Here is a 54071-nt window from a genome sequence, read left to right as displayed (position 1 = left end):
CCAGGAACATGTACAAGACGGCTGGAGCTACAGACACCATTTTACCACCACAATGAAATCCAGGACTAAGGATAAAGGACAGAAGGAGCTTGGATACCAATGGCTGTATCGAAGACACCATACCAGCCCAGGACTGCCTCTGAGTTTCTCACTTAAGAAGAACAAAAATAATTGGGAATTAGAGAGTGAGGGAGAAGAAGAGAGAATACTGAATTGTACTGGCTAAGATCCAGAGAGAAAATTTTTGAGAAGCTTCTAGGAAAGTCTTGGGGGAAGTGATCAATGAAGATCTGTTGGATGTTTTGTTGTGAAATAACCTCCTTGGGACCTTTAGGGAAGTTTTAGTAAAGACTTGGCTTTTAAAAAAATATTTTTAAAATATCAGAACAGTGTTTCCCTGAGTGTGACAGCATGCTGAGAGGTGCAACCAGGCAGCCCAAGTGTATCTGGGTTACACCCAAATGGCCTACACGCCCAGGGTGTCCTGAGCTGTACCATACTGATGCTCAGTAATGTAAGTGAAAGATAAGAAGAAAGCAGGTGATTTTAGGAGGCACAGGCAGAAGAACATCTGTTCTAGCAAAACTATGATCAACTTTTTAAAAGTACAAAAGGTAATTTTTAAGAGGAAAGTCAGGGAGGTTCTTTTTCTCCTTTTTTTTCATGCAGACCTGACCTTCAGTCAAGGTACAATGAAGCTTAGAGCTACACAGGTGCAATAAAATTTTGTTTTTTCTCCCCACTTACTAGTTATGTAATTTTGGGTAAATTAGCCAGTACCCCAAGCCTCAGTTTGCTCATCTGAAAAAGAAAATAAAAATGACCCCTAGTTCTACATGAGAGCATGTATTTGAAAATGCCAGCACACAGTAGGTACTCATGCCAATTCTGTCCCTCTTCTAACCGTTCCTAATCCAACTTCTTCCATAGCATGACCAATCTGCTGCGAGCTACCTGAAAGACTTGAGGATCAGGGATGAGAGACACATTCTTAGCTTCTCAGAAAGGAGGAGAAAGCATTTATACTGATGTCTTGGGGGGTGGGGTGGGGGGCGAAGCACTGCCTTCCCATATGTTTCTCTTGCCAGGTAACAAAGAGTCTGGAAAAGCCTGGAATGTGGTCTCTCCTGCCTGGGAGAGGAAAACCAATCCTTGCATCAGGAAAGAGAAGATCCTGGTTCAGCCAACAACCTAATGTGGGTGCTGCAAAAACACTCCTTTCTCGCCCGGGGCTTGCTGACTACCTCTCACCTGGGCAGGTGGTGGTACGAGGCAAAGCCTCCAGTCCCAGGAGTGTGTTGACAGATCCATGGAAATTCAGAGAATGGAAGCAACTGGGATGTTACAAAAAACTGATTTACAAGACCAGAGGAATAAAACTCGATACGCTTGTGTGTCATTCTGGCAAACACGGCCAGGGGTGGGTGGAAGGAGGTGGGGAGGTGGTCAGGGAAAGTAGCAGAATGTTCCAGCATCTGTCAACAAGGGCGTGTGTCGCCAGGGACTGGTTTGGGGTGTGAGGAGGCCCTATTGCGTTCGGAGAGCATCCAGCCCACTTCTGCCCGCTGGGGAAGCGTGGCTCCTCCTGGCTCTCTTCTCCAGGGGGACCGAAGCTCCACTCAAGGACTCGGCAACTGGCGCCATAGAGAGAGTGCTCAGGACCGGGGCTGGGTGACCCGGATGCTGTCTCCCTGGGGCGGTGAGGACTCAGGGACCTCACATCTCTGGACTTCTTATTTCTTCTCCAAAAAGTGACAAGGTTGGACAAGGTGGTCCCGAAAGAGTCTGCCCATCTTCAAAGTCTGTGATTCTGCAGGAAGCCAGCTGCTCTCCTGAACTGTAGGGAAGCCTATGGGAGTCCATCCCTGCCTCCCGCCTGCCCTTAGAAGGTGCACACCAGGCCACACGGGTCTGATTCACCCCTGCTCTCAACGACGCAGAGAGCTGTGATGACTCAGAGCTGACCAGGTCAAGGTGAGGTTACCACATCCGCGAAGAGAGACACGGAACCAGCCCTTTCCCTGTCTAGCTTCTGGCTGGTCCATTCACCTCTCTGGACCTTAGCTTTTTCATCAATAAAACAAAAAACAAGTGCCTGCCTGTTTCACAGGCTTTCCATGAGGATGCCACGAAGCTGGTGATGGTGGGAGCCCTGTGGATGCCAGGGCAGAAGTTCTCACACTTGGCTGTCTCTTAGAATCCACCCAGAGCCCCCTTCAGAGACCCCTACTGAGCTGGCACTTTTCTAACGTTCCCTGCGGGATTCCAGTGTACAGCCAGGGATAGAAACACTTCTCTCCAGCTCTGCATAAATATGGGGGCCATTACTGCCAATAGAGATAAAAATTTCAGTCAAGGAATTATTTAGCTTATACAAAACTAACAACCGGTTTGACCCATTTCTGTACTAATGGCTGTTTATGTTAACATTGTTCTACATAACATTGAGTGACCGGATACAGTGCTTGCTTGGATTTCTATAACACTTCAGATTCTTGTGGAAATGAGGAAATAAACAAATAGAAAAAATAAAATCTTAAATTAATCTCTGTAAGGATCTCCAAACCAGTGGTTTCCAATCAGCAGTCTTCAAGACCAAATATGTCCAGACCACCAGAGGTTTTGGTGGAAGTTACAAATTTTCCAAACTCCACTCCATAGAGTGAGTGCAAACTTCTAAGTGGGGAAAGGGTATGAACCACCGTTCCAGGTGGTTCTGAAGCACGGCCAGGTTGGAGAATTCCTGCCAATGTCCTCCAGGATGGGCACATCCTACCAGGACAGAGGGCCTCCTGGAAGGAAGAGGCGGTGCGACCTTGAGCCTTTGGGTTCTGCTTACTGGGCCTTTGTGTTTCCAACTGTGAAATGGGACCCCGTAAATGATGGGCTCTGGTGATGCTTGGAGCCTTAGCCCACAGACAGTTTGCTGTCATGTGAGGGACCATGGCCCCTGTCACCACAGAGCCAGGCGGAGGACACCAGCGAACTCAGATTCACGCTGTTGCTGACTCCCCCCTCCCTCCCGCCCCTCATCTCACTCAGAAAGCCTGATTCCCTCAGCACCTGGCAGGCCGTCCTGCCCCATCTTCATCCCTTCCCTCAGCAGACACAGACTGAGCCCCAGGCTCGGCCCTGGGCCACCACGGAGAACACGACAGAAGCCTCCCCGGCACCTTGGAGCTTAGGGTCTCGTCTGGGAAACAGGCAAGGGCTGGGCTGTGTCAGGAAAAGCAGATGGTACCACGGGAGCAGCCACCGACGGGCATCAGGCCCAGCAGCGTTGCTGAGGGTCTGCCGTGATGGGGACCTCACAGCCTCAGTATCCGTTGGTGGACGGCTCACCCTGCCAGCATGTCCTCAGGACCCACTGTTGTCATCTCCACTTGATGGTGGTGGAAACGGAGGCTCAGAGGTTTAAACTACCTAGAGGCAGGCGACAGCTGAGGAGTGAAGCTGGGATTGGAGCCCAGAAGCAAGGACACCAGTGCTGGTTTTCTGAATGGCTAGGTGCTCTCTGTGTTCTGTTAAGACCTTGTCTTTTATTCACGAGCAATCGAAGGATTTTGCTTACCTTACCAGGACCCTTGGGAGGATGGACCCAGAGAAGAAGTGATGCAAGCCTTAGAAATTTCCGGGGAATTCCAGGTCCTCTGTGCGTGGTAGGAAGGGAGGGAAGGATATGACCTCTGGGTGGGGCGCATCTCCTTGTCCCTCTGGACTCCTCATCCCCTAGGGAGGGGTATAGAAGGAAGAAGGCCAGAGCCAGCCCCTCAAACGTCCAGGACCCACGACAAAGCCTCCGTTGCCATCACCTAAGGGTGGGAGGTGTGGACAGAGCCCTGGACTCAGACACAAAGGCTGGAGTTCTGAACCCACTCAGCTACTCCCTAGCTCCCAGCTAATGACTTAACTGTGTGGTGCCTTACATACAAAGCAAGGAGATACTGCTTGCCTCAGAGTGCTACAGTGAACACAGAAGGATGGGTATTGACACTTGGCATCCATTTTTTTCAATTGACAGCTCTCAGCTGTCACCCCCGCCTTAGAGCTTGCTTCAGTGGAAGACAGCCTTGCCCAAGGCCATAGGCCTCGCAAGGCAGCGCGTATCCAATGACACATCCACTCCCAGATCTGAAGGCCTGTCCTCTTGTCCCAAGTTGGGGCTGCAGTCCCACCTTCAGACTCCCTGTGAAAATGAGCTGAGTCTCCATCAAGACTCAATGGCAACCCAGATCGTATGGTAATCCTACGTTTAATTTTCTTAGGAACTGCTTTACTGTTTTCCGTAGCCGCTGCACCATTTTGCGTTTCCACCAACAGCACACAAGGGTTCCAACCGCTCCACATCCTCACAAACACGCGTCGTTTTCTGAGGTTTTTCTGCTAGTAGCCATCCTAATGGCTGTTGGTTCAATATAGGTTCCCAGGCCCCTGTTAGATGTGCTGTGTTTCTTAGGTGTCCCAGGCAGGTCTGACACACAAACAGGTTTGAGAAGCACAGCTCTGAAATCCAGTAATCACAGCAACCCGCTCCTGCACGGATCGGATACACATTTCCAAGCTTTCAAAACAAACATCACAAGAAATGGTGCAACAGGCCTGGGACCCTAATGTCCAGAGCCCTGTGTCCTCCGTCTCCTTTGAAGTGGCCTTCAAAGTGGTCTTTGCCAATAAAACGGGAGCTTCGAACCAGCAGAGCAATAAGATCTGTTTGACTTTGCCGTTGGCTCCAACTCTTGTACTGGGTATGAGACTCAGCTAGGACCTCGTTGGGAGAGATCGTTTCTACTGAGCACAGACAGACAGACACCGCACCACACAGGGGGATCGGACGCAGTCTTCCTCCTTCTTGGCGTCTATCCTCCTCAATCCTGCATGTACCTCCCCTAGGGACCGCCCCCGCGAGGGTCTCCACCACACGGCTTTCCCACCACACTTCACTGAAGCTAGGAGGGGGCTCCAGGCCCAAGGACACCCATCCCGCAGGCCTGGGGGCTCAGGGCAGTGAGGCTGCGACGTCCCCTCCCCTCCCGGCCCTGCCTCCTTTCGGGGCATAGCCATTCCCGAACCCAGACGGGAGTCTCTCCTTAGAATAAAAGCCGGTGGGGTCTCCCCTTCCTATGGAGAACTCCTGGATCCGCCACTCTGATGGGTCCACAAAGCTCTTACGGAGAAGGAAGACTGAGATGGGAACCACCCGCAGACACGCCTGTCTCAGAGCCAGCAACCCCTATTCCACATACAAGCCTTCTTCACTCTCCCCACCCCCTCTTGCTGACCAGACCGCTTCAATTGTGGCAGTTCGAGAATCTTTTGTTTTTTTAAAGATTTTTTTTTTTTAATGTGGACCATTTTTAAAGTCTTTATTGAATTCGTTACAATATTGCTTCTGTTTTAGGTTTTGGTTTTTTTTGGCCGCAAGGCATGTGGGATCCTAGCTCCCCGACCAGGGATCGAACCCGTACTCCCTGCATTGGAAGGCAAAGTCTTAACCACTGGACTGCCAGGGAAGTCCCTTGAGCATTTTTCTTAAGCACTTAGGTGTCTGTCAGGCTCCTGCTCCGGTACTAGGCCTATGCTGGATTCAGGAGGAAGCACCACATGCAATAGTAATGCTGTGATGTTGATTTGTAAATCCCCGGGGTCAAGCACATTGCCTGGGAAAGACCCTGTGGCCGCTGGGTCCACAGGCTGTGGTCTTGCCCTGGCCCTCTAGACTGGGAGGACAGAGGGCTGCATCGTTGCCTCTGCCTCCAGAGAGCTCAGTCCCTCTTGTAAAGGCTCACGAATACCTATTTAAACAGCTTTTTGAGATTCCGCTGGGGCCCTTTCCTAGCTGTGTCCCCAGCTACAGGAAGTTCTCCCCACGTTGCGTGGTAGATGTGCAAGTCAAGCCCTTATGAATATGGTTTTTGTTGGAAAAAGACACGGAGTGCAGCAGACACTGATTGGGTGACCACATGTTTCATAGGCCTCTTCCCAGACACAGGGGTTGAATATTGACTTGTCTAAGCCAATCATGCAATTCCATTTCCTTGTCATAGGGCATGTGATACAACCTTGGCCAACAAGAGTCTTCTGAGAAAGTTTTTATCCATTAAAAGGAATACAAGTCAGGGATTCATCTCCTCCTGCTTTTGATTGTTGCCAAATGTGGATGTGATGCTTGACACCACTGCAGCCACCATGTGACCATGAGGAAAAAGCCCAAAGAATTCCAGAGTCTTAACTTGGTCAGGTCATTGAATTAATCAACTTTGAAACCACCCTCCTTCTGGACTTCTTGTCAGATGAGACAACAAACCCCATGTCTGAAAGCTACTTTTAGCAGGAAATTCTGTTTCTTGTGGGCAGAAGCATCCTACCTTGCAACAGTGGCCCAACATGCAGCTTTGAGTGAAAGGGCCCAGGGACACAGGGTAGCAGCAGCCAGGATATCAATCACAAACTGGCATTATCCACATCTAGAACAGTGAACTGCCATATGATCAGCGCTGGCGCACAAGATGAACCCGGTGGCCATCCTGTCATATGATGGATGAGGAAATTGAGGGTTAGGGAAGTTATAAGAACAAGACTCCACAGTTCTCTATATTTCACAAATTGCTTTTATATAGATCATCGCACTTAATCTTTACAAAAATTATTATCCCCATTTTACAGGTGAGTAAGCTAAAGCTGATGGGGAATATTAAACTATTAATAATTATGTTGTGTTCTACAGTTTATAAAGTGCTTTGCACATCATACTTTGTCGAACTATTACCTTTAAATCCAATCTGTAAGGTGGAAGTTTATAGATGAAGAAGCAGGCTCAGAGGGTCAGCTCACTTGGGCAAGCTCCACTAAGCTCCAGGGATGTTCTTCCTACATCAGTGGTTCTCACGGAGCAGGCCCCAGACCAGCAGCCTGAGCGTCAGCAGACAACTTGTTAGAAATGCAAATTATGGGGCTCCACCCAGACTCACTGAATCAGAATCTCCAGGGTGGAGCCCAGCCATCTCTTTTACTAAGACCTCCAGGTGATTCTGATGCACACTCACGTTTGAGAAACTTTTGCTTTGCACCACAACTGTCTCTATGGTGAATGGTCCAAAGTCGCCCTGCCCAGTGAGCCAGGGGTCTCCATCAAGAGCCAAGGGCTCTTTCTAATACAGAAAACTGAGACTAAACCAAAAAAAAGAGAATATGGACCCCGAACCATAAAGATAAAAGCGAAGATCACAACTGTTGTCCTAAGACTATATAATCATGACGCATACACTGTACTATTGAGAGAAGATTGTCCTTCAACCCTGAAGAAAATATCTTAGTATCAATAGGCAGAGGCAGTATTATTATGCACCTCACATAGTAGACTAACAGAACTTAAGAATCCCAACTAGTGGAACGGCCAACAATATATACCCACCCAAAAGAGTTGAACATTCTTCAGAAACAGATCCATAATTTGGTGCGGAGAAGAGATAATAAATACGGATAACTTGCTATGCACCAGCCATTTACAAATGTGATGTCATCTAAGCTCAAACAATCCTTCCTGGTAGGTATAATCCTGCCACGTTATCTTTAAAGAACCTGGGGCTCAGAAAGCTTAAATAACTCGCCCGAGATTCACTCGGTTAATGAGTGGTGAAATCACTCTTCAAATAAAGGTCTGGTTTTCTCCAAATTCGGAATTCTTTTGGCTGCTTCACTTTATTATTGATTGTGCTACATCTGGGAGAAAACCTTTCAAAGCAGCTCACACCCAACACCAATGTCTCGTCTGCAAACTTGAGGTTGGCTAGGTCCCCACTGAGGATCTTCTAAGCCCTCTTTGCTTCCACGTGCCACTCCCACAACTCTCCACCTTGTGCCCCTGCCTCCCGTCCCAGGGGTCAGGGACTGCATCATGACCGTTTCTGTAACCCTCACAGTGATTCCTTCAATGATTCCTTAAAGTACTTTTAGACACTGATATTGGGGGAAGGCCCTGCTCCTTGGGGGATGCTGGCATTAAAAGGAACAATGTCCTCCCAGCGTGACCCCCGTGCCTCTGGCCACTGCCGGACAAATGAACCCATGATCTGAGCCAGAGTGAACATTCTTTGAGTTCCTGTGTGGTTGGCTTGTATCAGCCAAGCACCTCCTGTAAGCCACAGGGTGGTTGCTCAAGAGATATTGTTGACAGATTGATTTACTGACTAATTTATACGACATATTTATCCAATGACATAGGGATCTTGGAGGGAGTTCAGAGGAAAATAACCAATATGATTAAAGGATTGGAAAATGTGCTTCACAGGGAAAGGTTATAGGGACTGGGGTTGTTTAACTTGGAGCTGAGAAGCTGCTGAGCGCTGCGCACACACACCATCTTGCTGGAAAGAAGCGACGGCTGGTCACGTCTAACCAAGTCTTTTCCCACCTGGGAACCAGGGCCCAGAGATCAGGGGTACCACGCGGCCAGCCAGAGCAGGGCTGGGCTTCATCGTTGCTGGTAGCAACGATCTCTCCCCGACGCCAGGTCCCCCCAGCAGCACACACACACATGCACAAACACAAGGACTCCCGTGCACATACACGCACGTGCAGGCTCACATACCCACCACCACCCCCCCCCCCCCCCCCGCCGCCACACACACACAGACATGCATTTAAGCACCGAGGTGCTGAAAATAGCAACAAGCTCTTCTTTCCCCCCAAGGCTGGCCAAGGCAAGCAGGCCCGTCCCAGGTCTCCGTAAGTGATAAGAGGAATTCGGGATGATGTCGACACGTCTAAGAGGGCACACAGAGGACAACATGGGTGGCACTTCTCTGGAGGCTGCCCCAAGCGGGGGTGTTTGCACTGTCTGAGGGGCCCTTCTGGATGAAGGAAGGACCTGATGCCCTCCCAGGGCCCCCTCCACAGTCACACCGCAGAGAGGCAGTGGCTTTTGCCCTTCCCCGTCGCCACGGAGCGGATTCCTGCTCTCTGGGAATCCTGCTCTCTGGAGGGAGCCGTCAGCAGGGGCATGGGGAAGGTGCAGACCCGAGGCACAGGGACAGTTCGTGGCAGTCACGCTGGGCTTGGCCCTCACTGGTCGAGAGCCCTCTGCCCATCACCCTACTCCTCTGGCCTTGGTCTCTTTGTCGGCACACCCAGGACAGGAGGATGGCACTTGTCTCGCCCAGGGATGAACGTGGAAAGAGCAACGAGGAGGAAAGAGGGCAGAGGCAGACCCGGGTTTGGCTTTGCGGCCTTTACGTAACTTGAGCTCTCTGCGCCTCCCTACCTTCTTCTGTGGAAGTGGGCACAGTCATGCTAGCCTTGAGGTCAGAAAATTCAAAGAAGCAATGCCTGGGGACCCTGACCCACTCCTTCCACTCTCTCTGTCGCCCGACCTCCTGATCCTCTGAGAAGCAAACGTGCCCTGACTCCCACATGGGGGTTCTCCCCCTGCAGGGGTTGAGGGGCGGCCCCGCTTCTCCAGGAGCCCGAGGAGGGTCCTCAGGAGGGATTTCTCCCTCTCTGGCTCCAGCGACTGCACTGTTCCCCCTCCAGGTCCAGGTGGGAGAACCAGACAGGCTATGATACTAACATCCCGTAAATCAACGTGCAGGAACCTGCATCTCAGCAGCGCCGTGTTTCAACATGACCTGCCAGCACACAGCCCAGCAGGAGGGGGAAGAGACCCAGCCTTGCGTCACACGAGCAGCCCACTCAGGAAGTCTGTCCCGGAGACTCAGGCAGAAGCGCCTCCCTATTGCCTGTGACTTCCCAGACCCCAGATACTCTGCCCCTCGGGTGACCGACCCTATGGGACACCAACGGCTACCTACTCACCATCCTCCAGGGGGCACAAGGGCACGGCCGGCTCCCCTGAGTCCTCTGAGCCCCGGCCAAACGTCCAGCGGAGGGAAGTCAGGCCAGTGTGGGTGCCTCCCCTCTCCCGGCCGTGGTTCAGCCTCCTGGGGCCACGGGGCTGGTGGCCCTCCTCTGGACCATCCTCACGGCTGCTCTCCTTGACCCGAGAGCCCAGAGCCCCAGCCCCACAGAGCAGGCGTCCTGCCTACTCTGAGGCCAGACACCCGGCAGCTCTCCCCAGAAGAGAGCTGGATTATGACAAACCCCGAGAGGATTAGGGGGAAGCCATCTGCAGAGAGAATAATTAGCTTAGTGGGCTACACAGATTTTTCCTGGCCCTCTGCCCAAGGGGGCCACACTCTTCAAGACAGTTAAATGCAGCCTGTGGGTTTGCAGAGGAGCCCTCCACGCACCAGGGTGTACCAGGGTCTTCCCCCTGCCTGATTCCAGCTGCCCGCAAGGGCCACAGGCAGCCTGTGCTGGCAGGGGGCACTGGGGTACCCCACGGAAACACCAGTCCTGAGTAGAGGACACTAGGGGACAAAGATAACTGGCTGGTTGCCATAACCCTGAAAAAAGCAGAAAAGGAAATATGACGCTGTCACGTGAGACAGGAATTAGGTGCATGGAGGCCTGAAAGAACCAGCTGACAATTAAACCCATCCGTCAGCTGTCTTCTCTACCAATGCTGAGTAACCAGTTTCCCCTGGGAGGACCGTCCTTACTAACTTAGACTAAATTGATCATTTTGGCTTTATGTTGCCAACGCTTTGGGGGAAGCCTGGAATTTTCAAATCCATTCTCTCTGAGGCCAGAAAATGATTCTTTCCTAGGATATCGTGTTTAGGTGGTGCAGGGTTGCCTATAGGCAGGGATGAACTATGTGATCTGAAGCCTGGAAGTTTCCTCACTGGAAATTAATCAGGTTAATGAGCCACCTGTGGAAACTATTGGGCCTGAGAGTCCTGGGCCACCAAGAGGCAAAGACTTAGCCACTGTACGATCAACATCAATATGCCTGACAAATTCTGCAAACAGAATCATTCAAGGCTTGCTTCTGGCTGATGGATACAGCAATTCAGTCCAAACAACCACATATGAGTGGATGTGGGTTACAGGATGATGGCGATCACTCCCTGAGAAACAGAACCAACAAGATACATACAGACATGCAGAAAGACACGCAGAAAGAGGGTTATAAGGAAGGGTTGGCTCATGCACCTGTGGAGGTTGAGAAGTCCCATAATCTGCTGTCTGCCAGCAGGAGAACTGGTGGTGTAGTTTCAGTCTAAGCCTGAAGACCTGAGAACGAGGAGAGCTGATAGAGTAAGTCTTGGTCTGAGACTGAAGACCCAAGAACCGGAAGTACCAATGTCCAAGATGGATGTCTCAGCTCAAACAGAGAGAACATATTCACCTTTCCTCCGCCGGTCTGTTGGGGCCCTCAGCAGACTGGATGGTGCCCACTGCATTGGTGAGGTCAATCTGCTGTCCTCAGTGTACCGATTCAAATGCTAATCTTTTCCAGAAACACCCTCACAGACACACCCAGAAATGATGTTTTACCAGCTATCTGGGCATCTCTTACCCAGTCAAGGTGACACATAAAATTAGCCAACACACTGCACTTTCCCAAGTAATTTTAATAAGTTAAAACAAACACAAGAGTCATTGGCTGAGTTCCAGATTCTTCATGCAAAGTGCAGAATATGGGTGGCACAAAGAAATTTCAGGTGGTGTGTGTTGGCTCACGTTTATTGAGCACCTGAGAAGTGTACAACATTCATTGATATTCAACAACTGCCAATTCATCTGAACATATGAATAAGCACATAAGGATAATCAAACCATTCACTGGCTTTCCCCCCCCCCCAGAGGAATGTGGGAAATCATTGCAGGTAAAAGGAAAATATAATCTGTTCAATGTCCACATTTGGTTCACATACGTGAACCAAGTGACCTCTAAGTGGAGTGACCATATAGTTTATCAGCCAAACCAAGACACTTTGGGGATGGAAAGAGGAAATTATCAATTACTTTGGGACAACAGGAGTAAACAAGGACTGTCCCAGGCAATTTGGACCTAGGGCTACTCTACCTAAAAGAACAACGTTGTGTAAATATCTATGATTCCATGAGTTGTGTGGTCAAATAGATTTTGTCCTACAGAGAACCGATTTAAATTACTCAAAGCTGTAAAAAGGTAACTAGAACTTTTGTGCCTGACCCACAGAAGCCTTTGTATCAATCAAAGGCTTGATATAGTCGTAAGGGATTCATGACTATATAGGTTTCTAAGATACTTACTATATTCCTACTGCCTCTTTAGCCACTATTTAAGGGGCAAAGAAATCTTAGAGAAGCTCACATCAAATTGTAGAGACAAGAGATAAGCAAGCAAAAGCTAACTATCAATCCCAGCGTTTGACAACCATTTGACTGGCCCAAAGCAGAGCATGCCAAGTGAGTATTAGACACAGAAAGTGCTAGAAAGACTACCGTGATTGGAAAGGTTTCACAAAGGAGGATGCCATTCTTGAAACATACAAAAGAGAGGAAATTCTGATCTAGATAAAGCAGTATATGCATGCATGAATTCACATGCTCCCCTCCAAGTTCATAGCCATGAGAGATAAAACGAAAAAAAAGGAAAACCAAAAAGGTATAGCTAGGCTACAGAAAAAAAAAAAGACAAACATTTCTTTTGCCCCAAATTAGAAGAAAAGCATGAAGCAGTGATTATGCCTGAAACCATAGGTTGGCTGGGCTCACCCACTCTTCCTAGGAAAACAAAGCTATGAAAGGTAATGCTGAGCCCCAAGGTCAGGGTATGACTTTATGACAGTGGATCTCAACTCGTAAAGCAGGGGCTGCCCCCAGGGGGCATGTGGCAATGGTTAGAGACATTTTTGCTGGCACAACTGGAGGGGAGGTAGCCACTGGCATCTGGTGGGTTAGGCCAGGGTGCTGCCAAACATCCTACAATGTACAGAATAGTCCCCCATGACAAAGAATTACCCAGCCCAAAATGCCAGTAGTGCTGGAGTTGAGAAGTGATTGGCCTAATAAGTGGAGAGGGGAGGGGCCTCCTCACTGGTGACTGGGTCTGGGATATCCCCAATATCATTGTAGAACAACTCTAAAAATGTCATGACTGGTTCCGACTGGAGACCAAGAAGCACATGAAGACAGCCATAAAACTACTACACAGGGAGGGGCAGCAGTGAGAGAGGGAGAGAAAACAAAGCAAAAAGAAACCTCCCACCCAAGGTAAACCTGCAAACCAAAATTTAAAAGCATAAGACAAATACAGTGTAAAGAAAGACACAGATGACAAAATCAGCAATTAGGACATGAATTCACTCCAGATGAAACTAATTCCATGAGACAGTCTGACAAAAACTTTAAAATAGACATTATCTGGGCTTCCCGGGTGGTGCAGTGCTTAAGAATCCACCTGCCAATGCAGGGGACACGGGTTCTAGCCTTAGGTCCGGGAAGATCCCACATGCCGCGGAGCAACTAAGCCCGTGCACCACAACTGCTGAGCCTGCGCTCTAGAGCCGGCATGCCACAGCTACTGAAGCCCGCGTGCCACAACTACTGAAGTCCATGCGCCTACAGCCCGTGCTCTGCAACAAGAGAAACCACCGCAATGAGAAGCCCACGCACCACAACGAAGAGTAGCCCCTACTCGCCGCAACTAGAGAAAGCCCATGTGCAGCAACAAAGACCCAACGCAGCCAAAAATAAATAAAATAAACAAATTTAAAAAAACAAAAGCTTTAAAAAAATAGGCATTATCTGGAGCTAAAGCAGTTGATGAGAGAGCTCCAGAGAAGACAGGCTTTGTAATTACTGTATAGCAGCCACTGATCCTGAAAAGTTAACTAACTTTGCCAAGGTCATTTGGCTGGTATGCGGCAGAGCCAGAATTTGGATCCAGGCAGTTTGGCATCAACCTCCCTGGGTCTCACCCCTGTGCTCTGGTTTCCGTAGAGAGAGCAGCATATGCCCAAGGAAGGAATGATCTTCTTACAGGAGCAGGAAAGAGAGTGAAGCGTCAAAAGGGAACGAGGAGGGAGGAGTGAAGAAGCAGCAGAGTCCAGCATTATGAGAACCAAGAAAAGCACGTTTCAGATGTGAAGGAACAGTAATCCAGTGAAGGCAGTCGAGACGTCAAGGAGAAGAAAGGTGGGGGGACGAGCAGCCCTGGTTGCGGGCAGGCAGCGCAGAAAGCCTCGGCGAACCTCACGAGCGACACCGCGGGTGAGATCGAGGTGGGAAAATAGAGGCTGGGGCTACAGAGAGTTTCTATTAGGGAGTTTGCCAGTGAAAGGCAGGAAAGGAGATGGTGGCCAGAGGGGACAGCCTGAAGGCAGAAGGCACCAGCCAATGAAGGGGAAAGACCGAGGATGCAGGCGGGAGGGGACAGTGAGAGGAGGGGTCACCGCTCTCCAGTGGGACCTGGGACCGGCATGTGAATTCCGCTACAGACCATTCAGACACGCGGGAGAGACCTCCGCGGGTTTCTGTGTCCCCAGAACTGGGACTGCTGCAGCCTCCTGACTGCCATTCCTCCTGTGTGCCCGTCCCCGTCATGCCAGCACCAGACCAAGCTCGGGGCTCTCTGGGCCACCCTCCTTCCCTCATGGGCATTGCACACGCTGCCTCACGTGGCCCTTGAGCTCATTCTTCTTTGCACAGAGGACGCTGCCCTGCCCCATGCATGGTGTTCTCTGGGATCAACAGCTCTGCCTCACCCACCTTTTCAGGCGTGAACCCTCCACTTCCTCGCTGCCACTACAGCCCTGCTCTCCTAACGTCCTCGAGGGACGCCGCGTCACCCCCCTCGCCCTCCCAGGGACGGGGCTGGTCTTCCACAAAACTGTGGCCTCCAGACCACATTTCTCACCATGGTGCAAAGTCCCTTGTCCCTTTGCGGGGCTCACCACCTGTCCTGTCTGGCCTCGTGCCCTGTCTTCCTCAGTCCCCTTAGGCACCTTTGGTGGAGACTCTCCCTTCCGTTCCAGTCTAGCCACCATGCCCAGAGACTGGGATGTCTGTGTGGCACCCAGCCCACAACCTGGCCTCACATCCCCTTGGCTCAATCCCCTGTGTCTACACCCCACCTCACCAGCTCACTGCCCAGGCCTCGTCCCTCGTTCCGGGCTCAGCTCCGGAAGACTCCGTGCCGTGGGGTGAGGCTTGGTCCCGGCCACCTGGCTCTGGCTCTCCCTCTCTCCCTCCCACCGCCTCTGCTCTTCTCCACCCTCAGCAGACCTTAGCCACCCTCCCCGATCCGGTCACCCCTTCCCAGCTCCAGATCGCTTTGCACGCGCCCAGCGTCCACGGGGCACGGCTCCAGTCACTCTCTTGCTGATCAGCCCAGCCACCTCCTTCCTCTTTTTTTCCACCTCCAGGGGCTGGAAGCTTCTGGAAGAATTCACTCTTTCCTATGGATGACTCCAGACCCAAGTCACTGTCTCCACTGACCTCTGACCAGAGCAACAGGATCTGGGCTCTTCGTTCACAGGGTTAACGTCACTCCTCTTGCTGCCTGCCCCTCCCACCAGCATCTCAGCCTCTGCCCCCACCCCACCCCCACCCCCCCCACCCCCCGCCACAGTCTCCTCTCCAAAAGAGGCCCTCAGGGAAGCTTCAGACCCCGCCTAGGCGCATGCACCCGGAGTGGTAAAGGCTTTGACTGAATTACATTTTCCTCAGTGTGGGCTCCAGGGACGCAGGGTTACCCTCGCCTCCATCACTCTCCTGCTCTCCACAGCCGTTCTCCCAGACTTCTGCTTATCCCACCAGCCGAACCCCCTCCCTGCCCCCTCCCCCTCAGTGAGGACATCATCTGCGCCCCGTTACTGTAACGTGAAAACCAGACTGGGGTCGCTCTCTTCTCAGAGAAGACGTTAAACAAGCTCCAAGCCCATCTCACGTAGATGGGAAACTCAGCGCCTCTCCCCACATCTCTGGAGGGATTTGGGGGCTAGATCTTTCATCTCGTTGTGCCTGAGTCTCATTTACTGTGGCTAAATTCCCAGTATTGCTGAGTGGCTTTTGAGTTGCTACCTGTCTCTATCCCAGGTTGATCTTGATTTTTCCACAGCCAGCTCGTCATGCGTAATAGATGTCTGTGGCCTTGGGAAAGGTAAGGAAAGGCAGTCGGGTTCCTCGCAGCCCAGCGAGGGAGGCCATTCTGAAGTGGCTCTGACACACCCCTTGGTCCTCACTGCCCCCCACCACTGAGGACCTTCCTTGATGACCTCTCCCCAGACCCCAGCTTCCTCCATCGTGTCCTCTGCCCCAACCTCCTGGACCGCCCCCCCACCAGATCCCTCACCTCTCCTGCCTCTGAGGTCTTGCCACTCCTTTATTTTCCAGCCAGTGTGCCCACATCCCAGGCAGAAAGGTTTTGTTGCTATGGCAGGAGGGGTTGATTGCCCACTCTCTTCCTTGCCAACAGAACCCCACTCTTTGGGATTGAATATTGAGAGTCCAGCCAGTCTCCATGCAGAGCCATCTAGCAATCATGTGGCCTCTGTCCTCAGCTCCAGTGTTCCCCAGGGCCGTCTTCCCACAACCAAAGAGGCTCATTAAAAGCTATTAAAAAAATCCCTCCCCAAGAGGTTACCCCTGCCTGGCTCTAAGGCTAACTTCCACATTTCTCTTTCCCACGTTGAAATTAGGGCTGTGTGGTGTGATGTGGTGTGAAATTAGGGTCTCAGCCTTCCGTCAGGACCCCACACCCGCACCTCACCATTTTCTATCTCATCATCCCCCCACTTCCCCAGGCTTAGGAGAAGAAGGGCTCTCCCAACCTCCCCTGCCCAGCTAACCTACCAGACCCCTCCTCTCTCTGCACCGAGCTGCTGTTCCCTGTTACTCCCACTCTGTCTCTGGCAGAGCCATATCCTCCAGGAAGCTGTTCCCATCTGGACTGGGGTCCCCTCCTCTCTTCCCTCACAGCCCCCTGAGTGCCCTGTCATCCCATTGAGATGGCACTGCTTGTGACTTGGTCTGCTGCTGCCTGAGACTGGGAGCATCTGAGGGCAAGGCGTGTGTCCGTCTGTTCAACAAATACATCTGGAGTGTCTGCCGCACGCCAGACACTGTTCTAGGCACAGGGTCCCCATGGTGAGCAGAGCAAAGACCCTGCTGTCATGGAGATTACGTTCTTGTGGGAGAAGACAAGCACGTAGGAACTGATATGTGCCAGGAGGTCATTAAGTGCTGAGCAGAACCAGAGGCTAGAGAGAGAAGGAGGGGCGGCCCTTGGAGAGGCAGGGTGGGGGAAGCATCTCTGAGGATGTGACCTGTGGTCAAGGCTGGAGTGAAGTGAGCTGGCCAAGCAGGCACCTGGAGGAGAGCCTCCGGGACAGAGGCAAGAAGAAGTCTAAAAGCCCTGAGAACGAGCCTGCCCCGAGGCTTAGAAGGTCCAGCAGTGCGGATAAAGCAAAGGAGAGTGAGTGCGATGGGCTGGCTGAGGGAGTCAGGGCCCGTGTCAGAGCAGAGGTTGGAGGCTGTCTCTGCATCATTTCACACTTTTAGCAGGATGGCTACTCTCCCGTGCTCCATTAACATTCTTTGAGCGAATGAATGAACGAACACTTAGAATCATGCTGAGGTTTACTAACATGCTGAGATGTCCTAAAAATGACCTTTGTCCACTGTGTATCTGCCCATCCCTCTAGGGGTCCTTCCCCAGGGAAACAAAAGGTTCCCACCTGTCAAAGGGCTGCACACTCACAAAGGCTAAATCTGCCTTCCGAGAAGTGTCCACTACCCAGTAGGGTAGACTCTTGTTTCATCAGGATCATTTGTCCTCAGTGGGGCTCCTTTTATGTTAATGAGCAGACTTCCCGTCCTCCCCAACCCTGGAAAAATCTCCCAAGATGACTGCCTGACTGTCCCTTTCTCAGGGCCCTGCCAGGAAGTCGGACGTGCAGCTCACACTGGTGACCAGGGGACATATCCTGCAACCTAAACGCCTCCACTTCCTGGTTCTGGCAAATCGCTTTACTTCTGTGAACAAGAACGCTTCACTGCCTGGTCCATCTCATGACCTGATTTGACCCAACTAGAGGTTCAGAAATTAGTCTCCATACACTGAGAGATTGAGTGTAGCTACATGTAACTCTAAGCCCAAATAACAGTGGCTTAAACAAGATGGGGGTGGTTTTTCATTTCACATCACAAAAAGTCCTGAGGTCAGTATTCAGCGGCTGGTGCAGCCGACCTTGGCTATCATCAGGGCCCCCGGGATGGGATTCCCATTCATATGCTTGCAACACGACTGCTGGTGCTCCAGCAATCATCTCTGCATTCCCAACTGGAAGAAAGAAAGGGGCAAAGGGCAAAAGGGCTTTTCAAAGCCTGGAAAACATATGCAGGAGCTGTGTCACATGGCCACTCCAATTTGCAAGGTAGGCAGGGAAATGTTTTTCAGCTGTGTACATTGCTGCCCCTGGGAAAATTGGGCCCCTATTGGTAAGGCTAGGGGAGAATAAATATCAGACAGACCACAAAGATTATCTGTCAGGATCCACCTCTTGAGCTACCCATCAACCATAAATACCCTTCTTCACATTCACATTCATGTCCACTAAGGGCAATGCCCTCCTTTCCATCATGTATAGATGTGGTCCCTGTGGCCCAAAGTTCTAAGAACTAAAAGTCAGAGTCTGCCCTAGCACAGAAGGTAACTGTCGTAAAAGCTCCCATCAAGTACAGAGAATAATGGGAAGCCCACAGCAGTCATTGGTCCATGGCAATTATGGGAAACTCTGGGACAGAACCAGTGAGGTCTCTTGGCCTTGGCCATGGTCTTTTGTCCTTGGTTAACCAGCCTGGTCAGTTGCTTCACCCTCTCCCTCTGGGAGAATCTCCCTTAAACATTTTCCCCATTGTTCTCCCCTCTGGAAGGCTCTTCCTCATCCATTTTTCCCCCCAGCTGCATCTCAGAACAGTGCTTGGGAGGATAGCTTTCCATAGAAATTCACAGCCCTTAAATCCCACCTCTTGTTTGGGTTTGGATGCTCAGGATAGTTTTAGGGATTTAAGAATCATAGGATGTTGCAGGTCAGGTTGGGCTTCCGATGGCAAACGTCTCTCTCAAAACGTAGTTGACTTTGGTTTTAATTGCTTCCAGTCGATTCCATGTGCAAGTAACCACATGGAACCAAAAATCCTATCAAAACATAATTTTTAGGGCTAAAGCTGCTTGCCTTTTTTTAATTGGCTGCTGTGTAATCCCTTAGCCCTTAAAATATGGCTACTGACTTGAGGTAATTTCTAACAATACATTCCAGCTGGAAGGTTTAATCCTATCTTTACTACGAGATCACTGCCTTTGCCTGACAGGATAATAGTCTTAGCCCACTGTGGCTGCCATTTTGAATTCACCACTTATGAATTGTTCGGTTTGAAGTATAGAAGCAGTTGGGTATTTCTTTTTTTGATCCTGCAAGACTCTAAATTGCAGTACTCTCATTTGTACACTCATGTTCATAGCAGCATTAGCCTCAAAAGCTAAAATGTGGAAGCAAGCCGTGTCCATTGATAGATGAATGCCAAATATGGTATATACATACACTGGAATATTATTCTGTCTTAAAAAGGAATGAAATTCTGACACAGGCCACAACATGGATGAACCTTGAGGACATTATGCTAAATGAAATAAGCCAGTCACAAAAGGACAGATACTATAGGATTCCAATGATTTATGAGGTACCTAGAGTAGTCAAAATCATAGAGGCAGAAAGTAAAATGGGGGTTTCCAGGGGCTGGGGAGAGGAGAGGTGAGAATGGGAAGTTATTGTTTAACGGGTACATAGCTTCATTTGGGGAAAATGAAAAGTTCTGGAGATGGATGGTGGTGATGGTTGTAGAGAAATGTGAATGTACTTCACACCACTGAACTGTACACTTAAACATGGTTAAAATGGTAAAATTTATGCTGTATGTATTTTGCCACAATTTAAACAAAATCATCTTAAATAAATACATGAACAAAAATGTGCAGTGCTCACAGCTAACACAGATTATAGATCACAGGCAGCAGGTATATTTCTTAGGAAAGCAGTATTTCCATCCATCTCTGCTTGCAGACTGTCTCGCTCTAATCTGAATTCACCTCTCTCCCTGAACTTTGCTGCCAGCATCTGAATTCTTCTTCCCAAATTCCCTGATGCTACAGCTTGGATGGCGGGTGGTATACATTCCAAGGTATAACAGGAGACAGTGTCCACAAATGTTTTCAAATGCATCACAAGATCCCCAGCTTTTAGTCTGTAAGGTCTGATATATTAATATCTCCCCACCTACTTTATTCATTCAGTCTTGTTCAAATATTAGGTTCTGTTACTTATAGTACTGCACTCCTGGTACCATAGTCTGCAGTTAGGAATTGTGACAGCTGTGAGTACCAGAGACCCAGTTATGGTGGCTTAAACATAAAGGGCTTAATTTTGTTATCTAATGAATAGTCCAGAAGTAGGTAACCGATGATGTCGGTTCAGTGTGTCAAGGTCAAGACCTCTCTGATTCAATTGGCCTTTTAGTCATGGTCCAAGATGCTTCTGAGGTCTCAGCCATGACCTCCAAGTAGGAAGAAAGAAGGAGAGAAAACAGGCAGATAATGTGTGTTCCAGCTGGGTACCCAGCTCCTCCTAAAACCCTTCTCTGATGTTCCATCTAGAAACTTCTGCTTATACCTTATTGGGAAAAACTTCATCATATGTCCAGTCCTAGCTGAATCAGAAGCTGAGAAATGTAGCTTTCAGCTGAATGCATTGTTGCCCCTTCCCCTGAAACACAAGGGTTCTGATAACAAGGCAAAGGGGAAGAATAAATATTGGCTAATGATCAGCATCTCGGAAACTCTACTGAAGAAACTCAAGTTCTCTCAATACCACAAGGCACCATCTCCCAGCCAATCTGTCAACTGTTCTACTAGACTGCTTTCACCTTTTCCTTGGGCATTCTTAGTAGGTATAAAGTGGGTTTTTAAGGTAGTTTTGTTATTTTGTGTATTTACTCTAAATATATATGCTGTATATATGTGAACAAAAAGCTATGTGTGTCATGTAAGTCCCTATAGGGCAGTATTATCAGTCAGGGGTCTCCAGAGAAACAGAACCAAGAAGATGATCGATAGATAGATAGATAGATAGATAGATAGATGATAGATGAGCGATAGATGGATAAAGCAATAGGTAGATAGATGATAGGTAGGTGGATAGATAATAGATTGATAGATGATTGATAGATAAATTGATAAATGATTGACAGATAATAGCTAAATAGATAAGTAAGTAGATAGATAGATAGATAGACAGACAGACAGATAGATATGAAGAGATTTGTTTTTAAGAATCGGCTTATGTGATTACCAGGGCTAGTAAGTCCAAAATCTATAGGACAGGCTGGCAGCCTAGAAACTCAGGCAGGAGTGGATGATGCAGTCTTAAGGCACAATTTCTTCATTTTCAGCAAACTTTGGTTTTTCTCTTAAGACCTTCAACAACACTTAGATTAACGTTTGATTAAAGAACTGGGTACTGCAGCCCAGCCAAGTCAATACCTAAAGCTCACCATCACAGGCAGGTAACATGATGTAGATGAAACGGCACTAATATGTGGTCAGAGGCTTGAGTTCCAGCCCAGACTCTGGTATCTAACTAGTGATGCCCCCTTTGCTCAAGGTCTCATTCCATTATCTGGAAAGTTTAGGGTTTGGACAAAAATACCTCTGTGTTCCCTTCCAGATGGAGTATTTTTAGATAATGTGACCTTACCATGTACCTTCGTATATTTCTAGCATCGAAACTCATGTCTTAATAGGGGTTCAATTCTGATGATGAAGATGATAAAAAATGTTGACGATGAGAATCAACATCATGGGGTATGGAGATTCCTCCAAAAATTAAAAATAAAACTACCGTATGATCCAGCAATCTCACTTCTGGGTCTGTATCCAGAGGAAATGAAAACAGGATCTTGAAGAGATATCTGCACCGCTATGTTCATTGCAGCATTATTCACGACAGCCTAGATACGGAAACAAACTAAGTGTCCATCAATGGTATGTATATATTGATACAATAGAATATTATTCAGCCATTAGGAAGAAGAAAATCCTGCCATTTGACAACACGGATAGACCTTGAGGACGTTGTGCTGAGTGAGACAAGGCAGCCAGAGAAAGACAAATACTGCATAGTATTTACTTATATGTGGAATCTAAAAAGAAAGTCAAACTCATAGAAACAGAGAGTAGAAAAGTAGTTGCCAGGGACTGGGGAGTGGGAGAAATAGGGAGAGGTTGGTAAAAGGGTACAAACTTTCAGCTAAATGATGAGCAAGGGGACTTCCCTGGTGGTCCAGTGGTTAAGGCTCCGTGCTTCCAAGGCAGGGGGGCATGGGTTCGACCCCTGGTTGGGGAACTAAGATCCCACATGCTGCGCGGTGCAGTCAAAAAAAAAAAAAAAGGATGAGTAAGGTCTGAGAATCTAATGGTGACTATAAAAAAAAAAAACCAATGTCGATGATGATGATGATAAAGGACAAAAAGAAAATATAATGGCCAAATCTGCCCTGAATCATTCAAGGATATACAAAATCTCTAGGTTATCGTGTATATTGTAGCCTGAAGCAAGCAGTTAAGTCAGCTCTACTTGGGTGTTAACTAGAGTCTCTGAAGCCTGAATGTCCTGGACTTATCTAGAAAACTCTTGAATTCTGCAGTAGCAATTAGTATGGCCAATTGTTAAGACCGGGTTTCAGCACTAGTTTTGTGATCTTGTGCAAGATACATAATCACTCTAGGCCTCAGTCTCCTCATACGTCAACTGGGAATGATTATCATTATACTGATCTCATGGAATTCTTGCAAGCATTAAAAGAGATAATATATTTAAAGCTCCTGGAATATAACTCCCATTATTTACTAAGAACACTCTTTAGCATTGTTCGGTAATTCTATGAGGTTTTTGTTTTGTTTTGTTGCTATAACTAAACCGGCCTTTAAGATAGGTAAGCTGAGATACACATATTCATTCCACAAATGGTAAATAGGAAAGGTCATCAAGTTCAAAGCCAAACTATGTGGCTTTTATATGGATCTCAAGGGAGATTTGAGAATGTCCCTTTTAATGAAAGAACATTGGGTGTGGCCAAAATGAGTCAAGTGCCTAGGAAAGTTCTGTCCATAGCCTGTTTCCATTCTGTCAGTATCACTTCGTGATGTTTCCAATCATGCAACTGGCAAACATCTACTGAGTGCCGGCCACCATGCAGGCCATACACCAACCCCCGGGGCCCCAGGGGAGCAAAAGACATTGCCCACGCCTTCATGTGATAAGCAGGCTGGACCAGGAGGCAACTGTTCAGTAGAAAGGTGAAAGGTCACATCATAGGGTCATGACAAAGATAGTCACAGCCATTCAGCAGGCCGTGGGGCATACCGTGGCGCACAGAGTGGTGAGCAAAAGTCGTCAATAAGAGGAAATGCCCTCATGTCTTACAACCTAGAGGAAACAGGCACCAAAACAGATCATCAAAATGGTTAAGTGAACACTTACAACGTGCAAAGTGCTGCCGGTAACGCGTTCAGGGCTACCAGACTTGTCACAGGGACCCGGAAAAGGTTTCCCTGGGAAAGAGACGATTAAGCTGATACCCGAGGCACCAGAAGGATGTAGGCAGAGACAGGGTAGAGGAGCTTCCAGGAAGAGAAGCAGCATATGCAAAGTTCCGGAAGGAGGAGAAGAAAGGGCTGGAGAAGAAAGAAAGACCCCGATCACAGAGGGCCTTGTAAGCCCCATGAAGTCTTCGGGGGCTACTCTACAAGCAACCACTGAGGGTTTTGAAGCAAGAAATTGACATAGTCCATTTTTAAGTATCTATGTATCTGTGTGTGCAGAGAGAGGGAACAATATAACCTATATAAAATAAAATTCAGAGATCTTAAGCAAGTCGGTTATACCAGAATAACCAACCCCCCAAAACAAGATGCAGAACATTATGATCACCCTAGCAAGTTCCCCCTTGCCAATTTCCAGTCCATAAGCAGAGTTTTGTTTGTTTTTGTTTTTGTTTTCTCTGGTGACAGTGTGGAGAATAGTTGTTTGGGGTCTGGGTATGATAGTACCTAGGCAAGAAATGATGGAGGACTATCCTTGGGTCATAGTGATGGGGGTGGAGAGAAGAGAAGGGACCCAAAAATATTTAGGAGGTAAAGTCGGTAGAACTTGGAGTGACTGGGAAGGAGGAGGAGGGGGAGGAGCAGGTAAGGTGACTCTCAGGTTGTTGGTTTGGGCAGCTGGAGGAACACTGAATCAGCCTGGGGGAGAAGAGGGTCCAGAAGACTTTCTAGAAGGGCTGACACACAAGTGGAGCTTTGCAGAATCAGTAAGAGTTAACTAGGTGATCGGGGGTTAGAAGTGCATTTCAGGAAGGGGGCTGGTAAAGGAAAAGCTCAGGGACAATCCTGGGAATGAACACAAATTTTGAGCACCTGGATCTAGCCTCGCCTGAAGCACACGCTGAGACACTTTTGTTCTGTGAAACAATAGATTCTCACTTGGTCTAAGCCAGTTTGAGTTTCTGATGCAACAAAGAGAATTGCGACTTACAGACCACAAGGAGAACATTGAAAGGGATGGGAAAGGAAATGAGAAGGGGCTCTAGGTCTGGGACATCAAGCCCCATCCCAGCTCTGGGACCCCAGACTTAGGAGAGAACTCAAGTAAGGGGCATCACCTGAGAGTCCAGGCATGGCGGCCATCCTGTAGGCCCTACCCCAGCATTGCAGGCTGTGACAGCTCCTGCTGGGCAAGCCTGGCCTTGGAGACTCACCTCCTTGGACCACTGCATGAAGATTCCCTCTGGCAACACACCCCAACACACATCAGCCCCGGGGACCCCTGAAAACCTATCAAGCAGCATAGCTTCTCAATCATCCATTTCTGGGGAAAGACATCAGCATACCCCAAGCTGAGACAGAGGATAGTGAACACTTCCATTAGCTAAATCTGGAAGAAATACGTCGTTTCTATGGACGAACATCGATGTCATGCACTGTATAAAGTCTGTCAAGAATATGTGGCCTGTGAACCTTGAGGACATTATGTTAAGTGAAAGAAGCTGGTCACACAAGGGCAAACACTGTATGTTCCACTTACATGAGGTCTTAGAGGACTCAGATTCATAGAGACGGGAAGCAGAATGGGATTGTCAGGGGCTGGGGGAGAGGAAAGGGAAACGTAGTGTTTAATGGTGACAGAGTTTCAGTTTGGGGAGTTGGGAAACTTCTGGAGATGGATGGGGGTGATGGTTGCACAGAAATGTCAACGTACTGAATGTCACTGAACTTACACTTAAAAATGGTTTAAAAAAAAAGTAAATTTTATGTTATGTATATTTTACCCCAATAAAAGAATTAAATTTTAAAAATAAAAAGAGAGTACATGGGATGACTCTTGAAGACGTTATGCTAAGCAAAATAAGCCAGTCATAGAGCACAAACACTGCATGATTCTATTTGTATGAGAGATCTGAAATAGTTAAATCATAGAATCAGAGCATACGACGGTGGTTGTTAGGGGCCGACGGGGGGAGAGGAGGATGGGAAGTTGCTGATCAATGGGCATAAAGTATCAGGTGTGCAGGATGAATAAGTTCTAGAAATCTGCTGTATAGTAGACTGCCTGCAGCTCTACTGTACACTTAAAATGTTTTGAGGGTAAATCTCGTGTTGTGTTCTCACCATTAGAATTTTTAAAAAGGATACGTAGCCTAGAAAGACAGGAGGTTGTGGACAGAGCCCTGGATCATGGCAACATGTAAGGGACCAACGGAGGCAGGGAAGTCTTCACAGAAGGCAGAGAAGGAATGTGTGGAGAGACATAAGATCATTCAGGAGAGAGTGGCTCGTTAGAAGCCAAGAAATAAACAATTGTTCAACAGAAGCATCAGCCAAGGATGGCAAGGACAGAAAGGGACAGTGGCATAGCGACTACACATTGCAAAGGGGCGCACTCGGTCCATTCGTCCCCTCCACGAGATAAACAGGAGTGTGACTGTTGCTGAAGAGGGAACGGGTGAGTTTTCACGAGGAGCCCTAGGGACCCCCTCCCCTTCCCCTTGTCCCTAGTAATCTGCGGGAGTGGAACAAAGTGACCCTAACCCAGGTCCTCCCAGTGGCAGGAGAGGCAGCGAGGGCCCTGAAGTAATATGACCACGAGGACAAGGAAGGTGGAGTCACGTGGCCGACGGGAACGGTGGCTCTGAGTGGTTGAGGTGGCAGATGCTGGGACCTTCGTGAGCTCTCACGCATGGCCAGGACCCCCCGGGCCAGGCCCGACACCGAAGAGCCTGGGCAGGTACCAGTGGAGGCAACCCCAGGACCAGACAGCTCAGCCACCGACTCCCCCAGAGTCCCGGGCTTTCCCCCCTGAGGCTCCTGGGCACGGAGTCGGGGCTTATGGGCAGGGAGGCGGGGGGGAGCAGGGCTCGCTCCTCAGGTCCCCAGCTGGGCTTCTGGGACAGAGAAGGGCAAGGCTAAGCAGGACAGCGAGACCAGCTCCCCACAGATCTTGGCATGCGGGTGTTTGGCCACTGCACGGGGACACCTCCCAGAGCTGTTTTCTGCACCCAGCACAAAACAGGGATGCATGCAGCAGGAAGTCGTGATGCCACTGGCCAGTGCAGAAGTGGGGGAAGCCAGATCCTGGTGGGATGAGGAGTCGGGGAGGAGGTGAGGCTGGCAAAAGGAGGCCAGCCTTTCCACAGAGGCAGATCCCTACTGTGGGAGGAAGCAGAGGAGCGGGGCTTGGGTTAGAAGGAGAGGGGTGGGAAGGTGTGGAGCACGGGGGACCGTGTGTGTGTGTGTGTGTGTGTGTACAGCAAAGCCTGAGAAGGCTCACTGCCTGAAGGAGAACAGTTTGTGAGGGGGAGGCTGGAGACAGGAAAGGGTTCCAGGTCGCTGAGCAGGTGTGGGGAGCTGAGACCCAGAGCCAGCTGGAGAGCAGGGGCGGGAGGAAGGAGCCTGGGAGAGGCACCTCAAAGTGGGTCTTCGTGACCTCACAAAGCAGGCACCCTCAGCCCAGCGTTCCTGAAGCTCTGAGTCAGTCCTGGCTAGGTCTCCTAGCAACTGGGTGTAGAGGCCATGGTACTCCTGACACCCCAGGGAGTGAAAAAAGTCTTCCAATTTCAGGTGAAGAGAACACGTGACTTTTCGAAGGAAGTGTGCTCAGATTGATCTAAGAGTGAGGTGTGTCCTCTGAGGGACCCCTGGACAGCTCTCTTGTCCCAGCACGCCAGCTCTGAGGCCCGCCCGCCACGGGTGTGTGCCCGGGGGATGCCAGGCCAAAGTCTTCCCAGCCCTTGGAGCTTGGGGCTATTTTCCGGGCCTGCAGTGACCGTCCCTGATGCGGCGGAGCCCGCGTGTAGGGACAGAGGAGGTGGGCATGGAGGCACTGTGCCCACCTTCACTCCAAGGAGGGCCCGGGAGGCCCCAGGGGCTGGTCATAGGGGTGCCACCTTCACCAGGAGCCCCAGGGCCCTGTGAGCCCTCTGGGATTGTACACCAACGTGTGGAGGGAGTGTGTGTGTGATTGTGTGTGTGGTAGAGGGTGGGGTCTGTGTCTCTAGGGCAAAGAAGGGGGCAGATTTTGACGGTTTCTCAGAACCATTTCTGAGGCCGGAAGACATGAGCAAGGTGGGCACCTGCGGAGTGAAGAGAATCCAGCCTGCAGGGCTCAGGCCTCTTAGCTGTCCACAGAGGTGTGTCAGGGCTCTGCTGCAGACCTCAGGCAAGAAGACCCCAGGCCAGCTATGTGCACAGGTCAGCCTCTGACCGGCAGCCTCAAGCTGCTGGGGAAGGCCCCTCCCCAGGACCTGTGATTTCACCACCTTCCCTGGATCTTCCAGCCAGCTGTCCCATCAGGTGCCAACCTAGGGATCTAAAAGGGCTGCAGGGGAGGAGAGAGGAGTGACCAGGGGCTGAGACAAGGCTCTGGGCCTTACTCGGGCACCGTCTTCCATCAGTTCCCCCTCCCCTCACCCCAGGGGAGCTCCTATGTTTGGTGGTTGCCCACTTCATGCCACACCTTTTCTTACCCCCTCCTTGAAAGGCACTTGATTCTCCTACATGTGTTGGTGATCTCTAAGAACCTTTCTGGAAGGGCCAGGCGAACTCTCAAGTAAAATGAATCCTAACCTATAGAGGGGAATAAGATGTACCCTGACCAGTCTCTATCGCCTAGCTTCACCAAGCAAGACACATTTCTCTGCTAAAGCACTGCATCTCCAAACCTCTTCTTGGCCAGTCATTTACACTTTAGTATGAATTTCATGATCGGATCGCCATCTCTGGAGCAGTTAGTTGGGAGTCGTCTCAGAGGAATGTCAAATTTTGTTTGAGGGAAGGGGAAGCAAGGATCATCATAATTCAGGACTTGAGGCCTGCTGGAGGTGTAGAAACCTGGAACTGCAGCAGCTAGCATGAGAATGCCCAGAGGAAGGAGCAGTGCTAGAAAGGTGAGGGAAACCTGACCAGAAATGAAAGATGAACTCTGCCCAAGCATACCCCCATTCTGGGTCACTCTTCAGGATGCTGGAGAGCATATGCTGGGCCCCCAGTAGTGTTTTGCCCAGTGACGTTGGCATCTTGATTCCTCAGTCTCATCTTCCACCCCTCGTATATCATGCCCTGCAGAAACCAGAAGGTCGGGAGCACCTACGGAGACTGCTCAACTGGGAAGAGTTTGACGAGCTCAGAGACTCCCGCAGAAGCATCCTGCTGGACACCCTCTACGAAAGTATCATCTTCGCTGTGGGCAAAGGCTTCCCCTGGGTAGAGGTGGCCCAGGTGGTCAAGTTCACAGAAGAGCTGCTCAAGGAAACCAAAGGTACGGGGCATCCAGGGCAGGAGTCAGCGAGGCTTGGGGAGGGCACACAACCCCAGGAGCTCTCCGAGAAGCCTGGAGCCCCTTCCTTTCTTTCCCTGGCATTTAGCCTCCTCGTATGCTCACAAAGAGGGTCCCTGTCCAGATTTTCTGGAAAGTGGAGCAAACAGAATGTCCTTGCTGAGTCTTATCCCTGATCTCCCTGGTGGAAACTCTCGCACCACGCCAAGCTGTTCACAAAGCAACCAGGGGTGTTTGCTTTTCAGTCAGTCATTTACACTTTAGTATAAACTTCATCATTAGACCCATACCTCTGGGGCAGCTAGTTGAGAGCAGGCTCAGAGGGAAGTTAATTTTTGTTTTAGAAAAGAGAGAAGGAGGGACCATAATTTAGAATTTTTGTTTTGTTTTTGCTTAACGTAAATGTGTCACTATTCTGCTTAAAGCCCTTCATTGACTTTTCACTGTACTCCTGAGAGACTGCAAATTGTTCCCAGCATCAGTTTTTGCTCTGCTGAGTGTCTTGAGGGAATCCTCTACAGGCGTCAGCTTGCTGGCAGGGATGGGGGAACCACAGTCAAGTTATGGAGGGAGCATCTCTCCCACCCCTACCCTGTGTTGGGCTTCAGGAGAGGAGGGTAAACATCTCTTCCCGTGATCCATGGCACAAGGGGATGTGGCCACCTCTGTCTACCCCTTAGGCTCTGAGATGCCGATTCATCCATTAAACAAATCCATGGCCACCATCGTAGTAATACTCAGCCAAGAATCATCAGTAGGTGCTAAAACCAGTGGGTGAATTCTTGATGGGAAATGGGCTATTTACTCACTTCCCAAGAACCTCCCCACAACAACCTCACTGATTGCAAAGGGGAAAAGAATGCTTTTACAGTGAGGTAGCCTGGCAGACACCTCCTTAATCAAATGATCCATCCGTAAGAGGACACAGAATACTCTGCCGCTTGACGGGATGCAAAAGAATTAGCCAGCCTCCTTCTGTGATGGTTCTAGCAAAGACTCAGAACATGATGTCATAAAAAAAAAAACACTCCCAATTAGGGGCACTGCACAAAGTCCCTCTCCTGTAAGCTTCAAAGCATTAAGGTCTTGAGAACCAAGGAAAGATAGAGGAACTGTTCCAAACTGAAAGACACTGAGGCGACGTGGCCACTAAACACAGCAGGTGGTCCCCGTTTGGGTCCTTTTGCTGTAAAGAATGTTATTGGGGCAGCTGGAGAAACTTGGGTCGGGTCTGGGGATTGGGCAGTAGTGATGTGTTGAGGGTGCACTCCGGATTCTGGCGGTTGTGGTTATGAGTGTGCTCGTGTGAGGAAATGCACACGAAAGGATCCTGGAGGGTGGGGCATTAGGTGAATCACTTATTCTTTAAGTAGTTTGGGAAATTTTTCTTTGTACTATTTTTTTCTAGCTTCATTGAGAGACACTTGACACACAATACTGTATAAGTTTAAGGTATGCAACATGACTTGATACATGAATATATTGCGAAATAATTACCACAATAAGTTTAACGAGCATCGCCTCACCTACTTACAATTTTTTTTCTTGTGATGAGAACTTTTAAGGCCTACTCTCTTGGCAACTTTCAAATATACAATACGGAATTGTTAATTATAATCACCATGCTGTACATCATATCCCCAGGACTTAATTATCTTATAACTGGAAGTTTGTACCTTGGGCCACCTTCACCCATTTTGCCCACATCCCAACCCATGCTTCTGGCAACCACCTAACTCTTCTCTATTTCCATGAGTTCAGTTTTTTTAGATTCCACATATAAGTGAGATCATACAATAGTTGTCTTTCTCTGACTTTTCTCCCATACCATAATGCCCTCAAAGTTCATCATGTGGTCACAAATGGTAGGATTTCCTTCCTTTATGGCTGAATAATATTCCTGTGTGCGTGTGTGTACACACACATATACATATATATATACACACACATATATAGTATATATTCACGTTTTCTTTATCCATTCGTCTGTCAATGAATCCATGGGTTGTTTCCATACCTTGGCTATTGTGAGTAATGCTGCAATGAATGTAGGGGTCAGATATCTCTTCAAGAGTGATTTCATTTCCTTTGAATATATACCCAGAAGTGGGTTTGCTGTATCATGTGGTAGTTCTACTTTTAGTTTTTTAAGGAACCTCCATACTGTTCTCCATAGTGGCTGTATCAATTTACATTCCCACCAACAGTGCACAAGGATGCCCTTTTTCCCACATCCTCTCCAGGACTTGTTATCTCTTGTCTTTTTGAGGATACCTATTCTAATAGGTATGAAGTGAGATCTCATTGTGGTTTTGATTTGCATTCCCTTACGATTAGTGATGTTGAGCACCTTTTCAGGTACCTGCTGGCCATCTGTATGTCTTCTATGGGAAAATGCGTATTCAGATACTTTCCCCATTTTTATTATTTTATTTTTAATATTTTACTATTCGGGTGTTTGCTGCTGAGTTGTATGAGTTCTTGACATATTTTGGATACTAACCCCTTATTGGACGAATAGTTCGCAGATATTTCTTCACATTCTATAGGATGCCTTTTAATTTTGTTGATCATTTCTTTTGCTGTGCAGAAGCTTTAATGTGATGTAGTCCCACCTGTTGATTTTTGCTTTTGTTGCCTTTACTTTTGGTGTCATACCCCCTCAAAAATCATTGTTAAGATCAACGTCAAGGAGATTTCACTGTTTTCTTCTAGGAGTTTTATGGTTTCAGGCTGTACTGTTTTTTTTTAAATAGACTTTATTTTTTAGGGCAGTTTTAAGTTCACAGCAAAATACAGCAGAAAGTACAGAGATTTCTCACAGAAACCCTGTCTCCACACACTCGCAGCCTCCCCCGTCGCCAATATCCCCCTCCACAGAGCGGGTGCATCTGTTACAGTCCGTGAACCTACGCTGATACACGAATATCACGCAAAGTCCATAGTCTGCATTAAGGTTCCTGCTTGGTGTCATGCATTCTAAGGGTTTTGACAAATGTATCATGGTGTGTATCCACCATTAAAATATACAGAATGGTTTCACTACCCTGGAAATTCTCTGTGCTCCACCTCTTCATCCTTCCCTCCCCCTCAATGAGCAGAAAGTAGATCTTTCTACTGTCTCTGTAGTATTGCCTTTCCAGGATGTCATATAGTTGGAATCATACAGTCTGTAGCCTTTTCAGACTGACTTCTTCCACAAGTAATATGCATTTTAGTTTCCTACATGTCTTTACAAGGCTTGATAGCTACTTTCTTTTAAGGGCTGAATAATATTCCAATGTCTAGATATAAGGGCTGAATAATTTTCCACTGTCTAGATATATCACAGTTTATGTATCCATTCATCTACTGAAGGATATCTTGGTTACTTCCAACTTTTGGCACTTATGAATAAAGCTGCAAGAAATATCTGTAAGTTTTTGTGTGGACGTAAGTTTTCAACTCCTTAGGTAAATAGCAAGGAGGGTAATTGCTGGATCATATGGTAAGAGTATGTTTAGTTTGGTAAAAAAGCACCAAACTGTCTTCCCAAGTGGCTGCACCATTTTGCACCCCCACCAGCCATGAATGAGAGTTCCTGTGGCTCTATGGAACTGGCCACGGAACTGGATTCTGGCCATTCCAATAGGCATGTTGTGGTCTCTCATTGTTTTAACTTACGTTTCCCTGGTGACATATGATGTGAAGCATCTTTTCATAAGCTTATTTGCCATCTGTATATCTTCTTCTGTGAGATGTCTGTTAAGATTTTTACCCTTCTTTTCAGTCAGGTTTTTTTCTTATTGTCGAATTTTAAGTGTTCTTTGTATATTTTGCATAAGAGTCCTTCATTAGTTGTGTCTTTTGCAAGTATTTTCTCCCAGTCTGTGGCTTGTCTTCTCATTCTCTTGACACTGTCTTTGGCAGAGTGGAACTTCTTAATTTTCATGAAGTCCAGATTATCAGTTCTTCTTTCATGTATCATGCTTAGGGTGTTGTATATGAAAAGTCATTGCCAAACCCAAGGTCATCTAGATTTCCTCCTGTTATCTTCTAGAAGTTTAATAGTTTTGTATTTTACATTTAGATCTGTGATCCGTTTTGAGTTAATGATTATGAAGGGTGTAAGGTCTGTGTCAATTCTTTTGTTGTTGTTTGTTTACATGTGGATGTCCACTTGCTCCAGCACCACTTGTTGAAGATTGTCTTTACGCCACTGTACTGCCTTCACTCCTTTGTCAAAGATCAGTCACCTATATTTGCATGGGCCTATTTCTGGGCTCTATTCTGCTCCATTGGTCTATTTGTCTATTGTTTTGCCAATATCACACTGCCTTATGTACTTTTGGGGAAACTTTTCTATTTTGAAAAATTTTTTTAGTATGAAAGTTTTGTAATCTGTAATTTGAGGTCCTCCACTGGCCTTCTGACCAAGATCGTAAACAGCTGCCAAGCAAACAGGACTCACAATGCCTTGTCCCAGATGCACCCAGAGCTCACCCACCTGTCCTATCAGCAGCACCCGAACGTCCAGTCTCACCACTTTTCACCACCTCCTCATCCACCACCCTTCCTAACCCACCACCATCTCTTAACCAGTCCACTGCTTTCACATCTTGTATTTCTGCACCCATTCGCCAAACTGCACCATGATTTTTTTCAGACACAAATAAAATCCCATCACTCCTCTGCTTCAAGCCACTCAGTGTTCCTACCACACATATTATGTGCACTTGCATCAGCCTTTTTTTATTTCTTGAGCTGCCCGGGTGCCCTTCCATGTCTCTCCTCCAGGCCAGCGTTCCAACCCAGTGGTCCCAGCCTGAAGGCTTAAGCAAGACATGGCAATGCTCATGGGCTGGTTTCAGGGATCCTTGGGAAATTTCATCCCACCCGAGACACCCCCTGCCCCCTCGGGGCCTTCTTGGCATCCCTCCGGGTCCCGCTCCCCACTGCTCACAGCAACGCCTGGGTACCAGAGTTCAGCCCTGTTGTTTGAGCTCTGCAGTGGCTCGTGGCCAGAACAAACACTGACGAGCAGGAGAAGAATGTCAGCCCCAAGCAGGTGGGAACTCGGACTCTTTCAAGTTTCCATCAGAGCCTTCCACAGGCTGAGCCCTTGAAAAACAGTTGATGATGATGCAAACCCAACTTCAAACTGAGGAGATTAGATTGCACTGGCGCTTTCAGTATTTCTGGCCATCACATACCTTACCAGTGCAGTCTATCTATGCCTGGTAGACTTAGACCTTAGAGTTGCTAGGAGACTTGGTGATTAGAAAACTTAATTCCCTTTACTGCGGGGACACCTCTCAACCAGCCAGCGAGGTTTCCCCAGCCTTTGCTGGCACTCCAAGCGATGGGGAGCTCGCTCCTTCTGAGGCAGTTCATTCCTTTATACAACCACTCTCATTATTAGGAATTCCTCCTTACATCTAGTTACACCCGTCTTCCGCACCTTCTACGCACACGCCCAAAGTCTGTCCTCTAGAAGCAGGGGGCTGGCCCTGCAGATACTGAATGGGCTTCATATACTCTGACCATTATATCTTCACATGTCGACTGGACATCCCCAAGTGCCTTTTATCATTTTTTTTTTTTTAAAGAGAAAGAAGATTTATTCACAGAGAAACACACTCCAGAGACAGAGTGCGGGCCATCTCGGAAGGTGAGAGAAGGCCCAAAGCACATTAGCTTTTGACTGAAGACACTGGGCAACCTCCCTTGCTCAGAATCTTCCCCTGGACTATTTCCTGTCTTTGTCATTCTTAACACTGCATCATGTCCATAGACCCCTCCTCCCCACCCCGTCCCCCCTCTCTTTCTGCCCTTCCCCGGGCATCCTTGTGTTTGTCAACATCCTTCTTAAACTATGGCATCCAGATCCAACACAATACCACCTGCGATTTGATCAATGAAGTGATCCGGGATTTTACCGTCACCATTGTCCTGGTGACATGCTCCTATTCATATAGCCCATGGGTATATTTTCTTCATCAGCATCAACGTCACAATCATATTGGGCAGGCAGTGCACCATTCCTAGCCATTTTCCCAATCCTGCCCTTGCACATGGCAATGTTGGATGCACATGCAGGACTTTACAATCATCCCCACTGATTCCGTCTTGTCAGTGTTGGCCCGTTGTTGGCTTGTGAGATCTTAGTTCCCCAGCCAGGGATTGAACCCGAGCCCTTGGCAGTGAGAGCACAGAATCTTAACCAGCGGGCCACCAGGGAATTCCCCTTCTGGCGTCTTTTAACTCTTGATCCTGGGACATCCAGCTTACAAGATTTTCCCGTTACTTTTAAACCAGCTCCAAATTTGTGAAACATGGCTGGTACAAACATCAAGTAGGAAGAAGCTCTTGGGTGGGCTCCCAGTGCCTGAAATTGGACTTGCTGAAGATAGCATCCATCTGGAGGCTCCAAACCTGGAGAGAAGACTCAAATTCTAGTTCAGTCCCTCGCAGGGCATGAGGTCCTGGGCAGCTACACCGCCTCTGAGCCTCTAATTACACATCGAGAGAAGGAGAAAAACAAGAGCGCCCACTTCACAGGACTGAGGTTATGACGATGAAGCCCACAGCACAGCGCTTGGTGCCTGGTCAGCGCTCAGTGAGGACCGGCCTTTAGTTTCAGGAGGGACCACAGGGACAAAGACCCAGAGATGCGAGGGGGGGTGATGTGATTCCGAGGTGGCCTGATCGATCAGGTGTGGCTGGCCGGCCGTGCTTTATGCAGATCCCGCTTCACATCAGCCTGCAAACGTCCAGGAGTCACCCCAGCCCCTTCTCAAGAGCAGCAGAGATGGTCCCGAGGCCCTTTCTCCTCAGATGTGTCGCAGGGCGCGGGGCAGGACAACGGGCAGGGAGCAGGGGGCCTGGAGGCAAAGCAAACTGCAGACTCGTCCCCGAAGTGGGGCTGCAAGAAAAGAGGCAGATAAGACGGTCCCGGCTCCACCCCCGACTAACGGACCCGCTGTGAGTGCCGACTCCAGCTGACTCTGGGCTTGGAGGGTGCAGAGTGTGGGTGCAGCAGGGGAGAGCCCCCGAGAACCCGGCCTCCTGAGCTAGGCCCACGCACCTCAGGCCCCGCCACGGTGCCATCAGGATGACGCCTGCTGCTGTAGGAAGCGGCCAGACTGGCCCGACGTCGCCCCGCAGAGCCACGCCCACACTGCCTCCCACTCACAAGAGCGTGAACAAGCGCATCACTCCTCAGAGGCGGGGGTGGAATTTCAGCGGGCACCTCCTTTCTCCCCCAGACGCTCCTCCTCACCGTGCATCAGCTCCAGGCCCAGGCTGGGCCAGGCTAAAGGCCGCATAGCCGAGCAATCAGGCACCAAACTCTGCAGTCAGTAGACCTGGATTCAAGTCTGCCTCAAACACATTACTGTGCAACCTTGAGAGCAGTACTTTACCTCTCTGTGCCTTCCGTTCCTTACCTCTAAAATAGGGCCATAATAGTTCCCACTCATAAGGCGGTTGGAAAAACTAAAGAGACAGGGTCTGCAGAGTATAATAGAGTGGGAAGCATGTAGGAAATGCTCGGCAAAGGTTAGCTCCCACCAGGCGTGGAGGTGAGGCAGGCCACACAGCAGAGGCTGGTGGTCCAGCACCAGAGGTTGCTGCACGCTGGCCCCCCGCCCCGGGGTCTTGCTGTCTGGGCCATTTCTTGTCTCTCCCTCCCCCTGCAGGCAGGACTGCAGATGGGTTCAAGTCATGAGCCTGCAGAATGGAGGTCCAGACTGGCCCCTAATGCAGCTGCCCCGCCCTCAGGCACACTGGTGAGAAGGGCCCAGCGCCCACCAGCATGAGGAGATGGTGTCTCTTCATTCCCCCTGTTAGGGGACCCTGGCCGTCAGGGGCAGGAAGGTCAGATCCCAGAGAAGCTCTGGTCCTTCTCATCTCGTGTCCCGCCTGCCCCTTCCCCCAGGCACATCCCACCCATCACAGGTCGTGGGCCGTGGGATGCAGACAGCCGGGGGTCACACTGGCTGGCCAGCTCACCTTCCAGCTTCTGTTTCGGCTGAAGTCCACAGTGGGCTGTCCCTCTTCTTGGAAGGTAGCTTCTCCAGGGATGAATTTTTTTTTGGGGGGGGGTTAATCTAGGGCTAGTGATGGTTGAGTTCTGTTTGCATACTAGGTAACAAAGTTGGCAGACAGCCTTTAAGGAGGGTCATGTTTGCACAACAATGATTCAGAGCTCTGCCAGGACGGCCGCCAGCTCATCTTATCTCCCGGCCCAATCGAGTCTCAGAACCGGGAGGGAAAGCGTGGCCCATTATTCAAAAGCATAAGCTGATTCCGTGCTGGCAAATGGCTCACCAGAACGTTCTGGTCTCAGTGCTTTAGTTGGCACCTCCTCTGCCAGCCTCCGGGAAGCCCCGGGCAGATCCCATCCTGCTGCGTCCTTGGGGCCCAGGGTGAAGTCACCAGTCTGGACACAGAGGGACAGAAGGCTGCCAGCTCCATCCCGGTGGGAGGAAATCACAGGAAGCGGCAGATCTTGCATACCCTGCCTCGGGTCCCGGGGAGGAGAGGAGAGAGATGCTGGGGCATCTGGGGCCCTCGGGGAGCTGCAGGGATTCAGGGCGCCCGGGGAAGCCCCACGATTCTTATCTCCGACGGGCACATTGCAGCAGGGGAAAGGGGTGGGGAGCAGCCTCCCCCCGGCCCAGGCTTCACTCAAGGCCGGAGGCACCCGAGCCAGCGCAGATGCTCGCCCGGCGCCTGTGACCACCTGCCCAGCATCACTTCAGCCACTTAGCAGCTTCTGCTTCTCGTCCTCGACATCTGGCAGGCACTGGCTTCTCTCTGGTCCTGCACCTGGACACCTGGGCTAGGAAGAACCCCTTTCCTGCTGGCCTGGCCCCCAAATCCTGAGTCTGGGAGGAAGTGGGCCTCAGTGGCCGGCCGGTGGAGGCACGAGGCGGCCAGGCAAGTGTCCGGTGAAGTGCGTCACGGCACTGGCATCTGCAGTTCCTACCCACGGCCACTCCTGATTCTCCCGGAAATGTCTTCCAGGCAGCTGTAGGATGGAAGGCAGCTACCCCAGCTGACCCCAACAGCCCGGGGCTGAAGGGAGACAGTGACTCCCCCAAGCTCCCTGCCAGCGCGCTCCCGGCCATGCCCGGGGCCACCCCGCCAGCCCCCAAGCATCTGCCCACGTTGGCGAGCTTCCAGCCATTCAGGAGCGGCCCCGCAGAGAGCAGGGGCCCTTCTATCTTCCGGAAAGTCTGCCTGTCCAGCGGCTTTCTCCTGGGCAGCCCGAACCCCACGCCTCTCAGACCAAACCTGGAGGAGGGGCCTTTGGGGGCAACTTTGCTGATGGAGAGTGGACGTTTCCACAGAAGCCGCTGACTGAGATCTTAGAGCATCTCTTGGGGCAAAGGTACAGCTCTCATTCCAGAGATCCCTCCCTGAGCGTATTCGTTTGCTCAGGCTACCATAACCAAGTTCCCCAGACTGAGCGGTTTCAACTACAGAAATGTGTTTTCTCATCGTTCTGGAGGTTGGAAGTCCAAGATTAAGGTGTGAGCAAGGTTGCTTTCTTCCAAGGCCTCTCTCCTTGGCTTGTGGATGGCTGTCTCCTCATTCTGTACGTCACATGGCCTTTCTTCTGTGTGTCTCGTCCTAATCTCTTCTTATAAACGCGTCAGTCATATTGGATTAGGGCCACCCACATGACCTCGTTTAACCTTAATCCCCTCTGTAAAGACGCTATCTCCAAGTTCAGTCACATGCTGAGGGGCTGGGGTTTAGGATTTCAGCATATGAATTGGGCGGAGGTGAGGGGGAGTGGGGGGCCCTGTGTTAACACAGCCCCTGACACCGAGTGGGGTCACAGCCCACCAGGTGAGAATGAGCCCGTCAATCGGCCAGAAATCAAAACCGTGCCGTGGAACCTTCCCCAGCCTTCCCCGAGGGGCTATCCCTGCTGCGTAGGGGGGCACAGAGATCCTGGCATTTCCCTATGTAGCATCTGTAAGCCCCACTGCGACCTTGCATCATGGGCATTATTTTAAAGATGAAGGAACTGAGGCCCAGAGAGCTTAACTAGCTTGCCCCAGGTCAAAGTGGAGTCAGGATTTGAACCCAGGTCTGTCTGACAGCAGAGCACACCCCGTACCCCGCCCTCCCGCCTCCAGCCCTGGCCACGCGACCTTCCATCTTAACCTGAGGGATCTGTGCACAGGGCACATAAGACCCTGAGGAGCCCCCAGCCCTGCGGTGAGTGGAACGAGGCTGCTGGCACGCGGGGGAGCTGAGCACCTGGAAAGGCAGGCGGCACACCTGGGGACTGAGTTCCTAACTTGGTCACCCGGAGCCACTCCCAGCACGAGCCTGGGGTCCTGGCGTCCAGCAGGACGGCTCCGCTGCGGCGGGTGGCGTAGGCCCATCCCAGAGAGGGAGCTGTGCCCGTCGGCTAATGTGTTCTTGCGTGGATGTGCCCGAGTGTGGGTAGATGGTACTGGTGCCCTGGGGACCAGACCTCTGGCCCCTTGGGATGACTCCCTGTCCTCCCTGTAACTTCCCACGTTCTTCCTCGGTCGGCTGGACGTGTTGGTCGGTCTCTGAGTTCCCCAGCAGCAGAGGGGACAAGGGACGGGTAAGAAGTTGCCAAATTTTAGTCTCAGTACAGTGCCCTGTCCCTGAGACGGTGGGATTACGTGATCATTTTCATCTCGGGGATGATGACGATGAGGATGATGATGAAATCCAAAGTCAGAGGCCCCTCACCAAACGTGAGATGGCCGCAGAGGGCACCCACGATGCCCTAGGTGTGGCTACAGGGGACTGTCAGCTCAGTGGAAATCACCATGGCTTCTTAGAGTCAAAAGGACCCGAGAGGTCACCTGATCCAAGGCCCCTCCCACCACACACACACACATTATTCAGGATTTCTCTCCCCAGCTAAATGCCTCCTCACTCCTCCGCTGATAAAGCTCTTGTTTCTAGAAATTTCTTCCTGCTTCTGAACTGAAATCTGTCTCTTTGAGCCTTCCGCCTGATGGCTCCTGTTCTGACCTCCGAACCCTCCCAAATCAGCTTAATCCTGCTCCACTCACTCAGCCATTCTCCAGCAAGCATTGCCAGAGCACCACGCCAGGGCGTGGAGAAGAGCGGACATCCACTCAGCAGTCCTGACGTACAAGCCCTCCATGGGGATCATCTCATTTAATGTTCACACCAAGCTCTGTTGGGTGGGTACTACTGTCCCTATTTCAGGATGATGCAACTGAGGTTCAGAGAGGTTAGGTAACTTGCAAATCGTCACACAGTAAAAAAACAAAACCAGCATTAACCTTGAGATCATCTGGCCCCAGAGTTTTGGCAGTCTTTCTTGCCAAAGCTCTTTAGCATTAGCCAACTTCTTGAGGAATGGGGGTGAGGGGTGCATTTGCTAAGCAGACAAGGCAGGGGACCACTATGGACAAAGAGAAGAACTTGGGCAAAAGCCCATGACAGTCTTTAAAATACCTGACCCTGTGTTTGCCCTTTGAGTCCCAGGAAAGTGAACAGGGAGGAAATCTCTAAAAGGACAACAAAGTCTTTCTAAATCTTAATGTGTGGGTAGATTTTTCCTTTAATGTGACTATTGGTTTATCTTTAAAACAAACACAAAAAACCTAGTGAATGGGAAAACAGCAGGGTACTTGCTCAAAAAATTAAACATACACTTACCCTATGATCCAGCAATTCCACTTCTGGGCATATACCTGAAAAAAGTGAAAGCGGGGACTGGAACAGATATTTGTACACCCTTGTCCATGGCAGCATTACTCACAATAGCCAAACAGTAGAAGCAACCCATCAACAGATGAATGGATAACCAAAACATGGTCTGTACATACAATGGAATATTATTCAGCCTTCAAAAGGAAGGAAATTCTGACACATGCTACAACATGGATGAACCTTGAGGACATTCTGCTGAAGGAGAGAAGCCAGTCACAAAAAGATAAATACTGCGTGATTCCATTTATATGAGGTACCTAGGGTGATCAAATTTGTAGAGACAAAGTAGAACAAGTGTTGTTAGGGGCTGGAAGGAGAAGGTAAATGGGGAGTTAGTGTTTAATGGGGAGAGAGTTTCAGTTTTGCAAGATGAAAAAAGTCCTGGAGATGGATGGTGGTGATGGCTGCACAACAATGCAAATGGACTTAATGCCACTGAACTGTGCACTTAAAAATGGTTAAAATGGTAAATTTTATGTCATGTATATTTTACCACAATAAAAATAAAATTAAAATTAAAAAGCCCTAGTGGAGGGCTTCCCTGGTGGCGCAGTGGTTGAGAATCTGCCTGTCAATGCAGGGGACACGGGTTCGAGCCCTGGTCTGGGAAGATCCCACATGCCGCGGAGCAACTAGGCCCGTGAGCCACAATTACTGAGCCTGCGCGTCTGGAGCCTGTGCTCCGCAACGAGAGAGGCCGCGATAGTGAGAGGCCCGCGCACCGCGATGAAGAGTGGCCCCCGCTTGCCACAACTGGAGAAAGCCCTCGCACAGAAACGAAGACCCAACACAGCCAAAAATAAATAAATAAATAAATTTATAAAAAGCCCTAGTGGAAGTACTGTAGTTCTGTATATTCCATACCTTCTGTTCACTCCTCAAAAATACTTCAGTAGCTGAGGTATACTCGCCTTGGAGTTGGGGAATCTGGGTTTGAGTCCTGATTTTGCATAGGTCCACTAAGCGTCAGTTTACTCATCTGTTAAATGGCAGCAATTACCTCTATTATAAGTTGATTATGACCAATTAAATAAATTGATGGATAATTAAATGCTTTAAAACTGTAAAGTAGCATGCCAGGGTAGGCTGGTTGTATTATTATTTACTGAGAGCTGAACACTGGGCAACAACTACACGTCCAGAGTTTTTTGGAAAGATCCTCTGGAATTGGGAAATCTGGTCCATTCGAGCAGGTTCCTGCCACCGAGGAGCTCACAGTAGCAGGGAGAGAGAGAAGAGAATGCTCCAGAGTTGTTGGGGAGAGCTATGAACTATTGGGTCACTCAGTAAATGGTCTCACCAGAAGAATTGCCCCTTCCTCTACCCTCTGAACCCCCTAACTGGGGACAGCCAACTCCCAGCCATCCTTTGACCTCAGCAGCCAGTGTGGCCAGGAGAAAAAGCACATCAGCATGCCATGACCCACCCCCAGCAAGGTAGAGAGAGCTTCCAGGTGAGGACGTAGGAGGGAGTGGATTGAGGGAAAACCAAGCTCTAGGAACGCATTGCCCTCGGAGCATGCGGGATCCTCTGGAAAGCCAGATATATCCCAGAATACCTCACAGTCCCCGGGGAGCTGGACGCCACGCCTAGAATCTTCACGATGACGGTGATGACAACCACGTGATGTACTGAGTGCCCCTGTGTACCTGGCGCTTCGGAAAGCTCTGTCACACATGCCCACATCTAACCCTACGAGGTAGATGCTTTTATTGCCTCCATTTCACAGATGAGAACACTGATGCCCAGAGATCCAAAATAACTTGCACAAGTGGTTAAGAAGCAGAAGCAAGCTGTGAGCCCACAGCTGTCTGAATCCCCAGGCTGTGCTCTTAAAACCACACCAAGCTCTAAGGGACGGCCCCAGCGTCAAGGCCATCTTCAGGCCAGGGGCTGCCCTGGGCTCAGTGGGGGCCTCCCCGTGGCTGTGAATGGTGCCTGAAAACAGAGCCCGTGGCTGGCAAGGTGCAGTACGACCAGATCCTTGGTACTGTGGTCAGACGGCTGATCAGTCAGCAGCCATCAACATCCAGGCAAGACCCTCCACCAGCAAAAAGATTACAACTCGCTGAAGGTTCAGATGATGGTTAGCATTTTTTAGAAATAAAATATTTGCTAATTAAGGTATGCACATTGTTTTTTAGACATAGGGCTATTGCACACGTAAGAGACTACAGTATAGTGTAAATATAACTTTCATACGCACTGGGAAACCAAAAAATTCGGGTGACTCGCTTTATTGCAATATTCGCTTCATTGCAGTGGTCTGCAACTGAACCCGAAATATCTCCAAGGTCTGTCTGTATTTGCCTCAACTAAATCTAAGAAACATTGCATAGGCTCAACCCTTTTTGGCCGTTTGCTGAGCCTATTAGCATATTTTGCTGAGCTCATTAGCATATTAAGGACATTAATTTCCCTGGATCCAACATGTGTTCAAGGCCATGCATTTTTACGTAACACCTGTTGCAAAACAACCTTTGGAAAACTGTCACCGGGAGGGTTGGGGGGCCCTTCCAGTGTCCATCTCCAGAGTCTACAAAGCAAGCCCAAGCCTCTTGGATCTATCTGCGGAAAGGGGCCTTGCCCGGTCAGGCTGGGGTTGGAATTCTGGCTCTGCCACTCACCAGCTGTATGCCCTGCAGCAAATCCCTTGACCTCTTGGAGCCTCAGTTTCTCTCACGGGTAAAGCGGGGATGGTGGCTACATCTGCTCACCTTGCTGGGAGGAGTTGGGCGGAGCCTGAGATGACCCAGGGCGTGCGGGCCACAGAGCGAGCTCCCTGAACAAGAGTCCTCTCCCCCCCAAAGAAAACACACCCTTTCTGCTGAGCTGGCACCGGCGCCGAAGGGCGGATGAGTTTGGCAGAACGTTTTCAAGAGCAGAAAGGGGGGCAGGGAGCAGCATTCAGGACCCCGGATGGGGGTGAAGTGGAGGGTGAAGTGGTGGGCTTTCCTTTCCCACCATCCCGGGCTGCCCTGATAGGTGCTCGGGTATTGGGAAGGGTAAGCCGGGCCAGACTGCAGCCTCACTGGGTTCCTCCCCTCACAACCAAGGCAGGGGCAAACAAACTGGTTTGTCACGGGGCACCAGTGGCAGCTGGATCCTCCCCTTCACCCACCCCGAAGGAACAGCCCCTCATCTCCTTTCCCAACCCCCCAGGATGCGCCCCTGTGCTCGCCCTCGCCCAGCCCCAGACCCAGCCCGTGAGGGATGGGAGGGAGGGAGCCCAGAGCGCCCGGTCCAGGCCCAGTGCCTTTTTGCCCTGATTCTGGAGCAACTGGGCTATTCCACCCACGCTCTGGCCCCGCGCTCTCCTCCTCCCCTCCGCTGTGCTCGGTGCAGGTGCTGGCCTCCAGGCCCTTGGGGACCGTCTTCAGGAAGTTCCTAGCAGCCAATGCAAATGAAGGCCACTCCCTGTAATTGAAGAGCAACTTGCAAGGACAGATCTGTCCTCCCGAAGCCAGAGGCTTCTCCCTGAGACTTAATCCTTGGCTTTCTGAGTCATCAGGGGCTTCACCCGTGACAAATAGAGGGTGGTCTGGGGGCCAAGTGTGTCTCGCGAGCCAGCTTGGGACAATTTTTGCTGAAAACCAGAACTGGTCCAAAGAGTGTCTTGGGGCTGAAAGTTAGAATTCAGCCCAGGGGTCCTTCCCTGTTGACCAGGGACAAGGCCCACACTTGTGTTCTAGGATGACAGGCAGCTGGGATACCTGTGGGTGTCAGCGCGACGGGGCTCGCGCACTTCTTGATTCAAACCTGGACTCCGTGCCTGGCTGCCAGAGCCGAGTGGAGAAGACCAGGGCTGGCCTAGCCGAACGAAGCAGCCGGGGCTGCCCATATCTGGAGGGCGCAGGTGACCCCAGCCCCACGTGCTGCCTGGCCAGGTGGGAAGAGGAGCAGGGTGCCTTCCCGCAAATTCAGTTCTTCAGAGCCCAGAGAAGTTTCCATGATTCACCTCACCAAGTTCACACAAAGATGCCTCCATACAGGCCTCAAGTCCAGCTTTGATTATCAGAAACCGATGACCTCACACTGCTGCCTGCCCTCTGGGACACCTTCACTGGCCGTCCCCACCGTCCTCCACATACTATCCCGCGGAAATACCTGCCTGACATCTCGCTTCTCAGCTTAATGCCTCTGAGTGGTCTGCAGCTCTGAGCTGAGATTCTTAACCTTTCCTTTAGGAATTTGATGATTCTCTCTAATGTGCACTCTCCCCAGAAAAAATGTGCATGCAAAATTCTAGATGCAATTCCGGGGTCCGGGTCAGCCCTGAAGCCCTTCCTTGGATGTCCTTGCGTTTTGTGAATTCCGGTTCAAGAGCCCAGCTTCTGTGATGAAGTCCAGCTCTCTCATGCGACCTACACAGCTTGCCCTCTGCAGACTGAAGACCTCAAGCCGTCTGTCCCCCAGGCCAGTCCCCCAGACTTCAGCCTTACCTCCCAGAAACTCGGAACCAGGTGTGGCTTCCTGCCCCTGCCCCTCTGCTTCTACGAGTTCCACTTTTTCAGATTCCACATACAAGCAGAATCACACAGTATTTATCTTTCTGTGTCTTGCTTATTTCAATCAGCATAATCTCCTTCAGGTCCATCCATGTTGTTGCCAATTACAGGATTTCCTTCTTTTTTTAAGGCTGCATAGTATTCCATTGTGTGTGTGTGTGTGTGTGTGTGTGTGTGTGTGTGTGTGTATCATAGTTTCTTTAACCATTCATTCGTCTACAGACATGGCAGACACTTAGGCTGTTTCCATGTCTTGGTTCTTGTAAATAATGCCATGAACATGGGGGTGCAGATACCTCTTCAAGATCCTGATTTCCTTTATTTGGGTATATACTTAGAAGTGGGATTGCTGGATCCTTTTGAGAAGCCATTTTAGATGTTTTTCCCTAACTGCCCACTGCTATCAAATTTTAATATCCTAGGTATTTTGTATGTCTGATTATATACTATATGTATATCTGCTTTATACATATAAAGTTTACTCTTTGTATTCGATGCAAGGTTAAAGATGACTAAATAACATTTTAAAGTTAGATTAAAAACTGAAAAGCTGTCAACGTTGAACTTAACTATACTTTCTGAGTAAACTTTAATGTGACTTATTTACGTACGTAAATTGTCAAATTACATATGCAAAGAAGAATTTATACAGATATATAATGATGAGAGCAATGCAATCAAATCTTAAAATGTCATTCAAAACTGTTATTTTTCTGGCAAAACAATGGACAAAATTAATTTCTTAAAAACTATTTTCAGTAAATTTAACTTTCAACTTTTGCTTAATACAGCAAGGTAACCAGTTGATAAGGGTGTGGTGTGGGGTGGAGTGGTCTGGGAGGCCCCTGTGAGAACCAGTGGGACCCACCGAATGCTCTCTAGCCTGCCAACCTCCCAACCTCCAGCCTTTCATTTCCTCCAATGGGCCGTGCCTTATCCAACCACAGGGCCTTTGCACAGGCTATTTCCCCTGCCTGCTTTCATTCTTTTCCACCTCTCTTTGCCCAGTAACTCCTCTGACACTCCCCATCTCAGCTCCTTCACCACTTCCTCAGGGAACTGCTCCCCGATTTCCCTGAGAAAGTCACTTCTTTCTACTGTGCACCTGCCCAGCCCTACGTAGCCCTGAGCAGGGTTATACTATCTGTGTGTTTCCCCTCAGCCTTTCACCACCTTCCTGGACCATAAATGAGTTCTTGACACATGGAAGGAAGGCCCCTAATGAATATTTGTTGAAGGGATAAATGAACAGCTCCTTCACCACACTTCACATGTCAGAATTTGTTCATTTACTCACTGGATACCTATCGGCCCCTACTGAGCGCAGAGCCCTGAGCTGGGGACTGAGAACAAAGAGGGGATGTCATCTGTTCAACAGTCTCCTCTTCCACAGACTGGAAGGTCTCTGAGGACAGGGGTCACGACAGAGGTAAATGTCCCACGCTTATCATATTCTCTTGGTGTCCCCCGCCCCTGCTCCCCAAGGGTCCCCAGGAAGAGCCTGGGAGTCGGGCAGGCCTCTATCCCCCTCCACATCCGGCCATCAGTCCTGCCACTCAAATCTGCCCCTTCTGCCCACGCCTGCTGGCCTGGCACTCCAGTCCGGACTGGGCCGCGGTCTGCCCACAGGCCACCACGTAACCGGAGTCTCCCTGGGCAAGCCCTGCGCTGCCTGCAGTACAAAGCCCTGGCTTCTGAACACAGCGCTCAAGGCCCTCCCGTGTGCTCTCCTCCCACCTCTCCACTCAACGCTTGCCGTTTTCTGCCTCTACATTTAGGTGCCAACAATGACAAACTCGGTCTTGTTCCCCACCCGTGCCATGTGGTTGCTTGCCCCTCTGATCTCTCATGCTGTACCCAGGCCATGCCTCCCCCACCGTCTTTGCTGGCTCAGTCCTACTCAGCCTCTGCGATGTCGCTCATGCCTCATCTTCTCCAGGAGACCCCCATCCTCGACTGAGCACTCCTCGTCACCTGATTCTGTTCCTCTTTACACGTATATTAACATTTGCTTGTGCATCTCTCCTGAGAGAACTTTGAGGGCAAGAGTTGCGTCCGATAAGACACATGATAATATTGCTAGAACCTAGCATAGTGCCTAGTAATTAATAGGCCCTCAGTAACAGTTTGACAAATTAATTGTTGATGGATGGAGAGATGGATGAATGGATGATGAGTGACTGGATGGTTGGATGGATGGATTGATGGATGGATGGAAAGATGGATGGATGGAAAGATGGATGGGTAGATGGATAATGGATGGATGGGTGGATAGATGAATGGGTGGATGATGGATGGATGGTTGGATGATTGGGTGGATAGATGGTAATGGATGGATGGATGGATGGATGATTGGGTGGATAGATGGTAATGGATGGATGGATGGATAGAGAGATGGTTGGGTGGAGAAATGGATGAATGGATGATGAGTGAATGGATGGGTGGATAGAGAGATGGATGGATGAATGAACAGACCAATGGAGAGATGAAAAGATAGAAGGAAAGAAGTGGCCGGGAGAGACTTTTCTCACAGCACAGAAACAAATGCCTCTTTTCCTATAGCATTCGTTGATTACTGCCTTGTAGTGGGTTCTGTGCAAGGCACTTGGATATGTCATCCCATTTGGTCCCCCTAACAATCCTATAAAGTAAGCATGACTATCCCCCCATTTTACATGTGAGGGAATGGAGGCCCAAGAGTCACAGCTGGGAAGGGACAGAGCTGTGTCAGCCGTCCGGGCCCAGCGCCCTCCCCTCCACCACCCTGAGACAGAGCACCGTCTCGGGCCTCGGAGCCTGCTGATTTGCCTTGAAAGGAAGGGAAAGCACAGCCCACTAACCTTTAGTTCTGCGCGGTGGAGAGGCCTCCCTCCTTCCCTCCCCCAGGAGACTGACGCCTAAATGCCAGTGACACTTCCCAGCGCTTGCCAACGAGGCTCAAGGCGGAGCAGCGCTCCATGTACTAACATTTCTCTAAGACCCTGATACCTCTACCCTCTCGGGACTCAGGGGAGAGTTAAGGTAAACAGGCCCAGGCAGAGCCAAGAGTGAGGACAGAGTGAACACAGAATCGGCGGCGGGTGAGGAGGGTTTGAGAAACAAACGGTGTGGGCCAGGCGGACACAGCCCCTCCTGAAGGCGCAGGGGGCACCCTGGCTGGGGCGGGGAGGCTCCACCAGGGCCCCGTGGGGGGCTCCCCCGGGGGGGATGAGGACGGGGACCTGCGGGCGGGCTGGCCTCCACCCCGGGAGGAAAGCCAGGCTCCCCGCGTGCAACGCCTGGGCTCTGCCTTCAGTAGCCGGGGTTGTGGACTCCCCGAAAGCCTGTGCCCAAGCTCCTGATCGGAAGAGCTGACACTGAGTCAGGGGGCGGGAGGGACTTGGCCGAGTTCCCAGTGCGCCCCGGGGATGGCATCCGTGTGAGGACTCAGGTCTCCTCGTGCTGCGGCCAGGGTCGTTCTCTGTCCCTTGTCCTGCCCTCTCCCTGCCGGAGGTCCGTTCACAGGACACGCACCTCATTTAGCCGCGACCCTTTAATGAACCATCCCTGTCTTAAGACGCAATCACATGCTGGAGAGAGTCCTGCCCCAGCTCCAACCACACCCCTACCCCGGGCTTCCGACGGGCTTGTGAGGAAGAGGCGTGAAAGGGAGGACATGGGAGAAGGCGGTTTACCCTCCAAGGAGTGTTGCCCAGTGCTACCTTCAGAGCTGATTGATCTTTGCGCGGTCTAAACAACACTTGCCTAACTCTGTGACCCAAGTCGCCAATACAATGTCTCTCATGCTCCACTCGATTCAGAATCCTTTTTTATACCCTCATCTCCTTTCCAAAGGGTCTGAAGTGGAAACAACATAAAGCACAGCTGAAATAAGTCTTTAAAACAAGAGTTATGTGTCAAAATATAGGTAAGGCGTGAGATAACCGTATCAGAGAAAATGGGATAAATGTAAGCTACTGCATAAAATTGCCTCTGAGCGTCCCAGAAGCCCAGGTAAAGGGGAAACATGATGCGCTCCATGGCTTTCAAGACCTCCTAAAGGGTGACATAGGATAGCGGTAGGACGTGGACGCTGGGGTCCAAGTCTGTATCAATCAGCCGTCAGTGCAGCTTCAGCCCCACTCACACTCGATGCCCGGCCCCTCTGCGCCCACAGGCTGCTCCATCACTGAGGCTGTGACGATCCTGGGGAACAAGCTCAGAGATTACCGGGGGCAGTTGAACACCACCCACCTGCTGGCCCAGTGCGACTACTTCCACAACACGTTCATCCGCCACTACAAACTCTACCAGTACGTCCTGGGCCAGGACCAGGACGTCAACCTGACCATCACTCACCTGGAGGTGTGCGTGCCGCCCCAGCCCCTCCCGCTGGCTGCGGGCAAGGACCAGGCCGTCTGGAAGCACCGGCAGCAGGTGGTGGGGCTCAGCGCGGCCGAGGTGCAGACGCGGGCCTACGTGCTGCAGCTGAAGGAGGCCCTGCAACTACAGCAGCAGCATCTGTTGCAGGAGATGCTCCCGGAGCTGCCCGGGTGGCAGCGCCAGGCCCTGAAGAGAGAGGTGAGGTGGGGTCCTCGGGGCGGGAGGAGGCTCGCCTGCCCCCCACCAACGTCCCTTCCCACAAAGAGGACGTCTGGGCTGGACCCTGAGGTCCGCAAGAGGTCCACACACCCAGGAGGTGGCAGAAGGGGACAGGCTTTGCGTGCATGTTTCATGAAACATCCCTGAGATGTATAATTCATGGCCCCATTTTAGTGATGCGACCACTGAGGCTCGGAGGCTTTAATCGCCTGGCCCAAGGTTCCCGAGCTAGCCTGTGGTAGAGTTTACATTTGGACTGAGGTCTGGCTGACCCCAAAGTCCAAGTCCTTTCCACTGCAGATTCTGCCAAAAGAGCCCCCCAGGCTGCGAACCACCATAGATTTCCTCAGTGCCCTTCGTCTGCTGCAGAGCCAGCATCCATGGATGACGCGTGGGCGGGGCGGGGGGATGAAGGAAGGGCCGTAGGGGACAGACAGCTCAGGGCGGTGATGTGATGAGGTGGGGGAGGGGTGGAGCCAGTGGCCCAGGGGTGTGTGTGGAGTTAGGAAACTGGCTGCCCTCTTGGCAGGTCTTAAGGACCACTGGGGCTCCAGGAGCCAGAGTCCCTGACGACCAGCTCTTCAATAAATGGCGATGAGCTTGGTCCCAGCGCAGCCAACTCCTTGAGGGCCTGGCCGAGTCTAAATTCATTTTTTAACTGTATGTAGGCACTGATAACATCACTGTTGCTTGTTTTTGAACACAGAGACAAGTATGTGCGTGTGTGTATATATGTGTGTGTGTGTGTTTTGGGGAGGTTTGAGCTGGGGTGGGGACGGGGAGTCTCAGGGACTCTGCGTTCCAAAAGCGTTCTGGTTCTGAATTGTCAGCCAAAGAGTGGGTGGCTTTGGGAAGCGTTCCTTTAAAGATGCATAAAACACTGGGGAAATCTCTAAACAACCATGAATACAATGGAACGAATGATACTCTTCTAAGTTTAAGTCTTCCCGGTAAATAGCGCATCCGCTGCCCTTCACGCAGTGAGCGGGGACCCGACAGAACACAAGCAACGGCTTGTCTCCACCTCCTTCCAGGGACCTTCCAAGATACGTGGGCGTGGGCGAGGCCGCGGGTGGAAGGGCCCGCCTCCCCTCCTGCCCCTGCGCCCCAGCCCCCCTGCAGGCCTCCATTGCGTGGCTGCTGGTACCTGCCAGGTGGAGCTTGTAGGCCAGGGTCCCCTCCGCTCTGTGCCCCTGAGCTGGGGACACTCAGCACCGCAGGATAAACATAGTGCATCTTCTTGGAGCGCAATCGTCCCCGACGCCCTAGGGGAAGAACACTATTTTTCTAGGGCAAATGTGAGATTTTGCGTGGGATTCTAAGTTAAAATATGAGGTCTCAAAACAATGACTTGTAGGTAGCCAGATACTCAAGGTATGTCCCCTGACACTCCCAGGACAAGCGTGACCTCTCCGCCACTGATTGGTTGCTTGGGCAGGGAACTTGGAGAAACACAGTTACACGGTCCCTGTCGCCAGGATTTTATGATGCCATGATCCTGATTGCGATGACAGACAGGGTCTCCTGTTTAACCTGGCGCGTGGTGGCTGAGTTTTCATTCTTCCCCAGTCTGGCTAGTTGGGGGACACACCCACTCTCTGAGCAATTTCCCCTGACCCCTCCGATGAAGCCTGCAACTGGAGCTTTGAGATGTGAGAATGAGATGAGGGCAGAAGAGGAAGGAAGGGGGCTGGCATCCACATGGAGCTTAACCAGGGACTTCCCTGGCGGTCCAGTAGTTATGACTCTGAGCTTCCACTGCAGGGGGTGCTGTTTGGATCCCCCGTCGGGGACCTAAGATCCCGCATGCCATGCTGCAGGGTCCAAAGAAAATAAAAACTGGAACTTAACCAGAAAGTAGGGGATATGGGGCTGGCCTCCGAGCCCAGAACAGTGTGAACAGTAAATGACACACTCCAATGGGGTGATTGCCACAGTACGCCTGAAGGATAGAGGGAAGAAGCAAAAAGAGAGCTGTAGGAGAGGGCCACAGGGAGGGAACTGCAGCTGCAGGTAGAGGACCATGGCCACGTCCAACCCCAGCTGGCTGGCAGGAAGATGAGAGACTTCATCCTCTCCCCACCCTCAGATCTCCTGCCAGGGTCTCCCATTGGCTGAACTCAGCCAGCAGCCACAGGTCAAGGAGAGCTGGTTGATGCAGACCTTAAAAGTCAGCCTCCCAGGGCACAGAGTGGGGTGGAGACAGATGGAGAGTGGGTCTGGGGGGGAATGGAAGGTCCCAGCACACTGAGAAAGGAGGCGGCTGTGTTGAGAAGTGGCAACTGCGGTGGGACTCTGTCTGCAGACGGCCTGAGCCTTCCCCAGGCCCTGTTCACCAGCCACATTCCTTTTCTTTCAGGAGCTAGAAAATCTCATCAACGAGGCCATTCACATCCACATTGAATGCCTGAAGGAGCTGCTGCAGTATGAGATACAGATAACCTTTGATATTTTGGACCTGAAACTACAGAAGAAGACTCTAAACCTCAGCGCTCCCACCCCTTCCCCGCTCCCCATCACGGGCCAGTCAGGCCAAGATGAAGCTCTTAAGTTGTACAAAGCAAACAAAGGAAGGAAAGCCAAAGCAAAGAAGAAGTAGAAGGCCCCGGGGACCGAGGTCTGAAGACTCTGATTGAGGAAGAGCCACTGACAGATAGAAAAGGATTATGTGATGTGCTCAGCGCCCAATAGATCAGAGGTTTCTAGCAATTAAAAGAAACAAAACAACACTCATCGTATTTTCTCTGTCTTCTCGCTGGAAACCATCTTATACCACCTGAAAGTCCAACCCAAATGGATTTTCCTTGCGTGGAGGAGAGGGCTGTGCCTGTAAGCCCAGGCAAACATCACTGACTAAGCCTGAGCTCGGACACGGACGACAGAACCGCCCCCAGAGGGTTTCAGCAGGTAAGAGGGAGGGCAACACCGGGTGCCAGGGAGGCCCTGCGGCCAGCACAGTGGGGGGAAACAGGTGCTGGGACGCCTTCCTCTCCGAGGTTCGCACGAGGCGATCCATCGCGTGCGGCCTGTCCTGCCTGCCGGGTCTCCTGCCGGAGGACGCAGAGCCCACGCCTCTGCAATCCTCTTCCTTCTGTGTGAATCCACAGCGTTTAGCCGGAAGCAGAGGAACAGGTGCCATCCTAGATGTCAGAGACCTGGCGTTGACCCCAGCTCTGCCGCTGGTCGGCTGCGTGACCTTGCTCGTGTCCCTTCATCTCTGAGCCCAGGTCTCTCTCCTGCCAAGTGGGAGGCCTGCTGGCTAGTGTGGAAGGCCCCTCTCCCACGTTAACATCCTAAGGGAGAGACGAAGCACGGTCGGCTCCTCTCGGTTTTCAAGGGGTTCAAGGTTGGAGGGGGCTGAGTACCTCCTCAAAGCTGTAGAGTGAGGCAGTGAAAGCATCAGGACTGGAGCGCAGGCCGTGGGACCCTTATCTGTGCTTCTTCCCCTGCAGCACTGGGCCTCGTGCAAAGAGCCTCACAAACCCTGTGGTTGTTGGCTTAGTAATGCAGCTATATAGCTGACAGGTGACTGTGGCCCCCGAGGTCAGGGCAGAAAGGACGGTACCACTCGCTGCCTCTCGCCGGGCCAGAGACCCGCTCTGTCTCCCCGGCTGTCTGCTGCGCGTGGTCCTTGCTCACGCCGGGCCAGGCCACTGTGCAGGACTCCCATCCCTCACACCCAGCTCCCCAGGGCCACCGCTGCTCCCTGGGTCTTGCCCCTAAGGTGTGCCTGGGTTTACACGTTTCCAGGCAGAGTTGGTCTGCTTTCGGAGGCCAGGCTGGATTTAGGTCGAGGGAGCCCTGGAGCGGGCATGTCAGCAGCCCTGGAGCCTCCGAAAGAAGTCCAGGAGACAGGGGACCCCCGGCTGGGAAGGGGACCCCTCTGGGAGGGCTAATCCAGACTCTTCTGCCCACCTTACCTTGCTGCTGCAGAGAGTGTGTTCCGTACCTGAGAAGTGGCTAGGCTTCCCCATGTCTCTTTGGACAGAGGAAGGAGGACCCAGGTTTTCCTTAAATGTTTTTATTCATTCATTCATTCATTCATTCATTCATGGATTCATCCTTCACTCCACAAACATTTTTCAATATCCATGTCTACTGTGTGGCTGAAACCACTACAGCCCCGATGGAAGTGTGAGAGCTGCCATCCTATCCGGTCCAGGCCTGACCAGGATCCCAGCCTGTGTGGGTGGTGGGTGTGTGTGTGTGTGTGTGTGTGTGTGTGTGTGTGTGTGCAGGAAGTGGAGGGGGAAAGTGGGGTGGGTACCCCTCCAGCCCAGGCCATGTGCTGGAGGACCCCCATCTAGAGCAGGAGAGACTTGGGCGCCCTGGCCAGCCTGGGAACCAGGTTTAGTGCCCAGAAGCCACTGAAAGTCCTGGCTGACGCTGGGCTGGGTCACTGACATGCAAAGGGGTCGATAGCTCCCTCCTGCCCTGTCCTTCCCCCAGGTTGCGGGAGGCTCAACTATCCTGTCCGCAGCCT

At 50.6% G+C, this 54071-nt stretch overlaps 1 protein-coding gene across 1 annotated transcript; it reads left to right on the top strand.

Moving 5' to 3' along the window:
* The first annotated feature begins 27013 nt into the window (after positions 1-27013).
* Positions 27014-52187, top strand: C6H8orf74 (chromosome 6 C8orf74 homolog). The gene is made up of 4 exons (XM_059926251.1): positions 27014-27061; positions 28565-28757; positions 49164-49567; positions 51948-52187. Exons 1-4 carry the CDS (start codon positions 27014-27016, stop codon positions 52185-52187), a joined length of 885 nt encoding a protein of 294 aa, XP_059782234.1.
* Positions 52188-54071: the final 1884 nt, after the last annotated feature.

Source organism: Balaenoptera ricei, chromosome 6 (genome assembly GCF_028023285.1).
Source record: "Balaenoptera ricei isolate mBalRic1 chromosome 6, mBalRic1.hap2, whole genome shotgun sequence".
NCBI lineage: Eukaryota > Metazoa > Chordata > Mammalia > Artiodactyla > Balaenopteridae > Balaenoptera > Balaenoptera ricei.
Note: the sequence above shows the minus strand (reverse complement) of the source record. Positions and strands in the feature narration are given on the sequence as shown.

Bases quoted from the DNA above. Each gene is read 5' to 3' on its own strand.
- C6H8orf74 (XM_059926251.1), top strand. From the start codon at position 27,014: ATGGTACTCCTGACACCCCAGGGAGTGAAAAAAGTCTTCCAATTTCAG. The intron at 27,062-28,564 runs GTGAAGAGAACA...CATGCCCTGCAG, and splicing joins AAAAAGTCTTCCAATTTCAG to AAACCAGAAGGTCGGGAGCA. The intron at 49,568-51,947 runs GTGAGGTGGGGT...CTTTTCTTTCAG, and splicing joins GCCAGGCCCTGAAGAGAGAG to GAGCTAGAAAATCTCATCAA.